Raw genomic sequence first — 60,948 nt, 5'->3', positions numbered from 1 at the left:
TAATTTGGCTTTTGATTTCCAGACAAAGTTTCTGAAGAACACTCCTATGCCATTGTCCCTCTAACGATAATGAGGGGTTTGGGTTAAGTAGCCCCAGTCATTTTTTTATTTTTAACTATTTATTCGTAATTTTATTTTATCTTGCTGTTGACATTATTTACAGATGTCCCCCAATTTCCCCTTCTCCCAACCCCTGCCCCACCCAGGCTTTCACCACACTGTTTTCTGTGTCCATTGGTTATGTATATATGTATATGAGTTCTTCGATTAATCTCTTCCCGTCTCCCCCCCACCCCGCCTTCCTGTCTGAGATATGTCAGCTGTTCCATGCCTCCCACTCATTTTTGACCGGAAACTCACACTAGCAAGATGAGGCAAGGATAAATCTGGCTCTATGGCCCACAGCCAAACTGAGAAGGACTCACAAAGGACTCAAACCCACAGTCTTGGTTTCACTGACACCTCAGATTGTCCACCCAGCTCTCCCTGCACAGACATGGAGCTTCCCATGCCAGCGGAGAAGAAGCACGGTGCCTTTACTTCTCTTCATACTACCTCTTTTGGGACTTCTTGAACATAAAAGTAAAGAGAATAGGAGTGAATCCATCTTTACAATGTGTTGCAAACACTTTTCAATAATCTCTAACAGCATGAATATCTTTGAACTCAAATTATATTTTCATGCATATCTTTTGCTTATGTTTGTTCCTCAAATTCCTTTGGTTGGGTCTAAGAAAAACTTGCAATTTTCTCAATCAAGTTTTTAACATCACAATTTCTAATCAACATCCATTATTTACTTATAGATAAAAATCATCTTAAATTATACCATGGATTTCCACTGTTCAATAGATAAGATCTATGTTCTAAACAAGGTCATATGAAAAGAGCATTGGGTGTGGCTGGTGGCAGGAGATTAGAGTGGAACCCAGAATTATTTAGGAAATTATAGCTTGAGAAAAATGTAAGATTTTAAAATAGAGAATTTCTGAGAAAGATAGTAGTTTTCTTTTTCTTCCCATGACCAAAGGACCCCTAAGTGGTTGCTAGAAGCAAAAGAAAGAATTCTATTGCCTTTATGTATTACAAAGAGCCCACAGGACAAACCTGTGGAAAGATAGAAGGGATATTGTTGAACTTAGTATTATCGTTCAATGAAGGTATAGAGAAAGACCCTTTAAACTGAGGCTGACAGGCTTTAGCTAATGTTAACAGGCATGTGTAGATATTGCCAAATTCATGTCTCTGAGTGACGTCATCCTCCCAACAAATTTCTGAAGTGATACCTTAGCAAACAAGCTCTTTCTGAGTAAAATGTTGAATCACTCAAAGGATACAGATTAGAAAGAGAGAGAGAAAAAAATTGCTCTGTGGGAGGGGCCATGCTTTATAAAACCAGTCATCACCATGTCTGAACTCAAACAACTCTTGGAGGACCGTTTCCTGTCAGCCAGCACCTGAGAGAATAGCAAGGTATTTCCATGACTATCTCTATGAACTCTGGTTTCATTGTTTCTCTTCCCTCATCTTGGTGTTACTAATATAATGAAATTTAAAACGTGGGATGTTTTTAGAGGATGAGTAAAAATTTAGTGGTGCTTTCTTGTTTAGCTGTTAAACTGAAAATATTTTAGTGCAAGATTTGAAATAAATTTATAGCTGTTCAGCACTCCCAATAATGAACTCAGCATCAGAAGCTCTTTTGTAGCATGGCTACGATAGTTTGTGTGTGTGTGTGTGTGTGTGTGTGTGTGTGTGTGTGTGTGTGTCTTGAATCTCAGAAGCCACAAATGCCTATGTAACATTAAGCAAACTAAAATGTACATTAAAGTTGTGATGTTAAGTTTGTCGAGCAGGCTAGAATATGTATATTCTTTACTAGCTAGTGTTTTGACACTGAATTTAATAAGAATAGTTAAGGTAATTAAAACATTCATTTAAGCAATTGAAAGTAATTTATCAATTGTACATACATATTTAGAAACTTAAAAGATGACTGAGTTTTCATCTAAAATAATCAGAAATTAGTAGCTTTCTGGGTTGGGTCAGTTCAATACCAGAATATATGTATTGAATTTAGTTCAATATTTGGTCAATTTAGGGAAAGGGAAAAATCTGCCAAAATTGTTGTTGAATTGACTGAAGTAATAGTGCAATAAATAATTAAGTACTCCACAAATAGGCAATTATTCACTATGAAAGTCATCAAATATCAGAAACTGTTTTTTATTTTGTTTGTGTGTGTTTATTTTACCAATAAAATTTCAACTCTTTTTAAAAGAGGGGGAAATTTGGTCGTTTTGAACAGGAAATTTCCTTGGAATTATTATTTTCTTTGTTCTTGTGGATTTTTGTGGTCAACTTCAAACTATTTGCATTGTGTAGTCACAAAAATTGTTGTTTTAAATGCCACAGAAAGTTCAAATCTACCATCCAGTGCCAACATGAAGAGGGACTGTGGTAGTGGGGCACCTCCCGAGTTCTTCATGACCTGTGCCAAGTTTCAGTGGCACATTTGTCAACTTGTGTAGCAGGAACTGCCACAAACGTCATGGAGCCCCGCCCCACATATGCTTTCCATCATTCTTTTCAAGGATAATATTAAACATGAATTACGAGCATAACACTTAGGAGCTAATGAAGTTGTATGACTTACTCTTAAGAAATTCACAACAGGTGCTACCTGTTCTGGGCGATGGTGTTATTTGATGTCACTTTGTGACTTTAATTTACATTGTCTTAGAGCAGTGGTTCTCAACCTTGGCTGCACATTAGAATCATCTGGGAATCTTTTTAAAATCCTGATTTCTGGGCCTCATCCTCCGGAAATTCTGTTTCTTTGTTACTAATGTTGTGGCCCCACTCCATAACAAAGAAACAGAATTTCCGGAGGATGAGGCCCAGAAATCAGGATTTTAAAAAGATTCCCAGGTGATTCTAATGTGCAGCCAAGGTTGAGAACCACTGTCTTAGGCAGATTCTCACCCACCTAAATGTAAACCCTGGACTTGTCTCAGGGTCACTGGACACTGTATATGTATGCCTTCAGAGATTTCTAAAACTATAAGCTTCTCAAGTCTCATGTAGGAAAAGCCCTCATCTTGCAATCAGAAGGCTGAGATTTAGTTGAGGCTTCGAAACTGACTAGCTGTGCAATCTACATCTTCATATTTTCATCTGTATAACAGGAATTACTATGCTTTTCTGGGGACAAAATTATGCAAATTAAACAAAACAACTCAGTTTGGTAGCTGCAATATAGGCATATATTTTTTAATGTTAAATTCAGTTAATTGTACCTTATTTTACCAATAAAATTTCAACTCTTTTTAAAAGAGGTAAATGCATTGGGATAATTTAATTTTGTCCTTATCTCCTTTTTTCCACCTGAAATCCTAACTTGGCATTAACAGCCCTCTCTGATAGTTTCTCTTGACACTTAAATTTTCTTAGTGTCCAGGAGACTGACTATTCAGGTTATTATAAAGAATTAGCTGCAAGAGAAACCTACATTTACTTTTCTGGTTCTGATCACATATTTGTTTTTCTTTTCACATGGGTTAAAGAAATATTTTGTTTATTAATTCTCAGTTCACTTCCAAAATATTGAGATATTTTACAAAAAAAAAATCTACCCAATACGATTATAAAGACACTTTAAAACTGGAAAACGAAGAGGAAACACATTTCTGAGCCACTCAAGTTAATCTAATGTCAGTGATGAAGCAAGAGAAAAAAATATAATGACTTTACTTTTTACTTAAAAAGCCTTCTAGGAGCATTACAGACTTGCAAACTTCCTCTTCTTATTTCCTCTTTCTAGCATTTCTCAAGTGACAAACTTGCCTAAACTCTTACACTGTAGAGTGAAGTTGAACAGCAGCAGGCGAGGCAGTGTGGGACATTGGATAGAGTGGGTTCTGAAGCAGACCTAGGCTTAAATCCCTGCACAATTACATACACACTGTGTGACCTTATACAAGTTAGTTAACCACTCTGAGCATCAGGGTGGAACCTATACTCTCAATGAAGATCATAGTATCTGCCTCATAGAGATCCTGTGAAGATAAAATGAGAAGAAGAGGTGAGGGAGTTTCAGAGACAAGCTTTACTTAATTTACTAGTTAGTCTTGATAACATACATTCAGGTGGTGTTTCAAATGAGAAATGTTGATACAAAGTGCAATTACTTTCTTAAAAAGAAATATTCATGACCCAAGTGTTCACATAAGACATGGATTAGGCAGAGAAGCGAGTGCGGGCCCAGGTTGGGAAGCCCTGCTGAGTGAGCCTAGGCAAGAGCTGCAGGGCATGCCTCATCTTGGGGGCCTCCCAGCTCCTCCCCAGCTCTGGGAAACCACTTCCACAAGACGGTTTCCTGTGGAATGATGAGTGTCCATGTTGTTTGATACACATATATTTTGGTAATTGTAGGGTGTGTTACAAGCCATTACGAAAGCATAACATGCAGCCAGAAAGATGATCATTGGCCAGTACCCACAGATACTCCCACACATCTGGGCGTGTCCAAGCATTTGGTTGCATGGGAAGGCTTTGGTCATGGAAGGTGTGTCTGTCATTTTTCTTCAGATGGTTGATCTGGTGTGTGTGTGTGTGTGTGTGTGTGTGTGTGTGTGTGTGTGTGTGTGTTTATGAGATATCCAGGATCATTCTTACAGTGCTACCTTCATTGAAAGTGTAGGTTCCATCCTGATGCTCAGAGAGGTTAACTAACTTGTCGCACAGTTTGTATGGCATTGACTTCTTTGCTAGCATGTGGCAGGAGAGGAAAGGAGCCTTCCCAGCACTCCCAATAATGAACTCACCATTGGAAGCTCTTTGTAGCAAGGCTGTGATAGGTGTGTGTGTGTGCAAGGCTGTGATAGGTGTGTGTGTGTGTGTGTGTGTGTGTGTGTGTAGGGGAGCAGATATGAGTAGTACTGTGAAAGCTCCAATCCTCAAACAATGAGTCTAAGCCACTTCAACAAGTAGGATATTTAAAAGAAGATTTGCCATCTCAATGGGGGACAACATGAATATGTGTGCAGGTGACATATGTTTGAATATGTGTGAATTTTCCTGTGTGTGTGGTGTTTATTTGCAGGTGTATCATAGAGGTTGAGAGCATGACCCTGGAGGTCACCCACCTGACTTCAATTCCTAGTCAAGTGACATTGGTTACTTTTCTTATCTTCTCTGTGCAGTAGTTTCTTCCTCTGTAAAAGAGGAATTAGGGTTTCCTTATAGGGTTTCAGTAAGTACAAAATGGTTAGTACAGGTAAAATATTTAGAACAGACTCTCTTATATAGTAAGACGCAGTAAATGCTATTTATTGTTATTGTTGTTATTATCATTATTATATGAAGTGTTACTACTCATCATAAGACTGTTTACTACATCTCAGGATTGGCTTAAAAATTTGCAGAATCCAATGTAAAAGGGAAATGTAGAGCCCCTTGTTTAAAATTACTGAGAATTTCAAGATGGTAAAAGCACAGTTTTGCACCAAGTTTGGGGCCCATATGGCTGAATGGGTCACATAACCCTAATGCTATCCCTGCTCTACTTCTTATTGTTCCCTGAAGGCAGAACAGAGAGGAAGCCCCTACCATGTGCAGGGTACAGCCTGTACTACACCTCTAATGACATCACCCAAAATGTTGTCTCATCTTTTAGAGCTGTGTTTTCTTCCTCACTTTCATTCTAGATTGAAACAATGGAAGACCTTTATGTGGCAAACACAATTTTTGCCATCAATTTCTTTAAGCATCTGGCCAATACAAGCACCACCCAGAATCTCTTCTTCTCTCCATGGAGCATCTCATCCACCATGGTCATGGTCTACCTGGGTGCCAAAGGCAACACTGCAGACCAGATGGCAAAGGTAAGTTTCTGTTGAAACTCTAAATACGGACTGAATGATTCCTGAACCAAATTGTAGAATTGCTCTGAGTGTGGGCTTGAGATACCTTGGCAATCTCAAGGTCAGCAATCATCACCTGCTATTACAACATTAGTTCCTTAGATTCAAATCTACACAATAGGCAAATCATGAATCATTGACTGTAGATAGCAGAAGGAATATAGGAGTTTCTTATATTGCAGGGCTGCAAGGATGAATACTGACAACATCTTGCATTATAATATTCTAATGTTTGAAAGTGTTTTTCATTCTTTATATCTTTTTTGTGTTTGTTGCTTATTAATGGAATTAATTACTCTGAATAGTTTTAAGAGAGTGTCACAAAAAAGAAAAGAATGTCCCAGAGCCGTGGTCACCACACTCTTGGAGATACAAGAAGAGCAATGTTGACTCAGCCAGGTTATCAACCCCGTGAGATCATGTCAGCAAAATGCGGCCTGGCCTGATGGTCAGTCTTCAAAATCAAGATGGAAAGGGTGTCCGGCAGCTGGTTTCCTTCCTGAGTGAATGGACAAAGCTCAGTCAGGGGACCCTTTTACTGAGGCTTGGGCCTTAAAAGTACAATGGACTACTTCAACTGCACATTGCAATATTCCTATGGGATGAATTCAACACATTGAAAATTCACATGATCCTATTATCTCCTAGGTCAGTGACCCAGACGAGGTCATCCTATAATTAAAATTCTTTTACAAACACATGTACATGAACATTAACATTGAATGCTCTGGTTTCTCACAGGCATATATTGTGCTTTCAGTCACACCAAAATGCCACTGGCTACCTTGGGATTTCCCGTGAGAATTGCACCTGAGTGTGTATATATCCTTCCCAAGTACACGGTGACCCATTTAGAATGGACCTTATTTGAAGAGTGAGAGTGTTGGCCAATGTCCTCGCAGGAGGAAAGGGATAGCTGCAGCACTCCCTGTGTTTGTGGCAGTTTAAACATCAAGACTTACAACAAAACTCAGTTTGCTCAACTCTGATGCCAGCAGCATTTTGCAACCCTCCTTCCTCTTTATTTTCTTTGTGTTGAAAAAATAAAGACAGTAAACTGCACAACTTTACAACACATCAGGGTCTTAATTTTTTAAAAGTAAAGAAATCACTAGCACTCTGAAGCAATATGTTTTTAAGGCATATGCTACATAAAGCACTCTAAGTTGTTAAAATAAAACCATTGATTTTGATACCAAAAGAAAAGTAGCTTATGGGTTGCTCTGGGCACAAGACAGTTTCTCTGTACCTGGAAAGTGCTTGAGCACATGGGACTATGCCAAGATTTTAAATCATTTTTTTTTTTTTGGTTATTCTGCTGCATGTACAGGTTTTAAAATTCAAAAGCAAATTTGGTTAATTCCCTACTTAAAAGCAAGAGGAGAAGCTCTTTGGCTTGGAGGAGGGAGCACAAACTTTGGGAACAAGACCTATCTGTGTTTAAAATGGTGGCTTTGACAGTGTTTATGAAGGCATTGAAGCTCTCTGAGCCTAGAGACTAATGAGTAGTATATAGATTAGTATAAAATACATCATACTGATTCCTGTGAGGGAAATTTAGGTTGACTGACACATATTACATATAAAAGGTATCTGTGTTTGTATCCCATACACAATGACAGGGAACTAGACATCGGGCCACGAAGAGGTACCTGTTGGCAATGGTTTAAAAGTTAAGTAATTTAGCAGGAACATGTAATGTAATCATTCCCTCTAATTCCAATTGTAGGTGCTTCAGTTTAACAGTGTTGGAGCCCATGAAGTGACCCCAGTGACCCCAGAGAAAGACACCAGCTGTCAGCTCATGCAGCAGATGCAGGTCACTTATCCTGATGCTATTTTGAAGGTATATGACTCATTCATTCATATTTCTTTTGTACTTCATTTCTAAAATCTTCTTGTCTTAAAGTCATGACATTAAACTGAGAAGGAACTTAGTACAGATCCCTGCACTTCCAGAAAAAAAAGGACTCAGAATCTTTAAGTAAATATTCTAGGGTCTCACTGCTAAAAAAAGGACAGAGCTAGAGCAGAATGCAGACTTCCTGACTTCTAGGCCAAGACTCGTTATAAATTATGTCACACAACCCTGCCTCTAGTTGGGTTTGTGTAATTTATTCTAAAACTATGGTAGAGAGACTCCTAGAATACACAAGCATGAATGCAGATTTCCAGAGGAGAAAGGATAAGTAGTGACAAATAGTTGAGGAATGAAGAAGGTCAGGTTCAATGACTTCATAAGAGGCCAACGACCTTTATATATCCCCCATATCTATCTATCTATCTATCTATCTATCTATCTATCTATCTATCTATCTATCTATCTATCTCAAGTAGTATGATCTTTTCTCAATACTCCATTCGTTAATTATCAGCTATCCAGGAACAGACACAGATGTGTTCCTATTGGTAACCAACTTCCATAATTACACTCCTGAGAAAGGTTATGTGGCAATATCTCCCATAGTTTTCTGGCTGTTACAGAGGGAATTGAGGGCTAAAGGAGGTGCAGAGGGCCTATATAGAGAGATGCAGCCGAGTCTCTGGAGACAGCTGTCAGTCACCTGTAAGTCTTCTGCTATGACTGAGTCCCATGTCCGTCATCCTGTTTACAAACTTTAGGTACAGTTCTATGACACATGACTGAATATTGCATTGTGGGCCCATAACCCAAAATCAAATAATCTCTTGTAAAGTAACATCTGTAAAGTAACATTTTAATATAAAATTTCCTTAGAGACCTTAAGGTTTACTAAACTATAGAAGGAGCCTCACTTTCTTCTAGGATGTTGGTTATTTCATAGGTTAAATCCAATCTATGGGCAAAATAATGAAACAAGTAAAACATTATCTTATATGTTTTGCACCACATCCATATCAAAAGTATTTTCTCAGAGATTCCTCTTAAGTCCCAGAAAAAAGTATATGTTAATGCAGTATTTTATTATTATATATAAAAAAATACCATTGCTTAAGAAAGATCTTACTTAGCAGTCCCATGTTATATAAAGAGGATCCCTCCTTTCTGTTCAAGGTACAAGCTGAAAACACAATCCATTCAGGCTTCCATGATCTCATCTCTGCTATCAATGAGACCAAGGGGGGTTACATATTGGAAAGTGCCAATAAGCTGTTTGGAGAGAAGACTGCGCAATTCAAGGAAGTAAGTACAGCCTGTTAATCAAATGCAGGGACCTAAACCTGCAGTAAGGTCACTTTCAAAGCTGTTCTCTAGGATTCATGCTTGTAGGGAAAGTCAGAATTGCACAGGGTTCCCTAAGGCTCCCTAAGGCCTTGGCAGTGTCCCCGTGCTCCCCCTGTGGGTGCTTCTCTACCTGCTGCAAAACTCCCACTTGCAGGGTAAGTCAGGAGGAACACAGCTGACTTCCAGAGTCACTGTCTGCAAGGTCCACCTCCTTCTTATTTGCTGTCTATAATGTGAACAGTGCGGGAGGGCAAGCAGTGTTGGGACTGGAGTGTGGGAAGGAGGTCCACTGAGTGCTTATAGTCTGCACCATTTTCTTTGTCAGCAGCATCTCCCCATAGTCAACCTCTACCCCTACTGCCCGCCAACCTCAGGTCCTCCAGTCTTGACAGGAAGCCCATAATTCACAATTGTACAAAGCCTTGTTTAGCATATATTCTATGTAACCTCCTGTATTTTTCCGCTTTAAAGGAATACATCCGACTCTCTAAGAAATATTACTCTACAGAACCCCAGGAAGTTGACTTTTTAGAGTGTGCAGAAGGAGCCAGAAAAAAGATTAATTTCTGGGTTGAGACTCAAACCAAAGGTAAAACCAAGGAAATATTTTCTATTCTTTCCACTTAGAAAATAAAATCTATTTTTTAAAACCATCCTTGAACTTAGTCCTTAATCCCTTAAAATTCATTCAACCCTAGCTACTTTGGTTAATGCAACCTTATTCTTATTTAGCTTAGTAAGTGTTTTAATTGAGGGCTACTAATAGAAGACATATGCTTAATACTCAAATAATTGGATTTTTGATATTACATTAGAATAGAATATGACAGATGGCAGATGTTTTCAAATATAGAAAACAGCAGGATTGAAATAATTGTGACACTCCATCCACTGTGGACAAAAAAAAAACAACAACAACAAACAAACAAATAAAAAAAACAAAAAGAAAAAAGGATTTTCTTAACTTCTCAGGTTAAAACATCATTTCCAGCAATAATTGTGTGTCTTGATTGCTTAGCTACCATTACAGGGAAAAAACATGAACTAAGTGCTATAGAATTTAAAATATTTTGTCTCTCAGAAAGTAGTTAATCTATTAATATTACTTCTCCATTTCCATTCTGGATTTTTAAACCACTGTTCTAAAACACTGACAAACTGCTGCCACAAAGGAGATGGGAAAAGTGAAGATTAAAGAGGTGAAAGTAAAAATGAAGTGCAAAATTAAAGACACATGAAAGTTATGCCTTTTGAGAACAGCATAAGTTTTCTCTTTAAGCATTGTGCCAAATGGCTGTAAATGAATATCAGTTGTATTGCCAAAATGCCAAGGAGTAATCAGGGCTGATTGTCTTACCAAATTTTATAATAATTTGAGAGAATTTTCTGTTTCATTTGTTATGATCAAATACTAGTTTTGCCACATGCACCATAAAGTTAAATAAAACATTAGTAGATTTCAATAGCAACCAAGAATTTTAATTGCCTGGGGAATGTATTGAGCGGAGATATTGAGCGGATATATTAAAGCTGGTCAGAATACAGTGACCTTTTTATTAGTCCTTTTTCTGTCAGTAGGACTGGAGTGGGGAGGACAGTGGAGACAGAATCCTGACTAGGTTACCTAGACTGTAGTCTTGAGATTATTAACCTCTCTCACAATGGTGTTCTTTTGTGTAAAATGGCACTAATACTCACCTAATAGAGTAGTTGTGAGGATTAAATAAAATAATGTATTTAGTGGTTTAAATAATGCAGAGTAGGTATTCACTATAATGAGCTATTTCTTAAAGAACTTTTTTAAAAAAGGTATCACGTTCAGATGTTTTCATTTCTGAGAACCTTCTCTGGCTCACTCTTTTACTTCCTTCTCTTTTTCGTCATAGTATTATGCATTATTTAGCTCTATTACAGAATTTATCACATATTTTTCAGACCTGATTTTGACTGTCACTTGCAATAATACTCTCAGCCCCACCAGGACATTCCCTCCTTGCTCAGCTCATGAATCTGCATTACTCCTTGTATAGGTCTAGTCTAAACTTCCAAAAAAATTGTCTTGAGTGAATCAATGGGTCAAACCCATAGACTGTCTAGACCAGATCTAGCAGGAGCACTATGTGACATATTGTGGAAAGACACTATTATCTTCCTTAAGAGACTACCTTTCATTTCCAATGGAATTAAATAACTTTATGCAACTGTAAAACTGAGAAAACAATATGAAAGGAAGTGAACATCTCCACTGCAATTTTTATAGTAATTCTAAATTTTAAATGCACTACTTCTTCATTTTCCCTTGAATTTTGAAAATCTTCTGAGGAATTTGCTCTGGTTTTTACTTACGCTTTAAATAAATTGAGAGGAAAATTTGAGCTTAAAGATCAACATCTCTGTAGAGTTTGCCAAATGTGTCTTCTGAGTTAAATGGCAACTCAAAAGATTCAAGAAATTATAGCAATTTCACAGTTTTTGATCATGAGACCTAAACAGACATCTTTTTTTTTTCTTTATTTTATTTTTTTGTAGGTAAAATTTCAAACTTGTTACCTGAAGGTTCTGTAGATTCAGAGACAAGGATGGTCCTGGTGAATGCTGTCTACTTCAAAGGAAAATGGAAAACTCCATTTCAGAAGAAATTAACTGGGCTTTATCCTTTCCGTGTGAACTCGGTATGAGACAACAAGACAGATTTTCCTAACATGTATTGTAGGGTCTTAGACAAGACAGAGAAATAAAAAATAAAGACCACTTGTTAATGTCACTACATGATGTGCTCGTTATAACTTATGGACATTGGATAGTTGGTTAACTTGTTCTAGCTACTGAATATCACTCAGTAATTTTATGAGGTCGTATGAGTAATGATGAAAAACCATGGGCTTTATACTTAATTCCTAGACTCAAACGTAGGCTCTACCACTTACTTATATTCCATGAATTCCATTTTCTAATCAGCAAAACTTGGATAATAATATTGAACTCCAAAGGTTATTGTTAAGGATTCAATGAGATTTAGTAGAGTTCTTGGCCCATGATAGGTACTAAACAAATGTTTTATTATTATTAGTATTGTCCATAATGGGTGTAATCTTGAAAAAGGTAGTAAGATCAGAATACTGTATACAAATAATTTATTTTATTGATTTTTAAAAATATATTTCTTAAACACTAAAGCAGAACCCATTCTCTTTTATGTTAAATTGTAAGTCTCTTGACGTATTAGAATTAACTTTCATATTTTACTCTTTAATCACTTTAGACTCAGCGTAAATCTGTACAGATGATGTACTTGCATGAAAAACTGAACATTGGATACATAGAAGACCTAAAGGTTCAGATTCTAGAACTGCCATATGCTGGGGATGTCAGCATGTTCATGTTGCTTCCAGATGAAATTGCTAATGTGTCTACTGGCTTGGAGTTGGTAAGCCATTCCAACTTTAGTTGTTTTAGATTTCTGGGACTAAATTTGCTTTTTATGCTGAACATGTATACACCTTAGGAAATTGTGTGCAATTTTTTACATGAATATGTGAATTGGTTGATAGTAAGTGTGGCATGTCTCCAACTTTCATTCATTTTATGTCATACCTATTACCTTCTTACAAAAACTTTACCAATCTAATAAACTTTTATATCACCCACATTGTAGTAACGTTAAAGTCACTGATTTTTAACATTAGACTTAGAAGTTGTTTTCCTTCATTTCTAAGCACTCACTGTGTTTTTCTTTTTTAATTTTTGGATTTGTAGCTGGAAGGTGAAATAACTTATGACAATCTCAACAACTGGATCAGCAAAGACTCAATGGCAGAAGATGATGTTGAGGCGTACATCCCTCAGTTCAAATTAGAAGAGCACTATGAACTTAAACCCATTCTGAGAAGCATGGGCATGAATGATGCCTTCGTCAAGGGCCAGGCCAATTTCTTAGGAATGTCAGAAGGAGATGAACTGTTTCTGTCTGAAGTATTTCATCAGGCCACTGTGGAAGTCAATGAGGAGGGCACGGAAGCAACTGCTGGAACTGGGGCTATCATGTCAGGGAGAACTGGCCATGGAGGCCCACAGTTTGTGGCCGATCATCCTTTCCTCTTCTTTATAATGCACAAAACAACTAAGACCATTCTCTTTTTTGGCAGATTCGTCTCACCCTAAAGTTGGAAGTTTCTGTTTCTGAACAGAATTTTGTAGCATGAGGTATAAGCCTCAGAACTGCTATAAGTACCAAAAATGGAGGGACTTTTTCTATGTATTTCTGTGTTTCTGAACAATTTTCTACTACCCACTAAATATAAATACAGAAATAACCAGACAACTGTCAAACATAACATTGCAACCTTATTAATTGGTTTCCTAAAATGGGATGATGTCGCATTTAGTTCTCCCTTATTCTTTGTTTATTTTATAGCATTAAGTTTTATTGTATTATTTATTATTTTATATAATTTTATTATTGTTAACTGTCTAATGTGGCTGATACAGTTACAGAAAACAGGTGATCGGTTATGTTTCTTTCCAAGGAAGTGCATTTTTTTGTTTTTATGAGGAAGGATGAGTAGGTATCTTTCCATCCCCTTCTATGTAAAAACCTAGAAGATAGCATTGAACAACAAGCAAGTATATATTATGTGCATTTGTAACATTATATATCACATAGATGTGACTGTAACTGATGTAAGATTACAAATATACAATAAATAAATATGTTTCCACACAATCATTTGTTTGTTGTCATTTTATTAGATCTTTGGATCATGAGACCTGATATAGCTTGATTCTCAGGACAGAATAAAGGAGCCAAAGAGATAACCACCCCTTTTACACAGAGCCCCACTCTTGGGATTGAATGGAGCTGTGTGAAAAAATGGTTTAGAGCTGCCTATTCAAGGCAGCAAAGGGTGTAGCAATTCAGAGGAATAGTTAGCATTCTTTGGACACTGGTGTTTAAACATCAAGAACATCAGGAATAAATGCCAAATCCAGTGGTTCATACATAGAATAAAGGTCACAGTCATTGATCTGAGAGTTCAAAGGAGTTAAGATGGGCTGGTGGCAGAGCAGAAGTGGAAAAACAAGAGACATTCTTTAAAAATATTTTTATTGATTTCAGAGAGGAAGGGAGAGGGCGGAAGAGATAGAAACATCAATGATGAGAGAGAAAATTTGATCAGCTGCCTCCTGCATGCCCCACACTGGGGATTGCCCCACATTGGGGATTGGACCTGCAACCTGGATTTATTCCCTGACTGAGAATCGGACTGTGACCTCCTGGTTCATAGGCTGATGCTCAACCACTGAGTCACACCCATCAGGAGAGCTTCTTTTAAGGATGTTTGTTCCAAATAGCACTCAATGCTTTTAAGTGGGTCAGAGGTAGAATTTAACATAGTTTAAGACCTAGGAACTAAGACACCTAAAGTTTGGAGGGTCTGAGCTGGCTTGAGAGTCTGGCTACAGAAGTGTGGCTGGATGTTGGAAATGTAACCCAGGTTCCACTCTCCCTATGATGGAAGGAAGGCAGGGGTGGATGACCCATGGAGCATGGTGGCTAAATAGGCGGCCTCAAGACTTTGACTATATGCATCTAAATCCCAGTTCTAACACTTTTGAGTTGTCTTACCATGGATGAAGAATGGTGCTTTGCTATGCTTCTTTTCTTTCAGTGTAAACTATAGAAAATAATGCTTTTCTTATAAGGTTGCTATGATGTTTAAATGAAATCATGCATAACAAGCAATTAAAATAAATTTTGGCAAGTATTTAAAAATACTAGTCATTATGATTATTATCTTTGAAAGTAAGAAACTATCTCTGGTTTTATTTACTTACTGTCAGGTGATCAAACAGAATTTCAGAAAATTATTCAGTCAAATAATTTTTAAGGCTTGAATTGTGTTTTACTTTCTCTAAGACATTCTTGAAAATTAGAGGTTCTTGCTTTGTGCATTCTCTTACTTTTAGATTCATTTGTCTATGTACTTCCATGATTCATTCAGCAAGGCAATAAGTATCAACCTTCTACACTGTTCTGAGTCCAAAGATATCTGTATTGCACTGTCATTATTGAGTTAGGGTATGAGTGTAGAATTCTAAGTTCAAAGCACTTTTCAGCACTTTAGGGTATAATTTTATTATCTTCTGGCACCAAAGCTGCTGATGGGAAAGTTGAGATCAAGATCATCCTTACTCCTTGTAGTTCTAGTAATTTTCTTTTTGTTTTTGGTAATGTTCTTGAAATTTTGTTGCATTGTGTACTTTTTAAAATGGGTTTTAAAAATTAATCTTGTTCATCAGCAGCTTTATTCCATCTGGAAACTTGTACCGTGCTTCAGTTCTGGGAACTCTCAGCCATTGCTATGAACTGAACATTTGTGTCCTCCCCACTCCCATACATATGTTGAAACTCTAATTCTCAATATAATGGTATTTAGAGGTAGGGCATTTGGGAGTTAGGATTAGGTTAGGTCGTGAGGGTGACGTCCTCATGATGTAATTAGTGCCCTTATAAGGAGATGAAGGGAACAGAGCTTCCTTTCTCCACCAGGTAAGGATACAGAGAGGAGACAACCATCTGTGAACCAAGAAGATAGCCCTAACCAAGAACTCACCCATGCCAGCATTCTGATCTCCAGGCTCCAGAACAGTCAGAAACACTCTTGTTTAAGCCTTCCAGTCAATATTATTCTGTTACAGCAACACAAACTGAATAAGTCCCTCAATTGTCTCTGCCTCACTCTACCTACTTTCTTTTTCTGGACTCCTATTAGAATAACATTGATTCACCTGGAGTTCTTCTACTTCTCTTCTCTTTCTTTCTTTCTTTCTTTCTTTCTTTCTTTCTTTCTTCCTTTTTTATACCAATGAATTTATGTTGTCTAAACATCCTATATAATAAAAGGCTAATATGCAAATTGCCCCCTTGGGAGTTTGATCGGGAGACCAGGTGTTTGACCACTCACTATGATGTGTGCTGACTACCAGGGGGAGGGCGGAACATGGCAGGCGACCAGCTGTGACGGGGCACTGAGGGAGCAAGGGAAGGAGGAGGCAGGGAGGCTGGGAACCTGATCATCCCTGATCCCTGGCCAGGCCTAGGGACCCTACCTCTGCACGAATTTTGTGCATCGGGCCTCTAGTCAAATATAAAAAGACTAGAACAAAAACTCTCCCTCCCACCCTCCTTCCCTATTCATTTAGTTCCTCTCCCTCAATCCCCCTAAAAACATCTGTACATATTGCTAAATATACATAGGAAAGGCCATAAATAGGAACAACAAACAAATAAAATCATGCTAATAATATTTTATTGTTAACTTAGGATACTAATACTTCTTTTCCCACCCCCTAAACAGGCATCAGAATAATGCACAGCCATGTTGTTGTTTTTTAATGTAGGTAATCTATTTGTAAGAATTTTAATCAAGAGGTAAGTGAGAAAGGAATCTGGTGAAGGTTTTGGGGGAAAATAAGTAAAACTTGGTCTGTGACTTTAAAGAGATGAAACAATTTCTTGGCTGTTTCAGCCACATCTACATTGTACATTTAATGGATGATAACTGGAGTGTCTTCATGCTGTGCTGAGAGACAGCGCAAGTCACTCACCGGTGGACTACTGTCTGTCATGATGGATAGTCCCTCTATCGAGAGCCTCCATACAATACTTGCAGCTGAGAATAGTCTGGAGGCATCATGGATAATAATATCTGCTCAGCACACGTCAGGCCGGCATCACAGAACTTCCTACCACAAGTCACACTCCCTAGTGAAATCCAGAGGAACATTCTGCTTTAGGTTCCACACCAACATTCAACTATCAAACTCTGAGCCAGTTTACCAGAGTATATGTGTGCCCCTAGGCAGAGAAAAATAAAAACCACATGCAGGAAAATGTGCCAAGTACATTATAAATAGGCTCCTCCTTTCCTTTCATCCTTTCTGGATTGTTCCTCCATTTCCACCGCTCCCTTCACTCTCTCCGGCATCCCCCCAAGCAATGCAGCTGTGATAGAAAATAAAACTATACCCTATTATCTTCCTTTCCAATAAATATGGTGAAGTGAGGGGAACATTTATAAGGAGAAACAAAAGAGAACTAGAAACTGATGAAGCAACATCAGACTCAGTAACTGATCCAGACCCCTTGTGCCTGGGGCAGGGAGATGGACATCCCACTCATCATAGTTATTCTCAGGTTTCTACACCAACATAAATGGGAAGAGGTGCTATAGCAGTAAATACTTCACCAGTAATATTTTAATTTTATTGTCCATTGTTATCCCACTAATTTGAGTCTTTCTTTCTTTCCTTTTTTTTTTTTTTTCTTAAGAAGCACTATAATTACTTCCATTTGGCAGATTAGAGGAGAGATTAAGTAAGGAAACTGTGAGTTACAATTTGTCATAATTCAGGTCTCCACATGTGGACAGACATGGAAAATATGAGTAATTAAAGAATGCAGGCAAAACCTTGCTCATCTGTTTCTCTGTCTTTTGATTTGAGCTTCTGGCCACGATGAACCTGAAAGGAAGAGTGTATGGGCTTGTGAAAGTGAATCAAAGGGGTGGGGCTAAGAAGAGGGAGGTGTTACTGCTTTTTTAAGTTCCTACAGTTAAAAGTTACTTAACTCAGCCACAATTTCTTACTTTAGAAACGAATTTCCACTTCTGCTCCAGGGGAAGAAAACAAGGTATTGTAAATACTTTTTGTTTAAAAATGTTTATTTATGTTTTTCTTCTTTGTTGAAGTGCCTAGCTCAATAACAAATGATCAAGAGCCCCAGAAACAGAAATAGTATATAGAGCTCCATTCCCCGGGAATTCTGTGCAAGAGAGAGAGATTTAACCCCGAGCTGGCTCAACGTTTCTACTGGAAAGAGGGCTAAGGGGGAAGAGAGCATTTATTTCCAAAGAAGCTAGAAAAATAGTTTTATTAGGATTGTGAAACTATGAATGAAGTTTTTTTTCAGTCACATTTCTGGATTTGCTACTTCTGTGTCTGTCACCCTAGGCAGAGAAATAGAATCTTCTCAGAATAATTGAGCCCAAATCCTTCACTTGGCAACATGAATTTGATCCTAGTCATTAATGTGTGGAACTAATGGCTTGACTCTCTACACTCCTGCCTTGGCCACCATTATCTTTCCTCTCTTTCATCGAATAATATAAATCCCTCCTCTCCTCCCAACCTTATGCTAGGTGCTCATCATAAAACACCCCAAGCTACTACTTCCTTTGGAAAACAACATTAGGTGAATATAGACATGCTGGGGGGTGGGGAGATGTCACCTTCTGATATGCTCAACTCCATGAAGTAGATGAAAACATCATCAGGATCATGAGGAAGTAAAGGGACTTTGGACCTCCTCTTGTGGAAAAGGGCACGGGACTCCTTCCCATGTCATCCTCCTCCTTATCATTCCTCTTTTCACCCTCATCTTGTCCATCATCTTTCATAACCCAATTCCTTGATTTACCATTAAAATCTTAGCGACAACGAAATACAATGACAAAACCAAGTATATTCAGAATCCAGAGAACGGGATTGTAGCGATAACTTTGCTATGGGATAGCTGTGCCTGCTGGTCGGCACATTTAACGTCTCTGGGCCTTAGTTTCCTAGCTGATAAAATGAGGCAATTGGATTAGAGGGACTCTGAAATTCTTTCCAATTCTGATATGCAAGAGTATGTGTATTTACAATGAGACATTCTGCTGAAAGACATAATCATTTTCCTATTTTTATAGTTCTCTCCTAAGCCCCTTTACAGATTGAGCAAAAGAGCATTTCATTCTAAAAAAGGCACAATAGGCTTCTGATTTAGAGATTTATAGTCTTCTCTGAAAAAAAAATGTACAACCTTTATATGGGCAAACTATTTCCTGTAAAATCGCATCCTGAAATTTCGCATCCTTCAGAAAACACATTCCACTGTTGAGTTAAACTTTACTAATGACTGGCTTAGCACTTCTGTAAATTTCTGTGAAAAAATTTTTTTCTGTTGTATATGAGCTAATATATATGGGCTACATATGATATATTAATAATGATATTAGTGAGAGAATTCATGATGTGGGAGATAACTGAATATTAGTTTTCCACAAGAAATTAGCTCTTTCATTGGAAAGAATTATTGTTTGTAGGAATTTGTTATAAGTAACTAAATTCTAGAATAACTAGTTAGAAAGATAAAAATCCCAGACCCTAAGATAGTATTTTCTCTTCTTCTCCCTTTACGTTGAGTATGGTTTGGCTAACCAGCCAAATATTTTCCATATGAATTTAATGCATGAGTTCTAAAAAGACAAAGTAATATATAGGCAGCAAAGAAAGCATTATCTGAATAAATATCACCCTAAAAGAAAGAGAGAGGTTATTTCCAAGTTGGCATTGAATCTGATAAGAAATAAAATACTCACAGGAAAGTTTCTAATATTTTATGAGGGTGTAGCATTACTATAAATCTCGACTTTTTTTTTCTTTTCCTTTAATCAACAATGTCAGCCTAGGATTAGCATCAGCCTCTGGAATATGCAGGAGCTGGAACTAGGACATGATTTAGAGGCTTGGAAGCTGTTTTGTTAAGTACAAGACTGTGGCTAAGAGTAATTTCAATGGTATCATTTAATCCCAGTCATGATGAAACCAAGACTTTGCCTACACACGCCTCTCCCTTGATTCAACTATTTGACTAGGGAGAACTGGCTTTTCTCAAGTTCTCATTCTAGTTTCCTCAGAGGGTCAGGTGGTGTCAGTGGAGGACTAAGTTCTAGACAATATTTTAGGAGGTTCAAGGCCCAGGAATTTGATTTATTTTTAATCATTTAACAAGGTTGAGACATTATCCTATCTAATAATAGACAAACATGGTAATTAACCATACCTCTGACACACTTCCCATTGGCTAATCAGGGAAATATGCAAATTAACTGCCAACCAAGATGGTGGCCGGCAGCCAGGCAGCTGAAGCGAACTGGAGGCTTGCTTGCTCCAGTGATGGAGGGAGCCAAGGTTCCCCACCTGCCGCTGCCGGCCTCTGAGTTGCACTCTAAGAAACAATGTTGCAATTATAGAAGCTAAACAAATCCCAGAAACCTGCTTTCAGCCAGCTGGGCCTCAGAGCTGGAGCAGCAACAGTGTTTCAATTACAGAAGCCAAACAAACCAGATACCTGCTTTCAGCAGCCGAAGTCTCAGAGCTGGAGCCGAGCCTCAGAGCTAAAGCTGGCTCTCAGTTCCAGTGACAGCCATAGAAGGTAAATAAATCCCAGAATAAAAAAAAAGAAAAAGAAAAAAAGGAGAGGTTGGGAGCTTCAGTCACCTGCCAGCCTGAAAACAGCCCTCAGCCCTTCACCCAGGCAGGCCAGGCACCCCAGTGGGGACCCCAAACCTGAAGGGGGTGTGACCAGCTGAAAACAGCCATCAGCCCCTCATCCAAGCTGGCCAGGCACCCAAGCGGGACCCCCACCCTGATCCGGGACACCCTTCAGGGCAAACCAGCTGGCCCCCACCCGTGCACCAGGCCTCTATCCTATATAGTAAAAGGGTAATATGCAAACTGACCCTAACAGCAGAAGGACTGGGAATGACTGTTCACTATGACACACACTGACCACCAGGGGGCAGATGCTCAATGCAGGAGCTTCCCCCTGGTGGTCAGGGCACTCTCACATGGGAGGAGCTCTGCTCAGCCACAAGCCAGGCTGATGGCTGCCAGTACAGTGGTGGTGGTGGGAGCCTCTCCTGCCTCCTCAGCAGCACTAAGGATGTCCGACTGCAGTTTAGGCCTGCTCCCTGCTGGCAAGTGGACATCCCCCCAGGGCTGCCAGGCTGCCAGAGGGATGTCTGATTGCCAGCTTAGGCTCAATCCCCTGGGGAGCGGGCCTAAGCCAGTAGGTGGTCATCCCCTGAGGGGTCCCAGACTGCGAGAGGGCACAGGCCGGGCTGAGGGACCCCCCTCCCCGAGTGCACAAATTTTTGTGCACCAGGCCTCTAGTATGATTATAAAATGACAGTAAATTTAACTGGTATTTTTAAAAATAGAGACCCAGCTCAAAAAGACTTAAATTAAAATGTTAGGGTAACTAAAGGTGATATTTAAAAGTTGAATATAATATCAAAAGTGACAGAGAGAGAGAAATCCTGAGTTCCTTTGTTCAAGAAGACCAGTTTCAGAGGGTCAAAAGTGAATGAAAATAATGGCAAAAAAATCTTGGTTTCTCTATTTCTCTACAAGCATTTTCCATTAAATTGTGCATGATTTCAAGTTTAAGGAGCTAAAAACAAAACAAAACAAAACAAAAAAGTGTAGCTAGAGCCCAACAATGAATATGATGCACAAAAGTATTCCTATGAATCCATTTTGTGCAAAGTGCGATTAATAGATGTGGGATGTATGAAGTAGCATAAGAAAATTTCGCTCTGGAGAAACTTACCCTGGAGTTGGAAAGATAGAAATAGAACTAGCAGTGTGACCAATGTCAAGTACGTGGCCAGAGCTATATTATGGGACCTGGTGGCAGACATGCTCCTGTTTACCCCAAAGGTCAGGAAAAGCTTTCAGGGGAAAAGAAGGTCCTTGGACAGAGTTGGTTTTCAATAAAGGAGGAGAAAAGGCATTCTAGGAAACAAGAATGTCATATATAAAGTGGTAAATAAGGTTAAAAAATAAAAATATGGATGAAAGTGGGTGAGAAAAAGTACAAAGTTGAAGAGAGGCATCCTTATTTCTCATTTTCTGTGCAAAGTCAACACTAGTGCAATGTATTGAAAAGAGGCACTGGCTGAGAGGGGGGGCCTGGTTCCACTGCCACTTTCATCGTGACAGTCTCAACAAGGAGCTGCTGACACACCAGAACCCAGCTGTTCTCTGATGTACATCAACACTAAAATTTGAAACAATTTTCTTAAACACCCTGGACTTCAGTTTTCCAATATGTAAACTAATACTGTTGGACTAATATGCTTTTAAAGCCCATAAGTCCATTTAGGTCTTATGAATACAAATTGGATAATATATATTTGTGTCATTTCACTGAAGTATAGTTAAAAAGTAATATATAAGCTAACAAATTGTTTTACAAAAGTAAAATCAATGGAAAGGATTATTAAAATTATTAACATGGTCTCTCTTTCTCTCCTTTTTTTTTTTTTTTTTTTTAGATTTTCCCAATGGATTCTCTAACACAATCAATCAACCAATTTGCCCTGGAATTTAGCAAAAAGCTAGCTGAGTCTGCTGAGGGTAAAAATATTTTCTTTTCTCCTTGGGGCATCTCAACCTCGTTAGCCATGGTGTATTTGGGCACCAGATGTACCACTGCATCCCAAATAGCCCAGGTGAGTGGCAAAGCTCAGCCTTGCCTTAAAACAAAATGTTTTCTTTACCTTTTATCTTCATTTTTCTTCCAAATTCCAGATAGCTCACATTTTATAGCCATATTTTCCAAAACAAAAGATGCACTTTAAAAAGTTTTCTAGCCTGGCCGGCGTGGCTCAGTGGTTGAGCATTGACCTATGAACTGGGAGGTCAAAGTTCAATTTTTGGTCAGGGCATATGCCCCGGTTGTAGGCTTGATTCCCAGTGTGGGGCATGCAGGAGGCAGCTGATCAATGATTCTCTTTCCTCATTAATGTTTCTATATCTCTCTCCCTCTCTCTTCCTCTCTGAAATAAATAAAAAAATATAGTTTAAAAAGTTTTATAGACCATAAAAGGAAGTCTGGGAAAAGAAGTTGATTTGCTAGGAAAACCATTTAAGAACCTGTATTCTCTAGCAAAATCATACAGAGATGATGAGTTTATTAAGTTTGGTTCAACACCAAAAATTATTTTATTTGGACTATCAAGACATTTCAAGAAGTAATGCCTCAAACATTAAATAGTAGAATTAGTATGTTTTGAATTTCAGAAGGATTTTCTTGAAAACACAAATAGAAAAGTCAAGTGAATTCTGTTCTTTGTACCTTGGTTGTTTCCTTTTTCAATCCTTATTTGTTTTGATGAATTTAAAAAGCCTATTTGGAGCATGAAAATGCAAAAATATTATTGTATAAGCAATTACTGATTTGGAATAAGCATCCTCAAAACAGTGTATGTATGTGTGTATGTGTAAGCATAGATAAACAACATAATAAAATAGCCACATATATATGTGTATGCATGCATGTGTAAACTTATACATATATGTGTGTGTATTTTAAATAAAAATAAACCAAAAAAGAATAAATCCATCCCTAAATCATATAACAATGGAAAGACCAAATGACAGAATTTCCACAAAAGGTGTCTTCTGTGCCAAGTATGGACATGGGTACAGCCAGTAATTCTGGGTAAGACAGGCAGAATATATATACTGTGAATTTAGGCTTAGGCTATCAACTTTATTCTTGTAGTTCACAAGATACTATGGGGTTTAAAACAACAACAATAGAATCCTGGTTAATAATTAATTATCAGAGGTTTAACCATTCAGCGATAGACTTAATCTTAGGTGAATTTCATTTTGGGTCTGTTTCATATAAATATATTGCTGGGTGTCTCTTGCCCTTGTTTTATTTCATATATATTTAAACATTAACAGCTTCAGTTTGCACCCCTTTTCCCTGTGGCAAATGGTCCCTGTGCTGTCACTGTGTGTCAGCAGGAGCTTTGGTCAGACTTTGTTCCTCACTGTGAGCTGGGTCAGGATGTGGGAGACGGAATTATCGCTTTGTTTTTTTACTGTTGTACAATTCGGGGGAAACAAGGGTGCCCACATCCTTCCTGTTAACCTGCAAATAAAACTCTGGGGTGTAAATAAAGAATTCATCCATATGTCAAGTGGTGATAGATAATGGGAACAAAAGCACTAACCTAGGAAAAACAATTAAAACCCTTGCATTTTCCAGATAATTGGGTGGTGACTTTTGCTTAAATTGCTAATTGGACTCAGTTGAACACCTAGCCTTCTTTTCAAAGCAACCATAGACAAAAATGAAACTTGGGAAACAAGAGAATTTTACCTCTAAGGGCATTTCCAACATCATCCTAAACGTCCTATATAAAATATTAAAATAAAGAGCAACTTAAATCAGACTTTTAAAAATTTTATTTAAAAGCAACTCTTTTTTAAAAAAAGAAATGATTTCAGAGAGGAAGGGAGAGGGAAAGAGAGATAGAAACATCAATGATGAGAAAGAATCATTGATTGGCTGCCTCTGAACGCTCCATGCTGGGGATGGAGCTCACAACCCGGGCATGTGCCCTGACCAGGAATTGAACTGTGACCTCCTGGTTCATAGGTCCATGCTCAACCACTGAGCCATGCTGGCTGGGCTAAAAGCAACTCTTGACCTAGTGTACTAGTTCAGCTAACATACTGTTAAATCAAATCAGAACCCCCTATGTTCATTAATTATATGTTCTGTAGCAATGTATTTATCAAGGTGTGTTTGATATGATTATTTCTCTGCAAAGTGCACTCAAACATTGTCTTTTTATTGAAATTACAGGTGCTTCAATTTAACAGAGATCAGGACATCAAATCTTATCCTGAAAGTGAAAAGAAAAGGAAAACGGTATATTTTATATTTTAATATCCATTTGCTGATAAGGGGGAAACCACTTTTAGCATTCGCATGTTAATGGCTAATTTAAGCAAACTTTACTGGGTAAATATTCTTAGAAACATATGTTAAAAATTTTTTGTAATACTGAATGTCTACACTTTTTGGAAGGGTTATCTTTTTTAACCTTATCTCTTCTCCTCTTTTGCTTCTCTTTCAAAACTGCTCTACTTTCAAAATTATTCCTGCTTTTGCAAAGTAACTGTGAAGGAAATGATGCCCTCAATTATTTTTATGTTTTTGCCCTGGTAACATTAGAGAAAACATTTATCTATTTTATAATTAATTTCATCTTTTTGTTCACAATACACCAAATTATTTCATTTAGTTGTAGGATGTTCCTGTATATACGATTCTTGTTCAATGTTTTTATTAGACTAATCCCTTTTCTTTTAAAGGATTTCAACTTGGGGAAGGTTGAAGAAATACACTCCAATTTCCAAACACTCATCTCCGAAATCAACAGTCCCAGTAATGCCTATGTACTTAAAACAGCCAATGGGATATATGCAGAAAAAACTTACCCATTTCTCAAAGTAAGTGCAAATATGTTATTTAAAGCTGATGGGAAACAAAGAGCCATGTGAAATCAATCAATGAACTCTTTGTACATTTCTTTAGGGATCCCAGGGACAACCTTAATGTGGTCAACATTTCTGGTAAACAATCATTTAGACCAACCAATAAGTGTCTAGTTGTAAAGAAAACCAGTAATAGGTCTCAAACCAGGTCTAGTGAGCAGATCTTTATCCAAAGTAGTAATATATAAATGTGGTTTATATAATCTGTGTGCCAACATTTGCTTCATGGGAAATGGAATAAAATATGTGGAGTATGGATGTAGGGTAAATCTGAAAGAGCAGAGGGTGATGTTGGACAGAGGAATATGCCTGGAAACTGTTTAATGGAGAGCAAAGCTGATATTGGAATCAGACAAGTCTTTTTCCATCATGACTTTAGAGATTATGGAAGATTCTTAACATGGAATAATATCAACTTTGTCCCTTCTTGGGTGGTTGGAATTCCATGGAGCAGTCCATGACTTCATCCTTAGTTCAGACTCAAAGGCTTCTCAGAGGGGTCTACCCAGGAGCCAGGACAAGCATTTACTTGTCTCATATTTGTCCATTACATCTTTGGCACATCTTAGAAAGGAGCAGGAGGACAGAGGGGTCCAGTGGACAAAAAGCAAGGACATTGCGTAGGGTGGAGGGATAGCAGTAGAATCAATAAACCTATCTTGAGATTTCAAGCAGTAATGTCAGAGCTGTGGGTGGCAGACCTTCCTTCTATACCTGGAGTTTTTCATGGCTAGTCAGAGCCTAGAAAAATTTAAAGAGGAGGAGTATAGTCTTTGACCAAAACAGGAGTGGGAAAGAGAGAATGGAGCAGTGTGTGTGTGTGTGTGTGTGTGTGTGTGTGTGTGTGTGTGTGTGTACAATTGTTCTTCTATCTAGCTTTTTGATAACCTAAATAGACTTGATTTCTCAGTTTTGGAAAAACTCTACAAAAGGAAATTTTACCGGTATCTTTCAGAAATATTTAGAAGACATGAAAGCATACTTTGGTGCAGAGCCACAGCCTGTGAACTTTTTGGGAGCTTCTGACCAAATCAGAAAGGAGATCAACTCTTGGGTTGAAAGCCAGACTGAGGGTAAGCTGTCACCAAGGTGCCCATCCGCATGATCTCTCCAAGCATTGGTTTTAAAAAAATATTTTTTATTGATTTCAGAGAGGAAGTAAGAGAGAGAGAAAGAGGGAGAGAGAGAGAGAGAGAGAGAGAGAGAGAGAGAGAGAGAGAGAGAGAGAAACATCCCACACTAGGGATGGAGCCCACAACCTAGGCATGTGCCCTTGATTGGAATCAAAACGGGGACCCTTCAGTCCGCGGGCTGACACTCTATCCACTGAGCCAAACAGGCTAGGGACAAGCATTGTTTATTGTTACACTATCCACAGTGTTATTGAAATTAACTCTGATGCTTCATTTCATCTGCCTCCCCTGAAGGATCCCATGCATAATAGCTCTGGTTTCAGCTTTGAATAAATAACATATAAAAAGCCCACTCATAGTTGTTATTCAGAAAATTAATGTTCATTGGAGTGAATTGAGGAAATTGGCAGCCCTAAATTCCCAGTTCCTTTCTCATGTAACTTTCAAAAGCCATGGTGAGGCAAAAATGACCATTATATTGAACTCATTCCTGATTTTGAGTCATCCAAAAGTTGACGCTTTTAGAATTAGAATTAGCTAGCATTTACTGGGTACTTGCACTGTTCCAGTTTACAAGAGGACCAAATAGGACTGTAGAAGGAACAGCCCATAGTAATATGCAACTCAAATTCAACATGGCAGAGGTAGGAGAATAGTAAGGGGTAGAAGAATAGTAAGGGACTAAACTAGAGCTCTGGCCTTAAATTTTTAGCCCAGTGTCAAGTATGTTGTCTGGAAGACAGTTGGGAACCCTACACATAGGGAAGCTACGAGCAAATAAGTAATCTGCTACCTTTTCACCCAGCAAAGCCTTTTAGACCTGAGAGGAGACCTGTCCTCAGATGCTGCATAGCTTGGTCCTTGTCATGCTTCCCCAGTGGGGTTGGCACACTCCAAGGGAATGATAACTGTTTAGATGACAGAGCTGTCCTGGAAATCTTCCTGTGATGACAAATGTGCCATACATCTGCATTGCCCAATTTGATACGGTCACATGTTCTATCCACATGTGACCAGAGATGATTTGAAATGTGACTAACTCAACAGAGGAACTGAATTTTTAAATTTTAGTTCATTTTTTTCTTTTTTAAAAATATATTTTATTGATTTTTCACAGAGAGGAAGGGAGAGGAATAGAGAGTTAGAAACATCGATGAGAGAGACATATCGATCAGCTGCCTCCTGCACACCTCCCACTGGGGATGTGCCCTCAACCAGGTACATGACCTTGACTGGAATTGAACCTGGGACCTTTCAGTCTGCAGGCCGACACTCTATCCACTGGGCCAAACCGGTGACGGCAATTTTAGTTCATTTTAATTAATTTAATTTAAATTTAAGTAGACTTGTGTGTCTGGTGGCTACCATATTCACAACACAGATGTTTTAGAAGAACTGAACAAATACTTTACATTATGGAGGAAAGAGTAAACTTCAGATTATGATCGCTATATGGTCAAAATACACAATGGGCACACTTTGAAAAATCCTCTGTTGTCATAGCACTCATCCAGTAAGAGATCCCTCAAATTATGCCCACCCTGGATGTGGTCAGAGTCTTTTAAGTCCCTGTTTCCCTAATTTCATGTCTACATTCCCCCCGCTGGCCCTGTGGACTCTATTTCTTAGAAGTTGAACCTTCCAATGAGGGAGAAAGCTGAAATTTTTCTGTATGTTATTTTAAACATTGGAAGCAAATATCTGCTATTTGGCAGCTACTCAACATCAGTTTAAGTAAAAAATTGATCAGCTATTAAGGAACTTTGACTTTGTTGCATCCTTATGGAGACATTGCTAGAAACTCTTCAGCATGCCTAAGTTCTATCTGAACCACTTGAAAGAAGCTTCTTTCCTTGGCCCTTCTAATAGGTCTTTTTCCAAATAGCCGCATGAACTACCAGAACACAAGGCATTCAGAGTCAAATTTTCCAAGATAATACCAGTCATGTGTTGCTACAATTTTTTTCCTATTTTTTTTCCCTTATAATCTATAAGCTCCTAAAATGTGAGGAATTGGGGAAGGTTATTGTGTGCATATTTGTAATCTCAAAATCTATCATGCGCTTGGCAAATAGGAACCTCTAGTGTCACATTAATATGTGCCCAGCAGGACTTACCAGTAACCTGAATATCTGTGAAGCCAATGCCCTTCCCATTACCTAGAGCTACCAAGGATGCGTGCAATGTGCAAGCCAGTAGGTGGCACTTTAACTCTGAAGAGGATAGTAGAACATTTCTTAGAAGAGTCCATTTGCTCTGCATTACTTTGAAGTTGTCTGTAAATACATTTTGTACCTCCTTTGTCAAATAAACTAACAACACGGATGTGGATTCAAGAGGCTATGCTCCTTGAAAACGTATGAACCCAGAGAACAAGGCAATGAAACTTAAATCATCTGGATGCCAACTAACTTGAGATCAACCTGTGTAAACCTCAGTCCTCTATATGCTCTCTATTTGCATCTACAACTCTATCAAATGATAGAATAATTCACTTAGTATGACACAGAGCTTAAAAAAAACAACTTCTGTGCAAAAACCATATTTAAAAAATGACACATGACTCCCCAGGTTAAATCACCAAAAAATTTTCAAATTAAGTTTAATATACTGTCTTTAATCAGATAGAAAAACAAATATGAAAGTTTCAGGAAATTTTCACATCAGCATTGAAAACCAAATTTATATTTAATTTCTAAAACCTAAAGGTCTGTTTCATAGGGGGGATGTTTGTTTTGTTTTGTTTTGAGTAGACATGTTCAAACCACACCTCAGAGCTAGTGGAATCTCTAGAAGTGCTGCCCTTAGAACTTTTAAATAAAGCTGCAGTGTTTGGGAGATGCCCCTGTGAAGACTAGCGGTTGAGGGGTATGTTGGAGTCCATAGCAAAGGCTCACAAGAGCCAGTTCACATCTCTTCAGGGGTTGGAGGATACAAACCCACAATGGTAGCATTCTAAAAAAAAATCTGTAACCTAAATATTATCTGTGAGGAAACATCAGACAAATTTGAACTAAGAATTGATGGACATTCATTTTTTAAAATATATTTTTATTGATTTTAGAGAGGAAGAGAGAGATAGAAACATCAATGATGAGAGGGAATCATTGATTGGCTGCCTCCTGCATGCCCCCTACTGGGGACCGAGCTTGCAATCCGGGCATGTGCCCTTGACTGGAATCGAACCCAGTACCCTTGAGTCTGCAGATGGAGGCTCTATACACTGAGCCAAACCAGCTAGGGCTGATGGACATTCTTATAAAACTTTTTCAAAAGTATCAAGGTCATGGGAGACAAGCATTGACTGAGACACTCTCCCAGGTTAAAGAGGACTAACAACTAAGGGGAAATGACAACTAAGCACAGCTTGAGATCTTGGATCATTTTCTAGTCCAGAAAAATAAGTTATTGGAACAACTGATAAAATTTGAATAAGATCTGTTCATAGTATTCTACCAAAGCTAACTTCCTGTCCTGGCTAGTGTTGCTTAGTGGTTGAGCATCAACCTATGAACCAGGAGGTCTCAGTTCAATTCCCGGTCAGGGCACATGCATGGGTTAAGGGCTCAGTTCCTTGGAGGGGGCATGCAGGAGGCAGCTGATCTATGATTCTCTCTCATCATTGATGTTTCTATCTCTCTCTCCCTCTCTCTCTCCCTTCCTCTCTGAAATCAATAAAATATTTTTTTAAAAAGGTGGCTTCCTGGTTTGGATTATAATATTTCATGATCATCATTTTTATAAGTGTGGTATGTCATCGAGATTTAACTAAACCATTTGAAATCTGTCCTTTTGCTCTTGTAGGAAAAATTCTGAATCTCCTACCTGATGATGCTGTAGATTCTGCAACCAAAATGGTCCTGGTGAATGCCCTTTACTTTAAAGGAACCTGGGAACATCAATTCTTAGTCCAAGACACCACAGAAAAGCCTTTCAGAATAAACAAGGTAGGAATCATTTAATAATCAGCATGGATTTTCATGTGGCATTGTAAAGGGGATCCTATTTTAAATTCAATCCTCTTTTTAAATATATGTTCTTATAAAGTATGGCTCTTACTAGGGCACAGATGGCTAAAGTGAGCATTCCCAATTTCATCCCACCTTGAAATGTCCTTTTCTCTAAAAAATAGACTATTCACATATGTTATAACTCAGTCCTTGCTACAAGTAAGCTAGAGAAATAAGTTATATTTGTTTCCCAGGTGAGCAATACAGTGTGGTTAAGTGATTAAGTTAGAAGTCTACTAGAACCGAAAGTCTTCACTATTACTTCTGTTTTTGTTCTACTAAACCTATACTATCTTCTACCAAAAAAAGAAACAAAAACTTAAAAAATCACCTCTCTCAGTAAGGTTTCTATTCATGCTAGGACATAACACACTTATTTTTGTACTAGGAACCCACTACAGCAAAAACAGAAACAAACATAAGATGGCAGATATATCTCATAGAATCCAAGGGCCAGTAGGTGGCTGAAACTTGGGACTTGCATGGAAACAAGGATCCAAATGTTGTCAGGATTCATTCTCTACCTTTTCAACTGTTTCTCTCATCATTCTTCTCTCAAGCTGAGGTCTAACTTCCTCTTCTTCCCAGTTGGCAATGGCAGAACCTGGCTACCCACGCACTTCTTCCATTCGCAAGACATTCTAATAGATCTCATTCCAAAATTCCTGGGAAAGGAACTGATTGGACAAAGTTTGCACAAGTTGTTTAGTCTGGGGTGGGACATCTCATACAAACAGTGCTGCTGAGGACCTATTGCTGAAATCCTGTGGATGTATGCAATAAGCAGTTCCCAATCAGTGGGATAATAATGGGGAAGGCTAACCAGAATTGAGCTAGATAGTCACCTTGGTATATTCAGCAGGAGTTTTCAGTTGCAAGCGAGAGGAAAGCATTCCAAACTAGCTCCAGTAAAATGTGAATTGTGTTAGCATTGACTCATGTAAATAAGAGAAACTGACATGTCCTAGAGTGGCAACCCGAGAGTCTCAAAAACATAATCTCACTTCTCTCTCTCTCTCTCTCTCTCTCTCTCTCTCTCTCTCTCTTTGAGGAGATGTCTGTTCAGATCTTTTGCCTATTTTTAAAATTGGGTTGTCTGCTTTATTACCACTGAGTTTTTAAGAGTTCTTTGTAAATTTTGCATACCAGTCCTTTATTGGGTGTGTTTTGTAAATATTTTCTCCTAGTGTATTGCTTATCTCTTCATTCTCTTAGTGAATTTCCATTTTTTATGAAACTGAAATACTTTCTCAAAATGTTTGCCTTTGAGACACACCTTATTGAGTATCTGAATCATTGGCACTTACATAGTTTGCATAAGATTATATAATCTTTTAAGTGTTTGATAGAATCAGCAACTATGATATATACATGTTGCCACAATAATGTTAAAGAATGAAACTCCATATCACCTGCTCATGATGCTATCCAGTAGAAGACATATTTTCAGAGAGCAAAGTCTGAATAACTTTACTCAGTATTTAGCAGAGGATCACCAAATTAGCCCTTGCCCAAGACTCCTGGGGACCAATGAGGATAAAGAATGAAGGATTTGGTGGAACACCTCCTCAGTGACTTTGCTACTTATTTTCTATAGACTACAAGCAAACCAGTGCAAATGATGTGGATGAAAAAAAAGCTTCCCATTTTTCACATAGAAAATCCACAAGCAATCGGCCTTCAACTCTACTATGAGAGCCGTGCCCTCAGCCTGTTCATACTGCTGCCAGAAGACATCGGTGGGCTGGATCAGGTAAGACATCATCTGTCTGACATGAGGATGATTCTGGTGTTTACCCCCATGTAATATGGCTTCCCTGTCTCCTAACTTGTAGAGGAAGGCAACCAATACCATTTCAGCTTCACAAAACTCTGTAAGGATGATATGGCTATTCCTTAGAAAGTGTCAGTAATTGATAGACACCTGTAATCTGGGGTAGTCCCACAAACAGCAACATGAACAACAGATACAGATTTGGTCAGTCACAAAGTTATGTGGATTGATCGTTCAGGTCTTTCTTCTCCCTCTGGCAGGACCTACCTAATGGGAAATTATTATTTTTTTGTTAATCCTCACCCGAGGGTATTTTTCCATTGATTTTTTTTTAGAGAGAGTGGAAGCCTATCTCTCTTACCTTGTAAGAAGAGTCACATTCTTATGAGATAAGCCTTTATTTCTAAGAGTGCAGGTTCCTAAGGGAGAGACTGAGAGAGAGAAACATTGATGTAAGAGAGACACATCCATTGGTTGCCTCCTGCACATTCTCTGACCAGGCCTGGGGATTGAGCCTACAACTGAGGTTACTAGCCCTTGATCAGAATCTTATCTGAGACCCTTCAGTCCATGGACTGAGGTTCTATCCACTGAGCAAAACTGGCTAGTATGGGAGATTAATTTTTAATCACCTGCATTAAAGTAGCATTAGATGTACGTTTTAAAACATTAAATTTACTTCCAAAAATTGTAAACACAGTTTTATCATGTAAACAGTCTTTCGAAGAAATAGTCTATATAAGTATCATCTTCAAGTATTATTTAAGTTGTTTGTCAGCCACATTTCTATTAAGCCTGATATAATTTTGGCCAGATGACATTTCTGAGTAGTTTGCATGTCTAAATTGAACATTGATTTCTCTGCAGATGGCCTGTCTTTCTTTGCACAATGCCTAATTTTTTATGTGTGCTAGACTTTTTATACTTAGAAGTTTCCATGGTCCTACTAGTATGTAGAAAAGATTTCCCACTGTATCATAAAATTTTTGAAACTGGAGACGATGGTAAAAATAAGACCATGTGTGGACACTAAACCATGAGAGTCACATTCTTACAAGATAAGCCTTTCTTCCTAAGAGTGCAAGTTCCTGAACTTAAGATATTGTCACATTATTAATGTATGCCATTTATAAGTATGTCATTGACAGCAAAACTTGGGTCTAGAAAACTAAACTCACAAAGTAGCAAAAGCACATACTTTGAAACAAACAGGTTATTAAAAAAACTCAAAAACTTTTTCTCCACATACACATATGTATATATACATACATATATATTTATTATTTTAAAATTTATAGCATAAAGAGGAGAAAAAGCACCCTCAAAATCACTATAAAAATAGTCATTACTCAGGGATAGATGGTGATGGAAGGAGACTTGATTTGGGGTGGTGAACACACAATACAATATTTAGATATGTATTATAGAATTGTATACCTGAAACCTATGTAAGTTTATTAACCAATGTTACTAATCAATTTTTAAAAGTCATTACTCTTAAGATTTGGGGATTTCCCTATCTTTTTGGGTTTTTTATTTCTTTCTTTCATTGTTTATGGTTACTAAATTCATATTGTTGTGATTATAGACATCTTATTCTATCTCAGATTTTATGTTAAAAAATTATCTCCTATGTTAATAAAACTAATGTTTTTTGTGCCCTGACATACTTGTCCTATAGTATATGCTTTTGTGTAGACAACATGCAAATTAAATTCATTTTTTATGATGGAGCTGGAGAATATTATGTTAAGTGAAATAAGTCAGTCAGAGAAAGATACATATCACATGATCTCACTCATTTGTGGACTATAATGAACAACATAAACTGATGAATAAAAACAGATCTAGAAACAGAGAAGCATCAGTCAGATGCTCAAACCTCAGAGGGAAGGAATGGGAGGGTTGGGGTAAGGGGGAGAGATCAACCAAAGGACTTGTATGCATGCATATAAGCATAAGCGATGGACGCAGACAACAGGGGGTGAGGATGAGGGCAAGACTGGGGGCATGAGGGGACAATGGGGGGATAAAGACACATTTGTAATACCTTAATCAATAAAAAAACTAAAAAACACACTAATGGTTTTTGTATAGGACTTACAACTTGTCCTATAGTATATGCTTTTGTGTAGACAACATGTAAATTGTATCTATTTTTTATGTATCTGAGTGTATTTTTTCATCTTTTGCATATTATCATAGAAGTACTTTCATTATGAATCAAGATAGAATTCTCTTACATCCTGAGAACCATCAATCTGCAGAACAAAGATTCTGTAGGTTAACCATGTGAAAGATGTTGTGACCCAAAGAATTTCCATACGTGTGTGTTTTGTTACTGGGAGAAATCATAATTCATCAATTATATAGAGATCTCACTCAACCAATATTTCCCATTCCACTTTGGAATTACTGACTTTTTCTCCCTTGGTTCCACACCTGCAGCTGGAAAAGGCCGCCACCTATGAAAAGTTGAGTGAGTGGACCAGCGCAGACATGATGGAGATGTATGATGTGAAGCTGCACCTTCCCAAGTTCAAGCTGGAAGAGTCTTATGATCTCAAGTTAGCCCTAAGCAGCATGGGGATGAGCGATGCCTTTAGCCAGAGCAAGGCTGATTTCTCAGGAATGTCCCCAGAGAAAAACCTATTTCTGTCCAATGTTTTCCACAAGTCCTTTGTGGAAATAAATGAAGAAGGTACAGAGGCTGCAGCTGGTAGTGGGAGTGAGGTGAGTTATCGAATTAAACTCCCATCCATTGAATTCAGTGCAGACCACCCATTCCTCTTCTTCATCAGGCACAACAAAACCAACACCATTCTCTTTTATGGGAGATTCTGCTCCCCCTAAGCCTGCTTCTTCCCCATCAAACAAGACGACGTGAAAAATACATCATAAGATGGAAAAACAATTATAATAAAAACTAGTTTGCAGTCTAGATATTTTTCACATTTGAATATTAGAAAATAAATCTTGAAATAATGCATTCTAATGATACTGTCATATCTTTTTTTCAAATATTACTATAATATTTATTATATTTAAAAAATGACATCCAGGCATAAGACTACACAAGAGTAAAAATAAGAGAAGATATTATTTACAGCACGGGGAATCATAGCCAGCACAAGCATGAATTCCTTAATATTAAGAAACTTGGATACTGTCATATCTTTATGGCTAGAAAGAATGGCAAATTGTATTTCTACCACTAGACGTTTTTTTAATGCGGCTTTTATTTACATTTCAGAACTACTATGCTATTCAACTGAATGCCTTATAATTCTTGAGCTGCCTGTCATGGTATTATCACTTATGTTTCACATGCATCATTTAATGAAGAAAAATCTTTATAAAGACGATATATTGATAAACAAGAGTTTTTTAGAAGTACAATTTTGATAGTTCATAAATTACTACTGGAAAATTAAACCCTCCCTTTCTGTTATCTATTTAAAAATACTCTGTTCACATTAATGGAAAAGCTAGTGAAAGCCAAATGAAATTTGGAATTTACTTAACAGCAATGTACCAATGTTGGCTTCTTAGTTTTCACAGATGTGTCTTGGTCATGTTAGATATTAGTGTCACTGGAAAGGGAGCAAGCTCTGAGCAGGGTCGGCCTGTAATGTGTGGGTTCTTGACTTTGTGCAGGAAAGATTTCACAGTACAAGTCCAAGTAATTTTTAGAGGACATTTATTAAAGCTGGGAATATGAAGCTGAGAGGTCTCAGGGGAGAAGCAACAGGACAGAGCCTAGGTGAGTGCCTCGGCTCTCCAGAAACTGCTTATTGGTAGTCTCACCAGCTGTTATTCTGCTTTTAGAGAAGATTGATTGTGTCACTCTAGATTGCTTGTTTGACTTTATTTAACAAATGGAAGAGTGGGTCCGACCTGAACATTATTATATAAATGAGTACAAGAAAATGTACTAAACCAATGACAATGTCTTAGCTATAAAGATGGAAAATTGTAATATATATGATATTTTATCATCTCTTTATGGAACACCTCATATTAAGTCGCAATGAAAGAAATCACTTTGGGGATTTTGCTGCCTGGCATTTTGCTGCCATAGGCCAGCTGTAGATTGCCCACACCTTCCTGTAAGGGCAGACAGCTTCTGTGAACCAGTTCTGACCTCCGGCAAATTTCTTTGCCACTGGCAGAAGGCACATTTCTGTGTCAGCCATACCTTCAAAGAAGTCTGAATCTCAGCCTTGGGGTATTAGGTTGCCTGTAGGTAAAGGTGCTCATTGTCTGTGAATGAGAAATCAACTTTTTTTTTTTTAAGAATGTGGAGTGATCCTTTTGAGAACATCTATTTGTGTATTTTTTCCATCATTAGATGATTTTATTACTAAAAAAAATATTTAAACTCTCATATATTTGCATTTAAACGTGGAAATACAATTTCAAAACTTCATAAAAATCTTCTAAACAGAAAACATTTGGTGGGCTTCAAACCGTAAAAACGTTAAAAATACAACATTTAGAAAAAATTAGCTTGCAGAAAGAACTGACTTTCAAGAGGATGAATGGTTTTTTACTAGTGAGATGTCAACTAGAAATATTTGCACAATTAGTATATGGATTGAAAAAAATCAAGTGTCAAGATTTAGTAAGTAGAGCCAAAGATATTTTTATTCCATTTAAATCAACCCATTTCCCCAGCAGCCTTTCTTCCTGACAGCCATCAATAATGCAAGTTTAGAAATAAACTGAACTTAAAACCAGGTCTTCAAATTAACCCTATTTCAAAGCTTTAAACTAAAATGAAAACAATCACGCATTTAATCACACTGGTCTCATTAAATTTTTAAATTTTTGTAAGCAGAAAAAATGAGTATTTTAATAAAATTTTTATTTCTTATTCGTTTTAATTTCTGTTTATGTGTTTTATAGTGTTCATCATATATTAATAGTTAACATATTACTACACATAAGTTCATATAGGTACTGGGGATATATGCTCAACAATTGCTTTGATGGTGTACCCTATGCAGTTTGGAAACAAATGGCTTTAGGAACCATTTTTCACCTCTGGTTTTGCTTTTGGTTAATTTTCAAAAGCAAGTCTCAATGTCCGAACTTTTCTTGCATGCACACACTGAGCAGGAATTCTGCGCATGCTAACACAGGAAAAGGAACCAATCCCCCACTGGGTGTAGGACTGGACAGGAGGCTCCCCCGCCAAGCCATCTGCACTCGGGCCTGGGCGGAGGGTGAGCGCGATGCTCAGGCTCCTCCCGGGCCCCAGCCTGGGGATGTGGGTCAGATGGTTCTGGCCAGTGCAATCCGGCTGCTGTGAGTCATCGCCGGAAGCAAATCAGAGCGAACGGGAAGCATCTTCCAAGTTGGACTAGTAGCTGCAAAGCAGGAGCAGCAGCCGCAGCAGGAACTTCCCAGGTACCGGGGCTGGGAGGCGCTCGGGTCCCAGGTTCCCACGCGGACCCCTCTGGCCAGGAGCTCGGGCGCAGGGCGGGAGGGAGGAAGGGAAGGGAGGGAGGAAGGCAGACGGCAGGCGCTAGAGGAGGAAGGGGCGGAGAGGACTAGGGGAAAGGTGGCGAGGGGTAACCCGGCAGGATTGCTACTGGACCGGGGTCGCCGTGGTCCCCGCCGCGCCCTTGGCTCCGCCACGCAGTCTGGTGCGCTACCGTGCGGTGCGTGTCCGCCTAGGCGGGGGGCGTGGGATCCGAGCGCTGCCGAGCGGCGACTGGGTCTGAGGGTCGTCCCGGGTGGGAGGGACACTGCGGCCTGCTGACGCCACTGCGTTGCCCTTTGCCAGCCGTGAAGGAGTAGCCAGTGACCCAGAAGGGTGGGCGGAAACTTTGGGAGGTGAGTGGGAGGAGCCGCAGGGTGCAGCCGGAAAACTGGAGTGCTAATTGCACCCTGGCCTGGATTTTCTGTGCCTCCTGGGGCAAGTTCCGGGTGCTGGGCAAGCCACCTCCCGCGCAGATGCCTGTCCCCTGACTCCCTCTGAGATCCAGCTTGTTTCTCTCTCTCTCTCTCTCTCTCTCTCTCTCTCTCTCTCTCTCTCTCTCTCTCTCTCTCTCTTTCCTTCCCTTACACCCCCCTCTGATTCTTTCCTTCGTCCCTCCTTCCTTCCTTTCTTTTTCTGGGTTTTTTTTTTTTTTCAATTCTTTGTCCATTTTTCCTTTCTTTCATCTGTCCTTCATGGGCTTCTCTCTCTCAACTTGAAAAGGTGCGCCCTCACCTGTTGTCTTCTCTGCAGCAGCTGCAGTACTTAGTGGAATGGAGTCCTCACTTCCCAGCCACTCAGCCTTGTAGCTCCAGCCCCTGCTCCCTCTCCTTGCTGAGGCTGCTTCTGGGCCAAACTGCCTCCAAGTTCACTACCGGCCTGCCCTCTCCTCCCGCCTGCCTCCCAGCTTCCCTGTTCCCTCCTCCCCCCAGACAACAGAGAGAGAGAGAGAGAGAGAGAGAGAGAGAGAGAGAGAGAGAGAGAGAGACTCGCAGCTCTCCCAGAATCAGCTCTCCCAGAATGTCCCGATTGCTGGGTGACAGTCCCTGCCCTCTTCCTCTTCCTGCCTGCAAACATTGGACATTTCTCCAGAACTAGGTGACTTTCTTGTTTTCTGCCTCCACTGTACCTTTTGAGTGATATCATCCCATTTGCCTAGACTCTCCTGGAATCAGAATGCTGTGGTTCCCAAGCTCTCCCTCTAGGACCCTTGCTCACCTTATGTCACCTGCCAACGCCCTGGCTGTCTTAGTTCTGTTCTGTTGGTGTGGTGTGTTCCACACATGTCACCTGGAATGTACACCTTCCCCATTCCGTGCTGGCTCCTCATATGAACTTCCTGTGGCTCCTGGCCCCTCTTCAGCATCATTAGTTAGCAGTCTATTAGAAGATAAGCCAAGGCACATTACAAATTCTAAGAGTTTATTTGAGCAAAAGATCAGTTTGAGTCTGGCAGCATCCAATCTAGCAGACAGAAAGGAGCTCCAAGGAGCTGTAGACAATGAAAGGCTTTTGTAGGCAGAAGGGACCAGGACAAGGATTGGGCAAAAGGCCGGTGGGTTATTGCAGTTGCTTTCCTTTAGGAACAGCAGATGACCTAACTAGTGCTGATCAGGTACCCTGATTGACTGCTTTAAGATTCCGTTTCTGGGAGAGCTGAAACTGTAATTAAGTCTTGGTTTGGTGATGTGGGGCTTCGCATAAGTGACTCCACTTTGGGTCTGTTGTCTTTTAAGAAGCTTCAGTGTAATCCTTGACTCCTTCCGCTCCCTGCCCTGATGTGATCAGTCTCCCAACAGGGCAGTTCCATCTCCCACTCTCTAGAGCAGGGGTGGGCAAACTTTTTGACTCGAGGGCCACAATGGGTTCTTAAACTGGACCAGAGGGCCGGAACAAAAGCATGGATGGAGTGTTTGTGTGAACTAATATAAATTCAAAGTAAACATCATTACATAAAAGGGTATGGTCTTTTTTTTTTTTTTTTTTTTTTTAGTTTTATTCATTTCAAACGGGCCGGATCCGGCCCGCGGGCCGTAGTTTGCCCATGGCTGCTCTAGAGCATTGATGGCGAACCTTTTGAGCTTGGCGTGTCAGCATTTTGAAAAACCCTAACTTAACTCTGGTGCCGTGTCACATATAGAAATTTTTTGATCTTTGCAACAATAGTAAAACAAAGATTTATATTTTTGATATTTATTTTATATATTTAAATGCCATTTAACAAAGAAAAATCAACAAAAAAAATGAGTTCACGTGTCACCTCTGACACGCGTGTCATAGGTTCCCCATCACTGCTAGTGCGTGAGCTTCCTCTGTATTCAGCTGTACTGATCAACGGCAGTGGTCCACCAGCTGGGTCCCCAGCCTTTTTTTCATGCTATAGGGTGAGCCACAGTCTTTCTCTAAAATTCCAATATATTCCTGTAAAGCATTTGTTTAAAAAGCATGCATGGCTTTCCAGCCAATAGCTCAAGTTCAGACTTTTAAACTTGGTACAAGGGGCCCATCCTGACTCACCACACCCTGTCCCTGTGAGGACAGCACACAGACCCACTCCCTGGCCACACACAAACATGTCGCCCTGCTACATTCTTCACATCTGCCAATCCCACAGCCACAGCCTTAAAATTCACCTCCCCCTTTCACCAGCTTACAGAAACTTTTGCCCCACCTTGGAGGGCCAGCTCACCACTCATCTTCACCACAGGGGCTGCTAAAGTAAATTCATTCTGCTGTTCTGTGGTCTTCCATGGCTCTCTGTAAATCCTGTTACGGGGCCCCTAGCTGGCTTGTAACCATGGATTTGTGTCTGTGTGTCTCCCCTAGGGAGGGAGCTCGCAGGTGGGAATTATGACATTTATTGTTCATTTCCTTGCCCAAACCCAAATAAGGAAAGTTCTACTTAAAAGCTCTTTGAACAAATTCACTTTGGGGTGTGTGTATGAGGAAGGGGAGTGGAGCAGGGAGTTGGCAGGTGTCCAAAGCCCCCAGGAAGAGGAAGATGACACACTTGGTACCAGAAGGCTTGCTTTTGCGGCCAACTCGGCCACTCTTATTATGAGACCTTAATAGGAGTCCTGACCTTGTCTGTTCACCTGCAAAGGGAAAACTAGTTTAATGCCAACTCATTTTATTGACTGGAAATCACATTGTTGTGTTTTTATGACACAATTGAATTGTGGCACTGGTACCCAAAGATATTTTGTTTTATATTGAAATTAATTCCTTTTTAGACTCATTGGGCAAGGTCCATTTTGTTTAAAGTTTCAATCCTCTAACACAGCGGTTCTCAATCTGTGGGTTGCGACCCCTTTGGCGTTCGAACGACCCTTTCACAGGGGTTGCCTAAGACCATCCTGCATATCAGATATTTACATTACGATTCATAACAGTAGCAACATTACAGTTATGAAGTAGCAACGAAAGTAATTTTATGGTTGGGTCACAACATGAGGAACTGTATGTAAAGAGCAGTTGTGCACTGCTCTAACAGCTTTAGTGTACAAATGAGATTAGCAGTCAGCAGGTCTTGGAGAGTGTCCGAGCCTCAGCAGAGGTCCTGTTGCTAAGGATGGGATCAGTTATGAGCTCTGGGATTTACTTGGTGAGTAAACCAGTGTATTAGTTACCTATCGATGCTGTAAAACCTTACCACAAATTTGGTGCTTGAAAGCAACAAAAATTTATTATCAGACAGTTCTGGAGGTCAGAAGTCCAAAATAGGTCCCCAGAGTTACTGTTTTGTTTTCTTTTTCTGGAGACCCAAGGAAAGAATCAGTTTCCTTGCCTTTTGCAGCCCTTAAAGGCTGCCTGCATTCCTTGGTTCCTGGGTTCTCATCATTCTGCTCTTTGCATCCATCATCACATCTCTGACTTTGATCCTCCTGCCTTCCTCTTGTAAGGACCTTGTGATTACAGTGAGCCCACTGGAACACCCAGTAGATTCTCCCCATCTTATTATTCCTAATTCGCTGGCATCGGCAAAGTCCCTCATGCCACATAAGATAATGTAGTCACAGATTGGGGAATTCAACGTGGATGTCTTTGGGGGTATGGTTATTCTGCCGACCACACCTGGTGTCAGAAGGTTTGGCTGATGTGCTTCTGTGTTGTGTTTTTATGACACAGTTGAATTGTGGCACTGGTACCCAAAGGTGTTAATTTGTTTTAATATTGAAATTAATTCCTTTTCAGATTCATTGGGCAAGATCCATTTTGGTATCATCCATCAATAGACCTTCCCTTGGTATCAACAGACCTTCCCTGATGGATGACTTTGGGGAAGCTAATGGCACTTTTGCCATCAACTTATTAAAAATGTTGGGTGAAGAAGACAACTCACAGAATGTGTTCTTATCTCCTCTGAGCATCTCCTCTGCCCTGGCCATGGTCTTCATGGGGGCCAAAGGAGACACTGCAGCCCAGATGTCCCAGGTAGGTGTGCCTGCCACAAAGGAAGAGCAATGCATGGTTTTTTCTCTGCTTCCACAGGGCTGGTCTTTTCATATCTATCCCAGCTGATGAAAACCAGTGTGGCTGGTAGGTGGGAAGGGGGACACTTGCTGATGGACAAAGGGCAGACATAGGTAGAGCAGGTAAATTACATAGGACAGGGAATTTCCTCTTAGTGTTTATGGGAGAAATCAAGTCTCAGGTTATTTTCTGTGGATAAAAAGCATCAATATGCTACAGCAAAATTGTATCTTTGAGAAGTAAGGTAAATTATAATTTTGTCCCATAAGAAGGCCAAAAATTTAAGCTTTATTATATTTTAACTTTTGCTAACACATTTCAAATGGAAACGTAGCTATGTAAATGCACTTTCTGTCAAACAAGTTATTTCTAATGTATGATTGTGCACAAGTGGAGGAAGAATGCACACAGATGTGGACTTCTATTATCCAGAGTCACTTAGTAGGAATATATGATCTGACAGATCTGATGGGGGTTCGGTGTGACCTCAGCTACCCTGAAGTGGTGGATGATACCTTAGGGAAGGAGTCCTTAACCTCTTTGTGTCTTAGTTTCTTTGATCGTCTTGTGAAAGCGACCCAGAAAATTGCTTATGCTCGTCACTTTGCCACTCATGTCAGGGTGTACAGAAGCGTGTCCACTGTCTGAATCTCCATGGTTGTTTCATCCAGTTCACGGGAGGACTGAGGCTTTGGGCTGGGGTGTTGGTTGGGCTGGAGAACCTCTGTAATATTGCTGGTGAGACATTTTCATGTTTATTTCTGCTCACTCTTGAAGTTTTCCCAGGTCAGACTAGATCCATTCCAGCCACCTGTTTGTTGTGTTCTGTCTCCCTCCTGAGTTTTCACATCCTGGCCTTCCTGTAAAACACCCAGGGAGGTGGGGCGGGGGGAGGGGGGGGGGTTTGCAATGGAGGCAGTTTTGGTGGTTATAATTGAGAGGTACTGCTGCCATCTAGTGGGTGGAGGCCAGAAATGCTGCAACCTATCTTGAGTGTACAGGACAGCCCCAACAACAAAGAAACTGGTCCAACATGTCAGTAGTCCGAGGTTGAGAAAGCCTGTGCTGACTGGTGAAAGCAAACTCATTTTGAGATAGGATCCTTTGTGATTTTCAGCATGAAGATTTGTTTGGAGGAGCAAAATGGCAATGTTAAAAGTCTGTGTTTTCTCTTACCAGGCACTTTGTCTGAACAAGGCTGGTGATGTCCACCAAGGTTTCCAGGCACTTCTCTCGGACGTTAACAGATCTGACACCCAGTACTTGCTCAGAACTGCCAACAGACTCTTTGGAGAAAAGACATGTGATTTCCTTCCGGTACGTAGTACTCACATATTTTATTTATTTATTTATTTATTAATTATTATTTTTAATCCTCACCCGAGGACATGCTTTTATTGCTTTTAGAGAGAAAGGGAGAGGGAGGGAGGCAGAGAGAGAGAGAAACGTTGATGTGAGAGTGAAACATCAATAGATAGCCTCCACACAAGCCCTGATTGGTGATTGTACTTGAAACCTGGGTATGTGCCCTGAACAGGAATCGAACCTGTGACCTTTAGTTGTACTGGACAAGGCTCCAACCAATTGAGCCACATGGGCCAGCACAGTAGTACTCACACATTGATTAACAATAAATTGAAAATAAAATAGAAACTTCAGAGGAACTGAGATAAAGTATAACTCTACTACCTTAAACATTTGCTTAGAATTTTACCTCTGTAATTATAATTTTGAATTTTATGATGGCTTCTGAATTATGCCCTTTTAAAATTGTTTCTGATATATTCCTCCTGAACTTTAATCTCAATATGTCCATCCTCTGACATCCAGACTCTTTTCTTCTAGATCTGAGTAGTACCTATTGATTTAAGTGTATAATTCCAGAGTCCCCTTGTCCAGTGAAAGAAAGCCTGCCATGATTCAGTAAGTGAGGTCCAAAAAATGCTGCTGTGTAATATGCAGAGAGATGCTATATTGAGATAAAGGAAATGGTCAGGATGAGCCTGGCCGTCTTATTGGCTGGCAGTTCCCAGGATTCTTCTGTAGGACTCACATACATCCCTGCTGGTGGGCACTACCCCGTGGAGGTTGCCTGCACTGGGCATAAAAATCACTGGAGATGATTCTGGATCTTTCAGCTGGCTAAGTCTTCTAGGATAAGCATGATTCCAGGAATCTACTGGTTAAACAATGTTCACTTTGAACATCAGCCTAATCTTTGAATATTGTTATTGGGGAATATTGGGGACACAGGGAACCACCTGCCACCTTTCTCAGTTGCTGGGCTCTTCTCTCTACATCTTCTTTCTTCTGTAGAAGCTAAACTATTTGAGAACAGGAGATGGGCGGAGGATAGGCACCCTCCAGGCACATTATTCTGAGACCAAGTTTTTGTGAGGTGAGTTATCGTTGGGTTTTAATATATTGGGTACAGGGCCTCCCTGATTTGATCCCACCTTGCATTTCAAGGTTCAGCCCCTGCCCCTGTGTTTTTTTCCCCTAATCCCTTACACACACACACACACACACACACACACACACACATGCCAGGGTTCTTGTCCCAGCATCAAGAAGGGTTCAGGAATCTGGAAAAGGCTGTGCATAGTGCATAGATGGCATAGGAATCCAGAGACTAATAAAGAGTCCAGAGATGAGATATAATTTTGAAAGGCCTTGGGGGTCAGAGGACCTTCAGTCAAAGGAACTGAAAAGTCCCTCCTTGTCTAGGACCCTTGCTTTTATTCACACAATTTGTCCTAAGGCAAGGTAGAGATAATACACTTCAAAGGGTAAGGTTTCAAAGGCTACAGAAGCATTGTCAGTTTGGGGAATAGCCTACAGCTATTCAGGTGTAGGCCAGTAGGAGGCAATAATATGTAGATTAAGATGCCCTTTAACTGTCTGGCAGCCACAATCACTTTACTATTCAAGTTTGGGGAAATGCCTTTAGCCATTCCCACAGGTGACTGCATGTGTGACTCAACCCTGTTGAGTCCCCAAGTCTCATCAGCTTTTTGATGAAACTCTTAAAATTATGACATGCTGGAATTGGTCTACGGCACACACACATACACACACACATCTAGGACAGTCACGTTCCACTCCTTGGAGACCTGTAAGATTTCTTGGCAATCTAGTTCTGCCATGGAGCCTCCCAATCACTCCACAGATATGTTTCAGACCCTGGGGCTGGTGCCAGTGATGCAAAAGTGAATAAAGAAAGTTAGAGTGCTTGGTGGGGAGGGAGACAGAAAAATCAAACAGAAATCAATATGCAGTTTAAGTGCTTGATGGGCATTCATGATGGGCTCTTTGGTGCATGCCTGCCACCCTTCATGTTCTCAAGACATCTTATAACTATCTGTGTGTGTACGTCATCTCTCTCACAGACTGGGAGCCATCTCTGGTCTCATGCCATGTCTTCACCCTGGTGTCCAGCACCCAGTGGGTGGTTTGTGCATTTTTGTTAATTGCATGAATGAGTGTTAAAATGCAGGATGAGCTGTGCAAGCAGTTAGGCTAGAAACATGTTCAGAAAAAACAGATGTGTTCCCACCATGGGGACCTGCTGCATGGGGCTGGACTTGGTATCTTGCGCTTGCAGGCCTTTAAGGAATCCTGCCAGAAGTTCTATCAGGCCGAGCTGGAGGAGCTGTCCTTTGCTAAAGACACCGAGGAATGCAGAAAGCACATCAACGACTGGGTGGCAGAAAAGACTGAAGGTGAGAGATTTCATTTCCATGCGCTTGGGAAGCTGCGAAGGAACAGGAGGTGAGAGGGCCTGGGCTGTGACCTCCACAGTATTGCCACCGGCACCCTGTAACCAGCGTGTGTGTGTGTGTGTGTGTGTGTGTGTGTGTGTGTGTGTGTGTGTGTATGTGCACGTGCTCACTGTGATTTCAGGCCAGCCATGCAGTTCTGTGATTTTTCTTGGGCTTATCAGATCCCAGAGCGGTGATTTCAAATAAAAACTTAAACCAGGTGTAAGGGTCTCAGACGCCTTCCCCGCTGGACTCTACTAGAAAATATCAGAAAAATGCATCCTCATGGGGCCCTGTTTTTCTACTATCTGGGAGGAGCCTTGCCCCACTCTGAGGGCAGGATGACATCCAATTTTGGTGGCAGCTCAGATAGGGCCACCTTTCACATTATCTCCCTGTGGTAATGGAACAGCTCTGGTTTCATGCTTGGCCTGCTCCTTCTTTGTCACGAGGCTGTGGCTAAGTTTGCTTTTAGAGGGTGACGTTTTCTGAGTTTGCTCCAGATTCAGGAACCACAGCCTATGCGGAGCCTGCAAAGTCCCCTGTCCAAACCACATTCTGTCTCAGCAGATATAGTTCCACCAGTTCCTGATTAGAGTGCAGAGAAAAAGGGCATGCTTTTAAGCACTCTAAATAGCTAGCATGTAGAGACTTCCAGAACATGGGGACTTCAGTCACTCATTTCTCCGCGTGCCCAAACAACACTCATCATTCCATCCGTTCAATCTTTGTGGCATCCCTGCCATCTCAGGCAGCAGCAACGATCACGATTATACTGAGAGCCCATAAAGTAATGACTGTTGGAAGGGAAGAACCTTTCATGTTTTCTTAGGTGTTATGTGCGGTAGTCTCTCATTCCCCAGTAGTTGGAGCAGTTGTAAGTCACTGGCGAAGCCAGAAGCTTTGTACCTCACCTTCCTTCACCTGCTGCATCCCCTCCACAGCTGTTCACACCTTTCCTTCCATCAGGCTGGCCACCCATGTTTTTTTCCAGAATATTAGAGCTGGGGGGACTTTGGGGATCACCTTGTCCCTACTTTCATTGAACAACAAGTTGGGCTTCTTCATTGCATGCCCCTAATTCCTTTGCTCCATTCCCCCTGTTCAGGAAGCCTGCTTTCTCCCATGATCGGGCTGCATTTCCCATTCTTTGGAAGGCTCTCCTCCCCTCAGCAAATAATTATCTGGCCTAAAATGTCAACAGTGGCATGGTTGAGAAATTATGGTGCCAAGGTTGAGTGTCTTATAGTTAAAATAAAATCTCTTGGATTATTTTCTCAGCCCAGTCACTTGCCATCTAGTGACCTTAGCAAAAAAGTTAGGCAAATGCTCTGAACCTGAATTTCTACATCTGTCAGTTGAGGGCAAAATGATAGTTGACCTGCCCTTTTCAGGATTGCTGCTTAAGGACGGACAGTACTCAGTGTGGGTGCCCAGCCCAAAGCATCATCACCCCGAGTCATCAAGCAACCGAAAAGACAGGATTCCAGCCTGGCTGTCAACCAAGCCTCAGTGTTCTATGTCAAGGGGATTTTTGTAAAAGAATATTTATTCTCCCCCAAATAGCAATAAATTTCTCTTCTACTCTTTATAGGTAAGATTTCGGAGATTTTGGGTGTTGGCACCGTTGATCCACTGACCAAACTGGTTCTGGTGAATGCGATCTACTTCAAAGGCAGGTGGAAGGAGCAGTTCGACAGAAAGCACACAAGGGGGATGCCTTTCAAAGTCAACCAGGTAGGGACAGCAACTTCAGATACACCGCTATTTTCTTAAAGTAGCACATTGGGAATAGTTGTGAATGGGAAAAATATCAATCATTTATTTCACACTGTTCTGATTGTTGACCCATTTCTGAATGTATTTCATGCCTCCTATATGTTATTGGAAAAAAGAGGAGAAAAATGAAAATAATTTTTTCTATTGATAGTTTCCATTTTTCAGTCCTTGTTCAAAATGACCTGTCCCTGGTCACATTATTGTGATGGAAAGAAAATTTCTTCTAAGCCTTGGAATTATGCTTGTATTGTACTATCACTGACTATATTTACTTAGACACCTCTTTAGTGTCATGGTAAACTGTGCCTATTTATTGCCTTAGAATCCATGGCTATGCAATTCTGAGCACAAGGAAAAAGTTGTTAACAGATGTTAAGGCTGAATATTTATTTATTTATTTATTTTTTAAAATATATTTTATTGATTTTTTACAGAGAGGAAGGGAGAGGGATAGAGAGCCAGAAACATTGATGAGAGAGAAACATCGATCAGCTGCTTCCTGCACACTCCCCACTGGGGATGTGCCCGCAACCAAGGTACATGCCCTTGACCGGAATCGAACCTGGGACCCTTGATGCTCTATCCACTGAGCCAAACCAGTTAGGGCTGAATATTTATTTTTAATTTTGGGGGAATCTTTTAAAAATAAAAATTGTATATATTCAAAGTGTACAAGATTATGATTTAATATTCATACTGAAAAGCTAACTAACATCTCTCCACATACTTACCTTCTTGTGTGTGTAATGAGAGCCCTGAAATCTACTCTGTTAGCAACTATCCATAATTCAGTACAGTTTTATTAACTACTAGAGGCCCAGCATGTGATTGAAATCACACAAGGAGGCGCCCCACCTCCCCCTGTGGGAGGAGGCACCCCACAGGGGGTCGGGACCTACACCTGACTCGTGCAGCACTGGCCACCATGGGAGTTAGGCCGGACTGGTCCACTCTGGGACCCCAGGAGGCCGGGACCCGCGCCTGATTTGCAGTGTTCCTGGCCCCCCTGCCTGTGTCTGCTCTGGGGCCACCTGAACCACCACGCCAGCTCAGGCAGGCCCCCCTGCCCCTGTCTTTGTCTCTGCTCTGGGTCTCACCTGCCCACCCAACCTCCTCCTGTCTGGTCGTGACCCGTTATGGAGTCCCGGCCTAATTTGCATTATATATATATATATATATATATATATATATATATATATATATATATATATATATATAGTCATCATGTTCTACATTAGGTATCCAGACTTATAAGTCGAACATTAAAAATATATCTCTCCATTCCTTTTGTGTATGATAATGGCTGGTGTCAATAGCTGTTAACTTGGAATTTCACCTCCATCAACTTGACAATAGCACATTGCACCAAGATTTAAAAGTCTAGAGTATATTTGATGCAAGCTTTAAAAGTGGTGAACCCTACACATCTTGTTAAGGTTCTCCCTTCAAGAAAATCAAAGCTGTATAATCAATTGTATAATTGAGCAACTTTTCAGAATAAAAGTCTAACTTCTTCTGGCCTATACATCTTCTCTAACCTAATCCTCCAGCCCAAAGACCTGAATATTAGTTAATTCTCCTCTAAACTTAGAAAAACAATTTTTAATTATAAGGTCTCTGAGAGTGCTTCTTTATGTATTTTCTCAAAAAAGAAAACCTAAACTTCTTCCAAAAATAATGAGAGAGTTTTATGTCTGTCCATATTTTACAATTTATGCTCTTCTCTGGTTATAATTGATCTGCTGGGGCATGAGCATGTTATACTCAATACTAATATGTAATAATGAGGATTTTGTATCTATCAGCATAAATGCACAGAAGTAATCATTCTCTTAAATGTACCTAGAGGTTCTGTGAATTAGACATATTTTTAGTGAACTGTGCTCATTTTTCAAAAATCTGATTTTAATTTCATGTTTTCATTAGGAAAAAAAGACAGTGCAGATGATGTTTAAGCATGATAAATTTAAAATGGGCTGTGTGGAGGAGGTGAAAAGCCAGGTCCTGGAGCTGCCCTATGTGGGGGAGGAGCTGAGCATGGTCATTCTGCTGCCTGATGAAGACATGGATCTTGCAGTGGTAAGCCCTTGGCAATGAGTCTGAGTGTCTGTGGATCTAGTCTTAGCTCTTTTCTCTAAGTCCACCCATCAGATAGCATTTGAGGAGTTTTCAATTTGGAGTTATTACAAAGAGTGCTGGATGAACACTATTGCATGTCTTTGGTGGGAGTGTATATGCATTTCTGTTGAGTATATATCTAGGAATGGAATTGCGGGTAAGGACAAATGTTGAAGCTAAGGAGAGCTCCAAGAATTTAAAAGAATTATTCATTAATCGTTATTCTTTATTCTTAAGAGAGAGGCTAGTTGAGGGCCCAATAACTGTTGAATGAAAGTACTAGAAAAGGACAGGATTGATCTGGGCTGAGTTCCTCAAACATCCATGTGCATACAAATCTCCTAGGGATCTTGTTACAATGAAAATTTTTGACTAGGGGCTATGGCAGGGGTGGGCAAACTTTTTGACTCGAGGGCCACAATGGGTTCTTAAACTGGACCAGAGGGCCGGAACAAAAGCATGGATGGAGTGTTTGTATGAACTTATATAAATTCAAAGTAAACATCATTACATAAAAGGGTACAGTCTTTTTTTTCAATAGTTTTATTCATTTCAAACGGGCCGGATCCGGCCCGCGGGCCGTAGTTTGCCCACGGCTGGGCTATGGCCTGAGATTTTTTGCATTTCTAACAAGATTCCAGGTGATACAGGTGCTATTATTGGTCATGGACCACATTTTGAGTACAAGAGTACAGGTGAGCAGTGTATCTTAGACAGGAGCAGAGAGCCCTCTTCCCATGACAGAAAAGGAATAGAGTTCAGGAGGAAGGTAAATTTGTAAGATGGATGGTAGAGAACCAACAGTGTGCTGGCTATCTGGATCCCTGGGTGATGGGACTTATAATATTTGCTGATTTCATGCAAATACTCCACTTGGCTAAGTTTAGATTACCAAGAATTTAACAATTGACTTTCGCCAGATATACAAGCCAGCTCCAGCATACCAATGCACAGGATGTTGAGGGTGGGGTCTGCCGGATTATTAAAATACTAGAGGCCTGGTGCATGAAAATTCATGCACTGGAGTGGGGGTCCCTCAACCCGGCCTGCCCCCTCTCACAGTCCGGGAGCCCTCAGGGGCAGGAGTTGACCTGGTGATCAGAGGAAGGCAATGGTCCCATCACACCTCTGCTGCTGCCACTGCCGGCAGCGCAAGTCTCAGCCGGCCCTGGTTACCTGAGCCTCGGGCGGTTCTGGGCAGCTGGGCAGCCGCCATCTGAGGCTTGCCTGCGCCTCTGGCTGGCCCTGGGTGGCTGGGAAGCCGCCATCCAAGGCTTGCCTGTGCCTCGGGCCGGCCCTGGGCGGTTGGGAGGCCGAGGGGACTGGGGGACTCCAGAGGCAGGTGCGCGGCAAGGCTGGGCCCAGCAGGGCTTAGGGGACTAGGCGCTGCCATCTTGTGGCTGTGGGCACCGCCATCTTTGAGGGCAGGTCAGACAATTAGAATATTCCCTCCTTATTGGCTGTGAGCACTGCCATCTTAGCAACGGAGTGAGAGTCAATTAGCATATTCCCTTTTTGTTAGATAGGATATTAAATAATTTTGAAATGAATTTGATATGGATGGTTTAAAAAAAACCCTCCCATTGTCTTAGGTGTTTTACTCTTGGTTCCACAAAACAGGGAAAAGATGAGAATTTGAGGGGAAATCTGGGTGTAAGGACAATCTCAGTAGATTGTCTTGGTTCAGAACTCAGCATCTAGTTGCATTCTATGGGGGATGAATAAAGGGGGGTGCACACCAGGCTATTGTCATCTGGATTTTAGGATTTGACTCTTCATTATTTCAGGTGGAAAAGGCACTTACATATGAGAAGTTCAGAGCCTGGACGGATCCAGAAAACATGAGTGAGATAAAAGTTCAAGTTTTTCTTCCCCGGTTAAAACTGGAGAAGAGCTATGACTTGGAGTCTTATCTTCGAAGTTTAGGAATGACTGATGCTTTTGAGGAAGCCAAGGCAGACTTTTCTGGAATGTCAACTAAGAAGAATGTGCCTGTGTCCAAGGTTGCACACAAGTGCTTTGTAGAGGTCAATGAGGAAGGCACAGAGGCAGCTGCGGCCACTGCCGTGGTCAGGAATTCCCGGTCCTGCAGAATAGAGCCAAGATTTTGTGCAGACCACCCATTCCTTTTCTTCATCAGGCACCACAAAACCAACAGTATCTTGTTCTGCGGCAGGTTCTCTTCTCCATAAAGAGGTGCCATTGCTTACAGGTGCTTCTTTCCTTCTGCCAACCTTGCCTTGATTCAGATTCTGTAGGACCAAATTGGTGCATGTGGTGGTATGAATGCCAAAATAAAGCGTTTGCACCTAGGATGTCTGTGAATGTCTTTACCAAATATTCCACGGCCACTGAGAATAATTGAGACTTCAGATGGGTGGAGTTTGGGAAGGAGAAGGGTATGCTTGTTCTGAAATGTTTGGGGAGCTCTTCCCTCAAAGACTATGCCCTCACCTACCTGCTATAAGATGGCCAGCAATCCTCAAAGTCCGTGCCCATTGTGGGCATCTTTAGGAACATGTCAAGGATTGACAAATCAGCCCTCCACATGCCCTTCCATTCTACAATGATCTCAAAGATCATTGAGGTGCCCACCACCATTGCCAGGCTCAGCTGGAGATGGCAGTGTCCAGGCCCCCTGCATACAAGGCCAGGGGTGGATGCTACAACAAACACTAGCCACCTATGTCTCATAACAACTGAGACAGAGTGTCCCCTGGGCAGTATCACACAGGCAGCCTTGCATGTCCCATATCTCACACAGTCCCTTATGCAAATCACTCCTTCAAATCCTTTTGCCATAAACCTGATATGAGTTCAGGGGCTCAGCAGGTAGCTTCAGAAATGAGTTTGGAGCCAAATCTCTGAAACATGCCCAGTCCTCTCCATTTCCCTTGCTTCTGAAACATACACACAACCAGGAAAAAACCCACACCAAGCACTTCTTGGAAGCAATGACCCTCTAGTTAATCACACATAGCTCAAGCACCCCCCGTGTTAAAAAACAGATCTCCCTGCATCATTTTTTCAGATTAAAAAAACACACTTTTAATCTGAACATTTTAGAAACTATAGAAAAGTATACAAAAAAAATTAGTCACTCACAGTTCCACTACCCAGCAATCACTACTGTTAACAATGATAAATATACTTCCCTGTTCTATGTATGCAAATAGAAGTTTATAAACCAACACAAGTTAATCATGCCCTTCTGTAGCTAATTTCTATCCTTACAACTATCTGCTTTTGATTCGCATTAACATAGTTATAGTATTTTCTGCTCTAATATGTATTGTTCTCTCTATGCCCTTAATGTAGTTCCATCTATTTGGCTGTCCTTGAACAAGCTGCTTTTTTATTTTTATGTTTATTTTTAATTAGGAAGGCTTTGTAGTATGTCTTAGTTAATTTATCTCTGGAATAGAGAAATGCTGTCGATTTTTATAGTTTGATCTTAGATGTCTTTGGCTTCCTTATAAATCTTACTATTATGGGTCTCATCTATTTTCTTTTTATTTATTTTAATCATTGTGTTTTCTTATAAGATATTTTAAATTGTTTACTTTTTATCACTATTATCTTCTTTTATTTTCTTATTTAAAATGTCTGTTGTGCCTGGCTGGTATGACTCAGTGGTTGAGCATTGATCCATACACCGAGAGGTCACTGGTTTGATTCCCAGTCAGGTTGTGGGCTCGATCCCTAGTAGGGAGTCCCACAGGAGGCAACCGATTGATGTTTCTCTCTCATCAATGTTTCTATCTCTCTCTTCCTTTCCTTTCCTCTCTCTCAAAATCAATAAAAATATAAAAAAATAAAATGTCTGTTGCAACAGTTCTGCTTCAAATGTTTAGGTTGGTCAATTTCTTTTCTTTTTTTTTATTGACACTATTATAGATATCCCACATTCCCCCTTCCCAGCACCCAACCCCCATTTTGCTCACTTCAGTCAATTTATTTTATAGTGTTTTTCTTCCTCAAGTATCCAGTTTTTGGCCTGTGGGTTCAAGTTGACCTTGGGTTATCAGATATGTTCTGCTGATATGGGTTGAGTAAGGCTTAAAAGTCAGACCTTTTTTTTTTTTTAATTTTGTCTTTTTTTTAGTGACAGTCCTACCCAGTTTGATGACACACTTTCTGTCAGTCCATCAGGAAAACCTCATAGGGCTGAAGCAGTAATACTCAAAGGGAACCAAATTCTCACCTGTTAACTTCAACTCCTCACCCCTGCTAGGCTTTTAAAATGTACCAATATAATCTCAAGGATGCTAATACAGATGATATAGGCTATCGATTTAGAGTTTTGTTCTGAAGGAACAAGGCCAGCAAGGCAGGAACTTAAAACATCTGGCCCAGCCTATCTTCTCTGTAGGCAGCAGGTGTCTCCCTTTCCAAATGGCAGCTGTGCACTGCTTGAGCACCAGCGTCCAAGCACCATTCTGCTTCCCATGGATGGCTTGGCTGTCTTGTTGCTTGGTGAGTCTTATCTTGTTGTTACTATTTGTTTGATTGATTAGATCTCTTGTTTCTCTCCTGCCTTTAATTTCTCTAGAGCTGAGTTTTGGGAAGAGAGTCAAACTCCTGCTTTGTGGCATCTTTGCAGGAAACAGAATCATCTTTTTAATGATGTTTGTGCTAGTATGTCAAAGTAAAAAAAAGTGTATTTTACCATATACTCATAGACTATTAATAAATTTGAATTACTCTTTAAAAATATAAATTATATTTTATAGTCTCTAGATTTATAAAGAAAAGCCTGCAAATATAAAATCTTGGCAAAGATCAAGAGCAATTCTCATATAATGCTGGAGGGAGCAGAAATTGGTAAAACCACTTAGAAAAGGATTCTGGCATGACTTAGTAATGTTAAGCATTTGTATATACTATGACCAGATATTCCACTCCTGGCTAGAAACCCTAGAAAAACTCTATGTTCAAAAAGCATGCAAAAATAATGCTCATAGCAACATTGTTCATCATAGCAAGAAAAAAATGTAGAAATATAGAAAAAACACTGAATTATTAAAATGAGTAAATCATGTTGCACTCATGCAGAGGAAAGAATCAGGGTCATTGCCTTGCTCAGCTCTGGGGCACCATTCACATAGTCTGCACATTTCAATAATGTTACTGGCATTTTCTGGAGTTTGTACAAATTTGTGCAGAATACCATATATTAAGCAAAATAAATTAACCACACCTACCACTATAAAACACAATGCCAACCCAAAATAACAAGTATCAGTTGCATTCGCATAATGTTAAACAATAGGTAAACTGATTATTGTGCTATACATACACACACACACACACACACACACACACACACACACACAATAAAGCTACATAGGAAAGAACAAAGAAATTCATACAAAGCAGAATAATATTAAATCCAGGAAAGAATGTGATTAGCTAGGTCAGAAGGGAGCTTTAAAATTATTCATGATTCTCTGTTTCTTAAACTGGGTAGTGGATATTAGATAATTATTCAATCTACTATTAACTTTCAAGTATAGTATATATGTAAATTCATTGCATTATATGTATGATGCATTTAACAATGAAAAGAAATTTAATAAAAGAATGGATAAATCATGGTATGATGTGGTGAGAACTACAATCAGCTAAGATAGAAAAAAACAAAATATTGCAAATTTAATAATAAAGCTAAATGTAACTTTCCTGTTAAAAGACAAAAAAAGAACAACCCCTTTTAGATTGGAGATGAGAAACAGTATTTTGCCAAATGTGATTTCAATTAGCATTTCTCAAACAAAGTGACACAAAATATGTACATGAACTGAGAGGTAAAGATGTATCGGGCAAATTTAAAAGGACAGCAGTGGTCAAGCTATTAATAATATTAGAACAAGTAGACTTTAAGGAAATTAATAAAAATGGAGAAATGCTATCATTTGATATAGAAAAGGGCATGATTCATAGGAAAGGTAAAATGTTCAAACTGGACAGATGAACATAGAAAAAATAAATCATAAAAGTTGGATGAAAAGTTCAATATTATACTGTACTTTACACTAAGACCCATTTTTGTACACCTTTATACCTCTGAAATTAAGATATGTCTTGATGTATCTTTTATTGCCCATACATGCTTGCATTTAGACATAGATGACTATAATTTTTTCCCACTTTAAGTTATCATTGGTAATATATGTGTTAAGTATAGTTGTCATTATTTTTAAGGTTATATTATTATTTGACATTGAGAAAATTATTGTGAATATCAAAAATTATTGAAGTGAAATTGATGTGGGATTTTATATTAGAGAAGCAAACACTTTATATTTGGAGGAACTAGTGCATTTTTCTATTTTCTTGCAAAGCAGTGGCCATGATTTATAGGAGCAGCAAAACAGACAAGCAGCAAAAGTTGTGCTAAAGGATGACCAATCACATACCAACAGCAGAATCTGCAGAAAGGGTATTAGCCACTTGGAAGAAAATCCCAGAGACAATAGTGCTGTGTTTGCTCCTGTTTGGTGGTGTTTGGTGATATCCACATAGCAAAGCTGTTGATGGCGTAATCAATACACAGTGATGTGATGAAAAACATGAACATCCATAGTTTATGCCCCATGATGATGAAAAAGACTCAGACTCTAAATATGTTCTAAGGTTATTTTGAAGTATATATTGCAAATATTTAATTATGAACAATAAAAAGGCATATTAAAATATATATCTAAGTACATAAAAGAAATATATATGTACATATATATATAGAATAAAAATTTAAGTGAAAGAAAATATAATATCACAATTCAATTGGCAGAGCTTTCATTTTCTTAGTGGTACATGAAATAATAATGCATTTCAGAGCTGAGGTCATTTTAGAATTAATGAAATGGGGTATAGTTTATCGGGTTTTTCTTCTCTTACTATCTTACTGTCTAGAATGCATGTGCATTGAGTGTTGGACCCTACACTCAACTTCTTTCTATTTTCCTTTCTTAAATTTTAAAATATATCTTGAGCTTTTTCTCCTAGTTCCTCTATTGATTAGGGAGGCAATAATGTGGTATTTTTTGCCTTTTGATCATTTCTTTTTTTCATATCAGTGTGTGTGCTTGTCTATGTGTGTGTAAGCATGTGTAATAACTTCTAGAATTAGCTAAAGATATTAATGAAGGTTTTTCATGTTCTTACCTAAATTGTTTCTTCCAGATCAACTCTGCTGAGTGTCAATATTTGTCCTGTAGTAAACCAATGAATAAAAGGTTTTACATTGAGGAGAAATACATTTAAATTTGTAATTTATAAAGATTATTTGGACTACTATATGGGGAATGAAATAAAGGGATCAAAAATAGGAACAGAAGCCCAACTGGAAGATTATTTAATAGCCTTGACAACAGATGAGTCCTGTTCACACTGGATTGGTAGAGAAATATATGTAGGGAAGGGAATGTAGTGGAGTCATCTATTAAAGAAGAAATCAGAGGTCCAAGTGTTGGACAGAATGTGTCAACATACATGTGGGGTTGGTGTGGAGAACTAAAGTTATTGAAGGGTTGGGATGAGCAAAGGAATGGAAGGAGATGTGTTTCCTGCAATAAGGGACAGCTGAAGGGGATCAGGAGTAAGAATTTTTAGGTGGGATGGAGACCAAGAGTCCCATCTTGAACTTGTTAATATTGAGATTCCACCATTTTATTTCATGAAGACAGCTTCGTAGTTGGGTCTGGAACCTAGAAGACTGTTTCAACTGGAGGAGAGGCCATGGGTGAGGCTGAGAAAGCAGGAGACCTGGGAAGAGAGTGTGCATTGAGTGTCCTTGGGACATCCTTCCTTATGCCAGTTATCTCAGTCTTGCCATGCTAGACTCTTCTCTCCTTGATGGCGTGATCCCATTTCATAAATAGCACATCCTGATTTCTGCTGCATATGCCAGTACACTAGATTCTGCTGAAGATCTTTCTCCAATTGTGTTTCTCTGAGTATTTTTCATGCTGCTTCTTGCCCTTTGATCTGAAGTTGTTTTGCTCTATATGCTCCATGCTTTTTAAAATATGTTTTTCACATTTTTAAAAAAATGTATAATCTGTTTATCTGAAAGGCAGATTAAGCTACAGAGCTCCAAATCCTTGACAAGTTTCTAAAAGGTAAATTGTCCAAATGTCTCACCTATTGACTGATCCTCAGGACCTCTCATACTGAGCAGTGTTTAAAGTTTTTAATTTTTTTAAAATTTTTATTTATTTATTCCTTTATTTATTTACTTTTTGGGTTTTCTGTCTTTCATTTGATTCATAATATTTAATTCTGTGGGCTTCAGTTTCTAGGATGCACCACGCCTTCTCTAACCTTTTTGCCCAAGATTTTTCTGGGATTTACAGTCTTTGTCTCTATCATATCAGATAATGGCAGGTTGGATCTGCAGCTGAGGGGGTGGTAGTCTATAGTAGTGATGTGCCTTCCAGCAAGTCTATGTGAGCAGAACACAGAATGGATCAAAGACAACAAGACAAATACGAGGCCCAGCAACTAGTGACCTTGAACTTCAATAACTAGACAAAGGTAAGTTTTCAGGTTGAAGACTTCAAAAATTGGCTCTGCAGAAGCAGAGAAGGTAGTTGCTAACAATTCAGAAGTCACTAACTAGTTATATGACCTTGAACAAGTAACTTAAAGTCCTTTGGGTTTGGCATCTCCTCCTTTGTAACATTAAAGGATTTGTCCAGATGATCCCTAAGTGGCTTCCAGCTCTAACGTTCTCTAACAAATGTGCAGCACCAGGCTATTTGGGGCCACCCCCTTTACTTTCTGCCTTGTGAGCTTTCATTTTGTTACAAGCTTTTGTTATTTCAAAGATAACTTTTGTTGTTAGAAATCTAAGTATGCTCTTGTGTGCTTGTTATATCGATAACCTTTTTCATTTCAGTTCAAGACTTTGATGACAGTTGCCAGGGAGAGCATCGCCAAATAAAATCATGTTTTCTGTTCTAACATTTGTTTCATCTTCATCTTTTGTCAGCGGAAATATTGCTACTTGTCATTTTAACATTTTTCAGTGACACTTCTTCCCTCACTAGGGGCCTTTGAAGATTTTCTCATCAGAATTAAGGCCTCTGCTAATAGTTCTCAGGGCTGCTGCTTGTGCCCCAGAAAGAGGTTTAGGCAAACCTGCTTGTGCTAACCAAGGTCTCTGGGCAATCTCCTCTCCTCCCCATAAAGAGAGCCAACATTCAATTAGGGGACCACAATTTGGAGGAAACAACTCCCTTAAGGCTTGGTGGCTTCTGTAGCCTTCTTGATGCTGATTGGAAGTTGGCTTATTTATATTCCAGACCCTTTATGACTCTTCCCCAGGAGAGGGAGGCCTGGGAGCCCTGGGGTTGGGGGGTGGGAATAGCTGACCTGGTTATCCCTTCCTGAGAAGCATAGCTGGTGAAACACCATAAAGCCCTTCAGCAGGGAGAGGCCTCGCTTATCCAGTGGGTCAGAGAGCTTTCCTGAAGGCACACAAAGAAAGCGTTCAAGTGGAATCAGGGCACAATGCAGACGTGTTTTCTGAGAAACAGGTTTGAAACCAGGTTTTCTTTTCTAGCTTGAAATCAAGATTGTTCTGGTTGAAATCAGGTTTGTTCTAGAAAGCTCAGAATCTCTGATACTTCTGTTTTCAGGGGAGGTTGAAGGTTAATTTCTGTATGTTTAGGTAGACACCAGAGAGAAATACCAATGGTGATGAGTGGAAGGGATAAACATTGTTATTGCTAAGACTGACAAGTGATGGAGACCGGTTTGTTGGAAAGTCACAGTTTTGGTATTTGAACGAGAAGGGATTTTAAGAATAATCTAAACACCACTCTTTCTTTTATGATATCTAAGACCTATAGAGCTTGTATGGCTTGCCCAGCACCCTGCACATAGCCTTACACATTTTATAAGTTTATTAACTATTTTGAATGAGTGTTCTGGAGCACAAATCTTGTTGGTGTCAGTCTTGAATGATGGCTGTGGAAGAAGGGGAGGCATGAGACTCTACTGGTACTTGTACATAATATTTCAGCTGTAGTGAATGGGGTACTTTGATGAATATCCCACATGGCTTCATGTCCTCGTGTCCATGGGTATCGGTTAAACAGGGGGCCTACTCTTTGTTTCTTTTCATCATATGGAGCATCTTGCAACCCGGAATAACTTAGGTGGTTCCAGATAAATGTAAGACAAGAGGTGCCCAGCTATCTGAATGTGATCACAGATCCACTGTCTGGCCTTCCCTCATACAGATGAGGTTAGTTTTCCCATTTTAGAGATGGAGGAACAACGTATTAATGAGAGATTTTAAATAATGCGCTGCAAGTAGTGCACCTAATAGTCAGCAAAGATTTAACCTTTTGGGTTGAACCTCCCATTGGTACTTCTCATGATTAGAAGCTGCCTCTGTAGAATGCTGACGCCACACTGCTCAACACCTGCCTCCCCCTTATTTCTAAAAGGATAAGCAAAATTACTTCTGTTCATTTCTGTACTAATCATGGTGGCCTCAGTGGAATTTCGTATTGGACTCTGAGTCTGCACTAGAGACAAAATTTGTGTTTCAGAAGTACTGGTTGTAATTATAATTTTAAAAATTCCACCCACTTAGGGCCGGATCACAGATAGGCTGGTCACAGTAACCATTTTCCCAGGTTGTAATTTCTCTCAGATGTTTAAAAACCAGACTAAAAACATTTCTAACATGATACCACTTGGTGTCGCTGTTAGCCTGTTGACCAAATAATGATTTCCTTTCAGTGTATATATATTCTAAACAAATGACAACTTGTTTATTTTAAAGAAATATTTTTGGGCTAAGCTGAAATAGATCTATCAGAGTTCAACTAAATGTCTTGCTTTTTAATATTATTTTTCAAAACATTGGGTTTATTTCAGTAGACACATTTCTGAACAAATAGATCTTCTCTAATTAAGAATAAAAAGCCTTGGTTATTGCATTCAAGTCATCTCAGTGTATTGAGCAGAAATAAAAGGACCAGAAGGAAATTCTTAAAAATGTTGTCAAAGCCAAATCAATGCAAAGTGAGTTGGAATATTTAGAGTTGATTTTTTCCAACTAGTAATTTGCTTATCAGTA

At 39.6% G+C, this 60,948-nt stretch overlaps 3 protein-coding genes across 9 annotated transcripts; all 3 read left to right on the top strand.

Moving 5' to 3' along the window:
• The first annotated feature begins 1,314 nt into the window (after positions 1-1,314).
• On the top strand, positions 1,315-13,852 carry SERPINB2 (serpin family B member 2). Of its 3 annotated transcripts, XM_036323703.1 has the most exons (8): positions 1,315-1,473; positions 5,709-5,885; positions 7,654-7,770; positions 8,959-9,087; positions 9,601-9,718; positions 11,659-11,801; positions 12,392-12,556; positions 12,886-13,852. In XM_036323703.1, the coding sequence occupies exons 2-8, from the start codon at positions 5,718-5,720 to the stop codon at positions 13,288-13,290; spliced, it is 1,245 nt and encodes a 414-aa protein (XP_036179596.1). In that variant the 5' UTR covers positions 1,315-1,473; positions 5,709-5,717; the 3' UTR covers positions 13,291-13,852. The 3 variants fall into 3 exon arrangements, with proteins under 3 accessions (XP_036179596.1, XP_036179598.1, XP_036179597.1); XM_036323705.1 differs by lacking the exon at positions 8,959-9,087; XM_036323704.1 differs by lacking the exon at positions 1,315-1,473 and having other exon boundaries at positions 5,687-5,885.
• Positions 13,853-17,645: 3,793 nt separating this feature from the next.
• Positions 17,646-35,229, top strand: SERPINB10 (serpin family B member 10). Of its 2 annotated transcripts, XM_036323711.1 has the most exons (9): positions 17,646-17,821; positions 18,330-18,382; positions 22,293-22,469; positions 24,623-24,688; positions 25,135-25,272; positions 26,273-26,390; positions 30,255-30,397; positions 32,058-32,213; positions 34,683-35,229. In XM_036323711.1, the coding sequence occupies exons 3-9, from the start codon at positions 22,302-22,304 to the stop codon at positions 35,085-35,087; spliced, it is 1,194 nt and encodes a 397-aa protein (XP_036179604.1). In that variant the 5' UTR covers positions 17,646-17,821; positions 18,330-18,382; positions 22,293-22,301; the 3' UTR covers positions 35,088-35,229. The 2 variants fall into 2 exon arrangements, with proteins under 2 accessions (XP_036179604.1, XP_036179603.1); XM_036323710.1 differs by lacking the exon at positions 18,330-18,382 and having other exon boundaries at positions 17,648-17,821.
• Positions 35,230-37,209: 1,980 nt separating this feature from the next.
• Positions 37,210-52,165, top strand: LOC118663760 (serpin B8-like). 4 transcript variants are annotated; one of them, XM_036323706.1, is made up of 8 exons: positions 37,210-37,646; positions 41,914-42,153; positions 43,372-43,509; positions 45,797-45,914; positions 47,548-47,690; positions 48,167-48,268; positions 49,659-49,811; positions 51,638-52,165. In XM_036323706.1, exons 2-8 carry the CDS (start codon positions 41,986-41,988, stop codon positions 52,040-52,042), a joined length of 1,227 nt encoding a protein of 408 aa, XP_036179599.1. In that variant the 5' UTR covers positions 37,210-37,646; positions 41,914-41,985; the 3' UTR covers positions 52,043-52,165. The 4 variants fall into 4 exon arrangements, with proteins under 4 accessions (XP_036179599.1, XP_036179600.1, XP_036179601.1 ...); XM_036323707.1 differs by lacking the exon at positions 48,167-48,268 and having other exon boundaries at positions 37,396-37,646; positions 51,638-52,042; XM_036323708.1 differs by lacking the exon at positions 37,210-37,646 and having other exon boundaries at positions 42,015-42,153; positions 45,797-45,963; positions 51,638-52,042.
• Positions 52,166-60,948: the final 8,783 nt, after the last annotated feature.

Source organism: Myotis myotis, unplaced genomic scaffold (genome assembly GCF_014108235.1).
Source record: "Myotis myotis isolate mMyoMyo1 unplaced genomic scaffold, mMyoMyo1.p scaffold_m19_p_9, whole genome shotgun sequence".
NCBI lineage: Eukaryota > Metazoa > Chordata > Mammalia > Chiroptera > Vespertilionidae > Myotis > Myotis myotis.
Note: the sequence above shows the minus strand (reverse complement) of the source record. Positions and strands in the feature narration are given on the sequence as shown.

Bases quoted from the DNA above. Each gene is read 5' to 3' on its own strand.
- SERPINB2 (XM_036323703.1), top strand. From the start codon at position 5,718: ATGGAAGACCTTTATGTGGCAAACACAATTTTTGCCATCAATTTCTTT. The intron at 5,886-7,653 runs GTAAGTTTCTGT...TTCCAATTGTAG, and splicing joins CTGCAGACCAGATGGCAAAG to GTGCTTCAGTTTAACAGTGT. The intron at 11,802-12,391 runs GTATGAGACAAC...TAATCACTTTAG, and splicing joins ATCCTTTCCGTGTGAACTCG to ACTCAGCGTAAATCTGTACA.
- SERPINB10 (XM_036323711.1), top strand. From the start codon at position 22,302: ATGGATTCTCTAACACAATCAATCAACCAATTTGCCCTGGAATTTAGC. The intron at 22,470-24,622 runs GTGAGTGGCAAA...TTGAAATTACAG, and splicing joins CTGCATCCCAAATAGCCCAG to GTGCTTCAATTTAACAGAGA. The intron at 24,689-25,134 runs GTATATTTTATA...TTTCTTTTAAAG, and splicing joins GTGAAAAGAAAAGGAAAACG to GATTTCAACTTGGGGAAGGT.
- LOC118663760 (XM_036323706.1), top strand. From the start codon at position 41,986: ATGGATGACTTTGGGGAAGCTAATGGCACTTTTGCCATCAACTTATTA. The intron at 43,510-45,796 runs GTACGTAGTACT...TTGCGCTTGCAG, and splicing joins AGACATGTGATTTCCTTCCG to GCCTTTAAGGAATCCTGCCA. The intron at 49,812-51,637 runs GTAAGCCCTTGG...TCATTATTTCAG, and splicing joins AAGACATGGATCTTGCAGTG to GTGGAAAAGGCACTTACATA.